Below are 60,948 nucleotides of genomic sequence, written 5' to 3'. Positions count from 1 at the left end.
ATTATGAGTCACGTATGAATGGAAAAAATCTGTTGCATAAGATAACATTAACTTATGTTCATGATTTTTTTAATTTTTAAAATAAAATGCCAGTTAAACCTCTTTATCATGGTCTACAGTGACATTTCAGCCCTACCTTATACAAACATGTTCAGTTTCTACTTTTGTCTCTTCAGTGAATAGGGACTACCAGACCATGCCCCTGCACCTCTGCAGGATGGCCCGGCCCAGCCAGCATCATGCAGGTCAGTGTATGTACACTGCCAGCCCCAGGGATCCCTGCCCAAGGCCATAATAAATGTGGGCCTGCACGAGGCCATGCCTCTCTGTGCCTCTCTGCCAGGGACCCTGGGCCCAGGTGGGAAAGCGCAGGCCCAGGGCCCAGTACTCCTGGGAGAGTCCCTGGTGCTTGCAGAGTTCTGAGCGGGGGAGGCAGATCAGCCTCTAAAAGGCGAACCTGGGCCAGATATGACCCTTCTGACCTTCTATTTCCCTACTTGGGTGAGAGTGCGGACACCGTGATTTCCTGGGCTGGGAGAGCCCAAGGTCACCCTTTTCGGATGGCAGATTCCATGGACCCCAGCCAGCCACAGGGAGCTCCAGGAGCCAGAATGGAGCTAAACCCTTTCCCTGGCTTGACCATAACCATCCTCCTTCTCACCACCACACCACACCCCTAGCCCCAAGAAGACAGATACGAATTTTCATCCTGGAACACAGCTAGGTCAGCAGAATTGCCCAGGGTGACAGGGATAGAGAGTGACTGAGTTTGCACTCGGGTCTGCCCAATTCCGGCTGCCCAACATCTGTCCCAAGGGTATTTATGTTTACCCAGTGTTGGCTTCTTCTGCAGGCCAGACCTGTAGGTCCTTTCCTGGCCAGCAGCAATCCCGCCTTGCATTTCCAAACCTTCTAGAAATGATTAGAGAGGCTCCTCCAAGCCCAGTTGTTCTTATTCCCCTAAACACAGCCAGCCCTCTTGGATGGGAACTTTAGTGGCTGCTCCCTACCCCCACCTTGCTACCATGTCCCAGCTGACTCCATTTTGATGAGGGAGCCTGGGGGTGGCAGCCCAGGGAACTATGGTATTGGACTACCAGCATTTTCAGAATCTCCTGGGGACCAGGAGAAAATGCAGATCCTAGGTTTCCCAGACTCTTTTGGGTGTCCTGGAATTTGCATTTCACAAGCTGGTCCAAAGAGTCTGATGCATACTGAAGCTGGAGCTCCAGAGAGGAGAGGAAAGCCACAGGTTTCCTGCCTTGTCTATCTCATCACACCCAAATGTCTTGCTAGGAGCTGAGCAAAGGGTTCCCTGCAGGGGTTCCTCTGAGCCTCCATCTCATCCCAAGTTACCTGCTCAGATACCAACCGCCAGCCAGCAATTGCTTTCTTGCTGCCACTCGAAGCTGGCCTCTGGGACACACAGGGATTAATTAGCAACAGCCAGGCTGTACAAAGGATTAGCAGGTCCTGAAGGGGGGCAGGGTAGAGAAGAGGCCACTGATGCCTAGGGCCAGCCACAACCCCCAAGTAAGCATCCAGCAAAGACCTGGGCCCCAGGTTTGGTTGCTAGGAAAGCTGTCCAGGTACCAAGGCCTTGCCCAAGCCACTGAGTGGCTGCCGGAAGAAAAGAGCTTGGGGTCCATGTGGCTCTGGGAGACTCCTCAAATTGCCAGGGTCTTGTCAATTCAGCAGGGGCAGGAGTGTACCCCATCTTTCCAGCCCTATGTCAGGTCCTGTCCAGGTCCTTGGCAGGCCCTTTCCAGCTGACAGTCTTCAATAGTTCAAGTTCTTCCAGAAAGGCCATGGTCCCAGGACAGAGCTATTAGCTCAAATCTGTGTTAGTCAGGGTTCTCCAGAGAAATAGAACCAATAGAATATGAAGCCTCAGAACCAGGCAGGCCCACAGTGTAACCCCAGTCCAAGCCTCAGGCCCCAGAGCCTCAGGAGGACAGCTGGTATAAGGTACAGAATCCAAGGGCCAAAGAACCTGGAGCCTGATGTCTGAGGGCTGCAGCACACCACTCAGAGGAAGAGCCAGAGAGTTTTCCCTTCCCCTACTTCCTGTTGTGTTCAGGCTCCCAGTGGATTGGATGATGCCATCTACATTGAGGCCAAGTCTCTCCACTTAGTTTGCTGACTCACCTGCCAATCTTCTCTGGAAATACCCTCATGGACCCACCAGGAAGTGTGCTTTACCAATTCTCTAGGCATCCCTAGTGCGGTCAAGTTGATGCCAAAAATTAACCGTCACAAGTTCCAAAGACTGGCAGATAACAGACTGCATTGAATCTGTGGGGAACTGAGGCTGGACCTCAGGGGAACCAGAAACCTAGTGGGGAGGAGGTGCAAGGGGCAGAGGTCCTGGAAAGGGGGACCTGGGTGAAGGATAGGGTCAAGGGGTGTTTGGCAAAGGGGCAGGCACCTGACCATCTGCAACATTTTCGGATCTCTTCCCGTGTGCCTGGCAGCAGACCCGCTTTGGCATATAGAACAGAAAAGACTCAGAACCGGCCCTCACAGAGTTCGAATGCCACTGGGGTAGGCAGAAAAGGAAACGACTGACTGAAAAATACTGCAAAATATGCTGAGCCAAGAAAAAAAACCCAACAGGGCAGATTTGTGTGTGATGTGAGAGGCAGTGGGAGGCAGGCTTCCAGGAGAAGTAGATATTTGAGCTATAAGATATGAAGAGCCAGAAGACTGGGCTGGAGAAAGATCTGGGTGGACAGTGAGCCTTGAAGAGCAGAAAGGCAACTGCAGGCCTAAAGTTTAGTGGGTGCAAGGGAGAGTGGTGAGAGGAGAGGTTAAGAACTGGGTGGGGTCAGATCAACCCCATGAGGGTTTAGTTGATGGACCATTGAAGTTCATGGTCTTAGTCCATTCTGCGGCTATAACAGAGCACCTTGGGTGGGGTAATTTACACACAGCTGAAATGTATTGCTCACCATTCTAGGGGCTGGAGAACAAGGCAGATTTGTCATCTGGTAAGAGCTCATCCCTCATGGACAGTGCCTTCTATGCATCCTCATATGGTAGAAGGAGTGCAAAATCTCCTTTAAGCCTCTTTTATAAGGGCACTAATCCCATCCATAGGGGTGGAGCCCCCATGACCTAATCACCGCCTAAAGGCCCACCTATTAATACTACTGCATCAGAGATTTAGTTTGCACATGTGAATTTGGGGGCGGGGGGCGGAGCGGGGCACACATTCAGTCCATAGCAGGTGTGATGGTTTTGAACAGGATTTGGAAAGAACATGTGTAGTTGCTTCATAGTGGCAGGTGTGACAGCAGAAGCTGGTCAGGAGGGACAAGCTAATTTGTTACTGGGAGACCCCTGGGCTCTCCCTCCAGAGCCCCTGGTAGGCATACCCCCCAGTGGTATGGGAGAACATTCTTTCTCCCAAAAAGGCCAAAGCCAATGGCAAAGCTCAAGGCAGTTGCTGTCCTTCCCTTGTTAGGATCCCAGGCTTCAGGGACCACAGCAATTCCAGCCAGACCCCTGCAGGAATGGAAGGCTGGCCTCTTTGGCTCTTCCCTGGGCCTGCAAGGGGTGGCTGTGTCATCAGTAATAGTCACCTTTGCCTCCAACCTGACAGGGAGCAATTTGGCTAGACTGCTAGCAGTAAAAGTAGGAAGAGAGAAAGGGAAGACAAATGGGGGGTACTGGGAGTGTTGCTTGTGGAACAGGATACAGGAGGCACATTTATCAGAACTGGAACCAGAACATGGGGCTTGGTGAACGCCAGGAGGCATGGCTATGTGAGAGGGGTGATCAGAGGAGATTGCCATCTGGGTGAGACTTGAGATGTGTACCCTCTCTGCTCCATGGAGGAAACTTGGAGATAGCTAGAACCCCAAGGGAGTAGGGGGAAGAGGGCCTGGGCACAGAGTACTGAGTGCAGGCACCACAGCCTGACTTTCCCGGAGGGAGGAACCTGGCAGTGGAGTATCACCTGCTAATCCCTGGCTTGCTGAGGCCACCACTCTCCCTGATCCCCACACTGACCCTGGATACTGGCCACAGCTAATCTCCACCCCTAGTGCCCCAAGGGCTCACAGACAGTGCAGGGTGCTCTCCCCTGAGGTTTCAGGGAGGAGAGAACCCACCTAGTTCCTAAGTGCCCCTAATGTAGGGCCTAGAGCCCTTGCCTGTTGCAGACAGGAGCCTGGAGGCCCAGAGAGAGATAGTAACTAGCTTAGAGTCATAAAGCCTGGGGTAGCCTCAGCAGTCATCCCTGGCCTGGCCACCTCAAGGGAGCCCAGATCCCCCTCTGACATTTCCCAAGATGCCTGGCTTGTGCTGAGGCCCAGAAGGAAAGGAGCACCCAGGACAGAGCAGCCCCGGTGACAAGCCCTTCTCAGAGCCTGCAGTTGCCTGGTTGCCTAGGAGCTGTGTCCTCATAATCAGGCTGCAGTGGGCATTGTCTCTGCCGTCCATAAGGCCCGGCCCACCTCCCTTCCTCTTCTGGTCATTGAGCGGTCACAAGATCATAAAGTCCTTGCGAGTCTCTGCTCTTGGCCTGTGCCCTGCAGACGAGGAAGCTGCAGTAGGTGGGTCAGAAGCAGGAGGCTCTCTGTTCCTCTCAGAGCTCTCCTTTCCTCCCCTGCCATACACAGTTCATTCCCCAGGCAGCCTCCCCTGCCTCATCACCTTGCCTTCTCCCTCATCTTCCAGGGTCCCAGGCCCTCTCTCCTCCTGCCCATCTAGCTCCTCCTCCATCTCTCACCTCTAACACAGGGGTGGAAAGAAAGCAAACCGAGTCAACAATATAAAGGACTGAAAAGGGCTCTTGAGCATCTTCTTTTTAAATGGAGGCAATGCTTTTCTAGTTCAACTCTATTATATCTCTCTTTTTAAAAACACTTCTAAGTCTTTTCTGTAGAATTTTGGGTAAATGCCAGATACCTTAGCTAAGGCAAATCCAGAATTGGTCACCTAGAGTCATTCGGCATTCTGAGCTACATTTTGAATCTACTCACTACTGCTTTTTCCTGTTCAGATTATTTAACAGACTCACATGCCACCTCTTTTAGAGCATTCTCTGCCAGACTGCAGCCTTGCAGACACACAGTACTGACCTCTCTTCATCCCTTGGCATAGCCTGTGTGTATGTACCTGTGTGTATATTCCTGTCTTTTTCTAGGGCATGTGGGGCTCCTGAGAAGTACGCATACAGCAGGTACTCATAAATGCTTGACAGGGAGACAAATGAGCAAAGGCCAATACTGTATTCTTCCAAGGAAGGGTATCTGACTGGCTTAGCCCAGGGTGAGCCCTTCCATGCCCTCTGCTCCCCAGGTATGGCTCGCATCATTGACCTGGTGCCCTGGGATGATGGCTCCACCCACATGCACGCATCCTCAGCCATCTTGCTCCCTATGGAGCGACAGCGCAATCAGCTGGCCGGTGTGAAGCAGCAGCTCTACCACCCAGCCCTGCCCACCCTGCGCCGGATGGACATGGACACCAGCAAGGCCTGCCTCTCAGATGAGCACTGCCAGTCCACCACTTACTGCCGCAAAGGTTGGATCGCCTCACCTGCCGCCAGCACTGGGGCCCTATTGGGCCTTCGGAGGGATGGATGGGCAAGGAAAGAGAGTTTGGAGGAAGAAGCCATGAGCAACAGAGGAAAGGGGGGCAGGTGCTGGTCCAGATCTGCTAGTCCCTGCCCAGAAACCCCCAGCAAAGCCTGAGCCTCTATGTCCTTCTCAGTGAAATGGGGGCGATGACAGGCTCCCCCCAGGCGGTGGTGAGGCTAAAATGAGATGACAGGAAAAGGACCCAGAGCCGTGCCTGGCACATATTTCATCAAGAAGCGTGATTGCTGGTGCTGCTAACGTCACTGCTCTCTTAAGTTTTAGTGCAACAAGGTTCATTTTGTCACACAGTTCTAGAGGTGCCAGGTCATCAAGGGGCCACATCTGGAGAGGGCCTTCTTGCTGGCAGAGTCTGGAGGTGGTGCAGGGGGCCCATGGTGAGAGATAGGGGCTCGAGTGCATGTGTGCATCTTAGGGTTCTCGTTAACGGAGACAGTGTGGCACAGAGGTGGGCACTTGCAGTGGGAGGAATAATAATAATTGCAACAAGAACAACTCCTGCCCACTCACCCCTACTTCTGGAACAGAGAGAGGAGCCCTCCACACACCTCCCATGACTACAGTCTGGACACGTGGGCTGGGGTGGGGGGATTGCTCAGCATGGATAGAGAAGGTATTTAGGAGATAAAGTCAACAGGATTGAGTTCCAGGGTAGATAGGAGGGGAAGGAAGGAGTTCAGGGTGATACCTAGATCCCTGCTTGGATGGCAGCCAGGTGAGAATGTCAGAACACACAAGAGATCCTCAGAGATCCACCCAGACCTTTCTGGCTAGGGCAGGACACACACACACACACACACACACACACACACACAGGAGCACACAATGGAGGTAGTAGGGATGAGTGTGGAAGGGGAGCCCTGGTATAGTGGGGCACTCACACCTGCACCTGCTAAAGTGGCTGCTCCTGGGCTCAGGCTGGCTGAGCTGTGTGCAAAGGTTCAGCAAGATCATCAGCTCTTCCAATTTCCTGCTCCCAAGGGAATCCCAGAGTCTTGATTTTTAGGGAAAGCTCTGACTTTGTATGTATTTTATTGTAAGCATGTGTATTTTTTCCTTTGCTCTTGATTTGTAGATTTCAAATGTAAGGAAATTGCCTTTCATCTGCAAAATTAATAGGAAAAAAGTTTTCCATTTGTCTTGTGACTTCTTTTATGTTTTTGCTATACAGAGTTTTATTTCTATGTAGTTTCATTTTGTTTGTTTTTTTGGTACTGGGGATTGGACATAAGGCTTTTGCACTAAGCTATAGCCCTAGCCATTTTTTCTTTGTTTTGATACAGGGTCTCCCTAAGTTGCTAAGTTTCCCAGGCTAAGCTTGAACTTGAGATCCTCCTGCCTCAGCCTCTGAGACCTAGGATTACAAGCATGCATCATTGCACCCAGCTTTATCTTTTCTTTAAGCTTTGGATTTTTTAGTTAAAATTAGTAAAGCCTTCTCCATTCCAAGTTTATAGGGAAATTTGCCCATATTTTCTTCTATTACTTCTTAGATGTCTTAGTCCCTTTCTTACCACTGGGACAAACACCTGACACCCACAATTTAAAGGAGGAGAGGTTTATTTTGGCTCATGGGTTTTAAAGGATTCAGTCCATAGACAGCTGGCTCCAAGGCTGGTGGAAGGGTCTGATAGAAGAAAGCTGATCACACCATGGTGACCAAGAAGCATAGAGATAAGGTAGGAGCTGGAGGGAGATACACCCTTTTAGGTCAAGCCCTGAGTGACCTGCTTCTTCCAACGAGGCCCTACCTCCTAATATAACATTCAGTTCTAGGTTCCCATGATCCAGTTACCTTCCAGAAACCCCACCTCTGAGCATATAAGAGTTCTGAGGACCATTCTGGATCTAAACCATAGCATTTGGCTTCGTTTCTTTATATTGAAATCTTGATCCAAATTTCTAATGTGTAAGGTGAAGTATGGATACCATTATCTTAATCCTCAAAAGCCAAAAACAGTTTTGTGGGTACTGAGGATCAAGCCCAGAGTCTTCCCACTGAGCTGCATTTCCAGCCCCTTTTTAATTTTTTTTATTTTGAGACAGGGTCTTGCTAAGTCACTAAATTGCCTGGTTGGGCCCCAACTTGCAATCCTCCTGCCTCAGCCTCTCAAAATGCTGGTGTCACAGGCATGCACCATCACACCCAGTTTAAAAGCCATCCAAAAATTTTTTGTAATTGTAAAGCATAGTGTGGGCCAAACCTCTCCTGTGTGGGTTATGATTGCTGGTGGAAGGACACCTCTTTTTCTCCCTTATCTTTTTTCAACAGATGAGTTTGACAATGCCCACTTCACACTCCTGGGGGTCCCCAACAAACCCCTGCAGTGCTTGGTGAGTGTTCTTTGCCCTTGGTCCTGGGTTTGCTGAAAATCACTAGCTCACATTCACCCCAAGGACTCCTGGTGGGCTCTACTCCCTTTTCATATCCTCAGCTGGCAGGGACACCCCCACCCCACCCCCTAATCCACGTAGGTCATTTCCAACTTCCCCTCCTCAGATGAACCAAATGTCAGCTCAGAGCTATGGGGTGGTCTGGGAGGGGCCATGCATCTGCCCCTGTGGTCCTGCTCCCCATCACTCTGGCAGGACATCACGGCGACCGGCCAGAAGCTCCACCGCAGGTACCGCGAGGGGAAGCTAGCGCCAATCGCGCCAGGCATCAACTGGATGGACTGGCCCTGCTTCACACGCGCCATCGAGGACTGGTCCCGCTTCGTGTCCTCTGCTGGGGAGTTCAAGCTGCCTTGCCCGGGCAAGAGGGGTCTGTCTACCCGCTGTGGAGGATGCCCTGGGGGAGAGGAAACGGGTGGCAGGAACTGGGAGGGAGGGGGGGAAACACGGACAAGGCCAGAGCGCTGGGGGTAGCAGGGGCACCTACAGCAGGCGAGACTGAGGCTGGTTGAGGGACTCGAGGTGGCAGTGGTGTTCAGGTCCAGGTGGAGCCACCCTGGGCCAACAGAGGAGTGGGGCTTTCAGGGGGCGCAACGGAGGCAAGGCTTGTTCTGGGGATGGGGCGTGCCCAGGGCACCCAAGGTAGGGTCTTTCCGCAGTCGAGAGTTTCAGCGGCTACGCGGTGCGGTACTTGAAGCCAGATGTGACCCAGAACTGGCGGGTAGGAAAGGATGCGCGCTGACTGGTCCCTGGGAGTCCTGCTGGGGAGCGCTAAAGCTAGGGAGATGGGATGGATGGGGAGAGAAGACCGAAGGCTGGGTTTAGAGAACCAGAATCTTGAGATACTCAAAATGTCCAGTAGGGGGCGCTCTGGGGCGCGGGCGGGGGGGTCCTCCCTCCTCCCCAGCTTATCGCCCGCCCCCCGCCCCCCTCCCCCGTCCTTGTTGCCTGCCCCAGTACTGCCTCAACCAGAACCCCAGCCTAGACCGCTATGGACAGAAGCCCCTGCCTTTTCTCTGTAAGTGCCGCCGCGCTCCCCGGACCCACACTCGGAGGACGGAGGGTGGGGTCTGGGCCGCTTTTATAGCGCACGCCTAATGGTTCTTGAAAATGTGAGGCTTGGAAAATATTGAGTGGTTCCAGTGCAGCCCAAGAGAACTGCAATTTCAAAATGAACGATTGTTTAACTCCTACCAAACGGAGCACGCTGTCATCCAGGGGGCAGACCCCCCTTTCAGAGTGAAGGCGTTAAATGGGGCGCAGGGTAATCCTTCAGGCCGGACAGCCCGGAGCCGGTCCCTCCCCTCCTCGGGCTAACACCACCCCTCCACGTTCCCCCACAGGAACGCTTTCCGCTGCTTCGGCTCCCACTACAGGTAGGGGAAGACCCCGCCCCGGCCCCCTCCCGACAGGCCACGCCCCCGCTGGGTTCAACCCAGGCACTGCCCCACTTCCCAAGGGAGGAGGGGGTGCACTCCTTAGCGATGGGGTTGGGGGGCGCCAGCGGCTTTACCCTTGGCAAAATCACAGCTCACTGGGCTTGGGGTGGGCGTGGGCGTGGGGTGGGTGTAGGAGAGGTGCTTATCCCACCAGGATAGGTCCAAAGGAGGCTTGCAGGAGGGCAGCATTACCTGGGAGGCTTGTAAACAACGTTAGAAATATGAAAAGCCAACCAGGCACGGTGGCATACACTTGTAATTCAGAACTCTGAGAGGCTGAAAGTTGGAGTCTAGCCTTCTGCAACTTAGTAACTTAGCGAGGCCCCGTCTCAAAATAAAAAAGGGGTGAGAATACAGCTCAGTGTGGAAGCCCTGGGTTCTATTCTCAGTGTATGTGTGTATGTGACAGAGAGAGACAGAGACAAGAATCTGCCTCCTGGGATGTGGAGAGGTCTTAAGGGAGGGGACAGGTGCTTCTGGCCAAGAGTCGAGGCTCAGAAGTGGCAAAGAGAAAGGGGAGTGTGGCAAGATTTCAAGTATCTTTATAATTTGGCAGTCTCCCACCTCTTCACCCTGCCCCATACACTTTAGCAATACCAGACTCCCTTGGTGCCACCCAAACCCACCAGCACAACCACTCTCCAGACCTTTGCTTGTGCTGTTTCAGCACCTATATGGTCCTTTTGATATAGGGCATATTATTGTAGACAGCTAAGTTAGTTAGAAATATTATAGGTAGTCAGAGAGGGCTGGGCCCTCAAAGAAGTCAGTGCAGAAGGCAACTGTGGCTGGAGGTGAATTCATTGAAGGCCAAGTTTCAAGACAAAGAGATTTGACTATACCCACATGGGTATAGGGATGAACAGCAGTAATTGATATTCTAAATGAGCATCAATCCCCTGGGTGGGGGACCAAGACCTTAACCCATCCCTTCCAGGGAATATCGCTGACCCATTCCTTCCCAGAAAATCCTTGTTCCTTCCCTATATGCTTGCAACATTACCTGCTTCCCCATTTGATTCACATTTAGTCAATATTACCTAAGCGACTACTTGTAATCTTATTGGTTGACCATAGTTTTGTCCCATATTATATTTGCCTTGCCTTGTGGTTTTGCTCCATAAAACTCCCTTGAGAAGAGAGTCTGAGGGCAACCCACTTTCCAGACCCTCTTCTGTCTCTCTTAGACAGAAGTTATCTTTGTCTAAATAAATTCTTCCTACTCTTTTTTCTTTGTACCAGGGATCAAACTTAGGACCTTGCATCTGTGAGGCAGGCCACGGCACCACTGAGCTAATTCCCCGGCCCCAAAATTCTTCCCACTTTTTTTTTTTTTGGCACCGGGGATTGAACTCAGGACCTTGTGCTTGCGAGGCAGGCAATGGAACCACTGAGCTAAAACCCCGGCAATTCTTCCTACTCTTAATCTCTGTTATTCCTAGAACTCATTTTTCAATTTTAGAGAGCATAAACTCAGCGTGTCAGAAGAATTTATTGAGAGAAAGATAGCTTCTAAGAGAGACAGAAGGGGGCCCAGAAAGTGGGTTGCCCATGGATCCCATTTCTCAAGGGAGTTTTTTAGAGCAAAGCCACAAGGTGAGGCAGATATAAGCTGGGACAAAACTATAGTCGACTAATAAGTTGACTATGCTTATACCTACAAGTACAGTCCCTTAGATAATATTGATCCAATGGAAAATCACAAGTTGAGTATAAGGTGGAACAAAATTATTGTTGACCAATAAGATTAGAAGTATAGTCACTTAGGCAATATTGATTAAATGGGGATCAAATGGGGAAGCAAGTCACGTAGCAAGCAAGGGTACATGGAACTAATAAGGATTTTTCAGGAGGAATGGGCTAGGGACATTTTGGTTCTCCACTCAAGGTGATTGATACCTGTTTAGAATATCATCACTGCTGTTAATCCCTAGGGGAACCATGTAGGTGTAGTCATTTCTCCTCATTTTGAAGCCTAACCTTTAAGGAATGTGCCTCCAGCCAAAGTTGTAATATATTCTTATCTTCTGCATTGACTTTCTCCAGGGCCAAGCCCTGTGTGACTGCCAGTAATATTTTAACTAATTTAGCTGTCTATAATATTCTTCCCTCTGAAGAGCTATCCCTAACTGTGGTTAAGGAATAAGGGGCATAGTTTCTATCTAGCCGAAAAGGGTTGATATAAGGGAGACCACAGTCAGTGGCCTTCTTCAGAGAGCTAATCTAATGGGCCTTGGCTAGAAGTCCTGTTGCAGTTTACCAGTTATGAATTCCCTTTATAAGTTTGGTTTAGTGGATCCTGGTAAAAGGAGTCTGGCACATTTGTTGTTGGTTCCATCTACATGATCACTTGGAGTTTTGCAGCCTCTAGACAAGAATAAACAAATTTTCCAAGAAATTAGAGCATGTATTATCAAAGCATGAGCACTAGAATGGAAAGGCATGTTGGGAAAAGAGCCACATCTAGAAACAGCTCTTAAGGGAGTAGAATAGCAATTATAACTAGTTGGCTCTGAGATCCCTCTACTGATGAAGGCTATCTATAAGTCTGATATTTCTTTTAGTAAGTCCCTCTAGTTTCAGCTATAAGAAGGAGAGTTGGGTGATTTTGAAGGACAATTTTAGCTAAGGAATTTAAAATCTCTTGTTGAGCTTTTATAAATTATATTATACTTTTTCCTGAATGAACCATAATAGTGGTCAGCTACCAGTGTATCTGGAAACTGCCAGAAGGGATCAGCAATTGGAACGCCTTTTTATATCTGGCTTTGTTACTATGGTATTGTTTTTATATATCTTTTGGTTATACTTTTGTGCTGGGTGTTTAAGGCCAAGTTAAAGTAAGACTCATCTTAATCAGAATTAACCTCTTGCTGTCTATGAAGGTTAAGTCTCTTTAGGCATCACTTTTGGAACCATGTACAGAGCCTCTCAGCTCATCTTTCAGTGACAGCCATGTGGATGGGTCATAGTCTTGCTTGACCATGTTGCTGTCTGTGAAAGCATGGGAGACTTTTCCCTCTTTGGTAGCCCTTCTTTGGCACACTGTATATTTGTTGATTCTTGCCTCCCGGGGCCCACCAGTCTCCCTGCTCAGGAGGTTGGGTGACTCACCAAAGTTGTAGGATCCTGTAGAAAAGGTTCCCTCATGTCCTGGGTTTTTGTTGACAATAGAGGGCTAGGGCTAAAATATTGGCTATCCTCTTAGCCCAGTTACCTTTTTAGTTCTGGTTTCCAAACTTTAGTTGTTGAACACCCAGAAGAGAAGATAAGTGACATTAGTATTGCAGTGGGAGCAGTGAGCTTAACTATTAACATTTTATCTGTACATCAAGCACTTTGAAATATAAAGTACAGTCAGAGGACCATTATTTTTTAACCAATTATGGTTGTTTTGGTAGTTGAATACCTGCAGAATGTTAACAGATAATGAGTATAAAGTGTTATAGAGAAAACTTGAAATCAAAAGCCATACATAGTCTGTTAGCATAACAATCATGATATTCTCTGTGGAACACGTTTAAATGCCTATCCTAATATAGGATACCCTTTTTAGTAAAACATTTGTATCTGATCACAAGACATTAGTGCTTGCTTTGGCAGCACGTATACTAAAATTGATCACAAGACATTAAATGACATAAAGAAACTCTCACCTAATTTGTTATCCTTTAATAGGATACCATCTAAGGAGAATGCACTGGTCTATAAATATACCTTAGAAGTTTATAATATCTAGCCTCTAATTTTTTAGTATGTGACATTGTTTGGGCTGCTCTGTGCCTGAGCATCACTAAGTGTAGTGACATGTATACAACATGCACATTGCATAAGTTTTTTTCCAACTATTATTTAACTGGTGATCTCATGCTAGGTTGACATGTACCTCTTATGACAAGTACAATGGACTCTTCACTTATGAACTCAATTCGTTCCTGAGAACTGGTTGTAACTCAGGTTGGTCAATGAAGGCTCAGGCTCCTCTACACAGCCTTCAAAGTCTCTCTCCTATATATAGGCAGATCTCAGTGTCCTTGGAGAAACATTGCCCCATGATTTCTCAGCCCCACACAGGAAAGGATGTTGTAATGTTCTTTCCAGAAGTCTTTAAGGGTTAAATCTGTATCTAAGACATCTGGAAGAATAAGCAGCCAGCTTTTGGGTCATAACTCAAGACTTTGGTTATAAGTTAAAACTAAAATTCTGGTCATAACCCAAGTTGTTCATATGTTAGACTGGTCATAACTCAAGGGTCCACTGTAGCTGAACACAAGAGAAAGGGAGATATCTGAGGGGTTTTTTTACTGGAATAAAATATTTCCAGGCAACTGCTCCTTTATTTACTAAGGGGAGTCCTGTCCAGCAGTTTCCCTAAGGCTAAGAGTCCCCATTTAATCATCTTAACAAATCTTTCAGATGACCTATGAGAACCAGATCATAACAATTAACACATCTTTTTTGACCCATGAAAGACTCCCAAGTTATTATACACAGACAACAATATGTATTGTGTTTGTAAAACCAGTCTTAACGTCAGTTTGATCAACTGGCAACCTGGGTGGAAGCATGTCCTTAACTCTAATGACATTGATCTATAAGCCAACTTAAGTTATAGACAAATATTTTAAAAAGGCAAAAGAAGAAAAAAATTGTTGAGCTCAAACAAAACAGCTGTAAGTATTGTAACCAGTTACAGATTGGACAAATAGACAAACACACATAAGATGATTTGTTTATAAAACCAAAGTGCACTCGGATGGTCAAGTCAAATTATAATAACCTTTTTACAGTGTTTAGGCTTGTAACTATAAATAAGAATGGTCAGAAATTTTTATAGATCAGTTAACAGATGTCTTTTGTAATAAAAAATTGAAGGGATAAAAACCTTTTATACCTGTGATAGCAAAGACAGTTTTTAAAATGGACCTTAGGCTGATGGTTTATCTGATTGGAATATCTAGTTATACAGGCTTCTTACTGTTGCTTTGATAACCATAATTGTTGGATAGTCACAGCTGATAGCCAAAATTACTGTTTTAATAGCCACATGTAACTGTTCCTTCTAGAGGAGCAGACTATTAAAAAGTAATTTTAACTATTTCTAGGGGTGGCTGTGTAGGCCAGGTCTGGGTGTAGAAGGAGACTAGATGGCACTCTTCGGAGCTAAGTATTCTAAACAGTAGGGGGAAGAAGGCCTGCCGAGGGTTTAATCTCCCCTGCTGCAGATGTCTACCTATGACAGGTGGGGTTTTTTTTTTACCAATTTGCCTGTGACCCTTGAACCATACTTCACTATAGGCCTTCCTTTTTCAGAGCCTCAGTTAGCATATCTCTGAAAATAGTGGCCAGCCTGGCAAAGATGTTATGGAGAGAAATCATGACAACAGAGGCAGTCCTCTGAGGACTGGGGCCATGCCTATTCTTTAATAGCTGTTTCTGTTTAAAACTGTTATTAAACTCATAAAGTTCCCTAGGAATGCTTTGTTCTATCAATGAACTTATCAGTGTTCTAAAAATCAGCCAATCTGATCTGAGCTATAAAAATCAGTCACCATCACTCTTGAGGGGCAAGGGAAGTAAGAGGAGTTACTCTTACTGTCTAAGGACTGAAAGGCAGATAAACATGGACTAAAACTTTTACATTTTGTTTTTGAGAGTTTTAGGATTAAATCTAGACCAGTTTCATTTTCATATGGCCTAGTGGTAAGTGAAGGTGAGCTTCTCTCTGGAAGGGTCCTAGGGAGGGGAAACTCACCATTCTGGAAACTTGGGCCTAAAATCCAGCAACCACAGAGGAGAGAATTACATTGGACCAACCACTGTTGCAAACTGCATTATTTCCCAAGGACAGGGCTGTGGAGAAGGGATAGAGGAGTGACTGTACGTATGGCACAAGATCTAAATCTTAACCATCTCAGGTGCAGGAAGACAATTCAGATCAAGAGCTTTCCCAGAGTAGATCTCTCATCCTTAGCAAAACATGCCTCTAGAGACAAAAGCTATGGTTGACTCCAACTGCGTTGCCAAGCAGAAAATTAAACCAATAATCAAAGAACCTGAATGGCTGGGGTGTTTTAGCCTCTTGAAAGAGAGTGAGAGAGAAAATGAAAGTGCTCTAACTATATTGTTTAGGGCTTACTTTTTAATAAATGACCCTTAATTCAAAGAGATCTATCACCCCTGAGGACAGAGACAGGTAATAGTTCAGAAGAAATTTTGGCCCTAGGACAAAGAAGTCTTTGGAGTATTTTGGTTTCTCTATCTAGTCACCTAGGTAACTTCCCTCCATAGCAGTGCTGGCTAGGGTCTACTTAAACCCACTCTGAAAATATGTATCTCCAGGTATCTGTACTACATTTAAGAAACTCACAGGATTAAAGTCTGTGCCCATTGTCTCTCATTAGAAGTTAATGTTTGATTTAATCATAACATTACATCTTTCCAGCCTAGTTCATAGGTTTGAGTAAGTCCTCTAAAGACCTCAATGTACTTATTAGGGTTGTCTGGAAACTTTTCTAGAACCAATTTGATCTGCTTTAGGTTGCTGAGAGAAAAGGACACATGAACATGGGTAGTCCCATATTTGCTGTTTACTTCCTATAAGGGATATTGTCCTTGAGGGGGCTGAACAACATTAACTAAGGATGGATGAAGCCCTGTAGAGGCTTTAATTACAGCTGGCCCAGAAGCACCCAAAGGGCTAGTAGGGGAAGCCTCAGACTCAGTAATAATGGGCAAGACTTTGATTAATGTTGCCTTGGAAACATCATCTTCAGGTTCCAAAGGGCGAAGAGTGGCCTCAGGCTCAGTGATACTGGATGCCTTAAGGGTGAGAGGTGTCTGGTTTTCCTGTGGCTTACAATTATATTTCTCATATAGGTAAGGATTAATTCTTAATGTAAAGAAAGTCTGAACATAAGGAAATTTTGACCATTTTCTCTCTTTCATACAGTATGATCCTAGTTGTGAAATAGCATCATAATTAATACTTTCTTCTGCATTCCATTTTGTTTTAAGAATCCTGGCAACTCCCTTCATTTAGCCTCCAGCTCAGCCATCTTTTGTCACCTATTCAGACCTTTTTTCTCTTTTAACTTTGGTACATTTTAGAGAAGTGCTATACAGTAAGATAGGCCCTTGCCTTGCCTCCATTTTTTTTCCATAGAGTGTTTTGTTTTGGAGTTGTAGGTTTGTGCTGCTCCTGCCCAATGTATCAAAATGGTTTGTGATTGAACTGCGTGACCTTTCAGGAATGTTCTGTTAAGCTCCACCCCTCTCAGGAGTGTTCTTTAACTCTGGCGACCCCCCTCCACCCCCCACCCCCACTTCAGTGAGCATGCTCACCTACCATGTAGATCCCTATATAAGGAGGCTCTCATTTCTGGTAGAGTGCTCAGACTCCTCTGAGCCCACTGGGGCTCACCGGCATAATAAAGGTTTTTTCTCCACCTCTTCAACTGACCATCAGATTCTCAAGTCTTTAAATTATGAGATCTGTGACCCAGAGCCACCACACTGAGCTGTAAAGCTCAGCTGTGTCTCAGAGCTGTGGCACTTGGCTGCAACACTGAGTTGTAACACTCAGCCATGGCTCTGAGCTGTGGCACTTAGCTGTAACACTTAGCTATAGCACTGAGCTGCTCTGCTCTGCCACAACAAAAGGAATAAGAGATTTTGATATTGAATTTCCCATAAATGCAAGAGAAAAAAAATGGCATACCTTTTAATTTCTACTTGATTCCTATATCCTCAAGGCATCCCCAAGGTGACTAGTCCAGAGCAGGTGCCCATCCTCTGGAGAGAAACCGGAAGATAGGCCAGGTTGAACTAACCATCCCTTACCAGCTCATGATCCTATCTTCCCCAGAAACTCATACTCCTAATTCTAGCAGATGTTTCTAAAAGTGCAAGCTACTATTGATTCCAGCTGTAGCAATCATGTTTAAAGAAGGAAGCATTGCTAGCAGACCAATAATCAAGAGATGTAAACCATTGTAAACCATTGTCTAATTCTTTGAAAGAGAGTGAGAAAATATCAAAGAGCAAGTTGGAAATAGTTGGAGCACCTCTCAACCTGTAAAAGAGACCATCTCTAGCGATAGAGTCTGGTAAAATGGCTCAGAGAAATCTTGCCCTGGGTCCTAGAGTGAAGAAGCATCTAAAACATTTGTATTATCTACCTAATCACCTAAGGAACCTTCCTTGGCACCAAGACAAGGCTATGCTCTATTCAAAGTCTAATCTAAAATTTTTATGTCTCTGAAGTTCACAGGTTAAACTTATACCCATCACCTAGCATCCACAATTCACACGTTAGTAAAGGCACATTTATTGTTTTCTACACATACATGGAAGAAGAGAAAGGCTGGCTTAAAGCCCTTTATTACTCTTAGTATATACAAAGCATAAGTGTAAGTTGCTAGCTGATTTCTATTCTCCTCCATGAAAGGCAAACAGTTGTTCCAAGCTGCCTAAGCCTGACTTCCTGGAGGGAGAAGTGGTCTAACTATAAGGTGGTTTAGCTAATCAATTTTTTTTCAAGTTTTAAGGTTAACTCTCAGTGAGTTGGAAAAACTTGGTGGGTGGGAGGGTTTTCAACTTAATAGCAGAGAGAAAAATCAAAATCTGTAGCTCAACTCTTAATGAGGGCTTAATCAGAGGGCTTTAACAGTGTCATCTCTGGTCACTCTGGGCCAGAGAATATCAGAACATAGCTGAGAGAGTTACTTCTCACCTCACTGAGAAGTGCACGTAGGGACAATGGATAAATGGAGATTTTTCTGCTGGTTACCCAGTCAGGCTGTTGGGACCCAGTTTCCACTGAGGAAACTTTGGGTATCTGCCAGAGTTGCCATGGCCATAACCCCTCAGTTGTCCTCTCAGCTTTCACTGGTTCATGCAACCAGAGATTTGTCTCCAAAAAGGAATCTAGCTGGCTTTCTAGTCAACATGTAGTCCACAACTTATTAGCCAAAGTATTTTCCTTCCCTACACACATAAATGATGAAAACCAGATCTAGAAGGAAAAGAGAGAGAGAGCTAGGAGGTTGGGGATTCTCCCTTAAACTAAATGTGTTTTGGTCCCTTAATGTGCTTAAGGTGAGACTAGCTACTTCTAGTCTCACCCAGAAGTTGCTTCTTTCCAAGGGGTCTCAGTTTCAGTCTCCTGAGAAAGACTGTTGCCCAGAACACTAAGTGGGGACATCACTTTTATGTGTGTTCTTCTGGGTGGGTATGTGTTCTTCATCTAAGATGACTTTCCTGTCTTAGGTGTTAGCAAACACTCATTTTCTATGGGCTCAACTTAAAGGTTCTTAATTGTTGGATAGGAGGGAAAGGTTGGGATATTTTAGGATTCCTTTTTTTCTAATCTTGCATGCCTGTAAAAGGGAAAATGTAAAATGGCAGGGAAAGATCAGAAAGAAGATCAGCAAAAGGAAGTCTTTTCTTCTCATGCTCATGGTGAATTATTGAGACAACTTGCTCATAAGTCATCATTCTCAGCCTGTAAAGGCAAGAATGGGGAATTGCAAAAGCTAAGATTGCCTCCTGACCAGCAGAATATCAGACCAGAAAGGAAACTGAGGCAGAATAGGCTCACCATTTTCTCCAGAGTATAGAGGATCAGGCCAGAATGTCTCAGTGAAACCTGTCCCCCAAGTCTTAAGAATGGCTGCCTTCTTAACTGCAAAATAATATTGCCTTATTAACTGGCAGAAGGGGTCCAGTGATTTATTAATAAGAATATATGTTTCTTAAATATAAACTAGATTTCATTTTTTTAAAAACCCATTTTACAGAATTTTATATCAAGGTCCACTAGGGGGTGCTCTAACACTACTTTTTCCCTAACACTTGTCTGCGATAACAAACCATAACAGTCAACAGGTCAAGAACACCAATAAATTCAGCAATTAAGTCCAAATGCAACATATACAAAACAGGAATAAAATGTAAAATGTCACTTTCTTTGATGGAACATATCTTCCCATGTTCTCAACTTAAATTTACCATCATTTTAACAAAAGACAATGCATAAAAGAGAAACAAGGCATAAGCAACTGACAAAAATTCAAGACATAAGGCATAAAAATTCAAGACAATTTTGATTACCTAAGCAAGTCACAATCCAGAATCTATGAAACAAAAACAAACTCTTACCTCCATCCAATTATCTCAGTGGGACCTCCAAATTATATAGGGCATATGATATAGGGATACTATATGGACCTCCAAATAATACAAGGGAAACAATGTAACTCCCAACCTGCTAATGTCCAATATGCCAAGTTCATGTTCTCTAAAATTGAAAGATGAATTCTGGGAACAATGGAGGTTAAGAGCAAGAAATATTTATTGAGAAAAAGATAGCTGCTGTCTAAGAAAAACATAAAGGGGTCCAGATAGTGGGTTGCCCAAGGACCCCATTTTTCAAGGGAGTTTTATAGAGCAAAGCCACAGGTGAGGCAGGTATAAGGTGGGACAAAACTATAGTCAACTTATTGATTATACATATACTTACAAATATAGTCACTTAGGTAATATTGATTAAATGGGGATCAAATGGGGAAGCAAGTCACGTAGCAAGCAAGGGTACATGGAACTAACAAGGATTTTCTGGGAAGGAATGGGCTAGGGAGGTTTTGGTCCCCCACCCAAGGTGATTGATGCCTACTTAGAATATAAATCATTGCTGTTCATCCCTAGGGGAAGTATGTAGCTGTAGTCATTTCTCCTTGTCTTGAAGCCTGACCTTTAAAGAATGTGCCTCCAGCCACAGTTGTAATATGTTCTTATCTTCTGCATTGATTCTCTCCAGGGCCTAGCCCTGTCTAACTGCCTATAATATTTTAACTAACTTAGCTGTCTGTAATACTTTCTCCTCTGCCTCACAACTTCTCCTCACTCTTTAAAGCCCAACCCAGACATCTCATCCTCCTTGAAGTATCCCTTGACCTTCTGCTACCCCCCAGCTCACACTCCCTCCATTTGGCCACCACCTGTAGTTTATAGCATCTGGACTACTACACTCTCACTACTGGCAGTAAGTTGCCTTTCACTGCATTCTGGTTTATACTACCATGGGATGCCTAACAGAATATGTTCACTAATGACTGAAAAGTAGGTGAAGCAGGGGCCGGGGATTTAGCTCAGTGGTTCTGTCACCTGCCTTGCAAGCATAAGGACCCGAGTTTGATCCCCGGCACCAAAAAAACAAAACAAAACAAAAACATAGGTGAAGCAGTTCAAAGTAGGGGGTCAGTAGGAGATAAGGATGAGGCAAACTGGAGGCATGAGGGGAGAATGTGAAAGCCAAGGAAAACAGTGGAAAATATATAAGGAAATAGGGAGCTATAGAAGGCTTTTGAGCTACACAGAAGCTTGATGGAAACTGTTTTCAGAGCATGCAGGTAGGAAGGTGGATTTGAGGGGAAGGCCTAGAGCAGTGATGACAAAACTTTTAGAGCCTTCAATGATAATAAACATCCTGCTGTGGCATATGTTCCACAGGTTCACCATCACTGACCTTGAGAAGGCCTAATTTTTCTACAGGATAGTCTGGTGGCCTCACCTAACCCCTATTTCTCTCCACAGCCGTATCAATTACCTGACCCCTTGGCATTAATCGGTGTAAAGAAGGCCAGCCAACACCCAGACTACAGGACCATGCCCCTCAGATCCCCCAGTGGGACAAAAGGGCATATAGTGGAACCACCCACTTCTTGACTAGAAATAAATGTAATGCTTCCTCAGGGAGGCCCTGTGGGGGTGGGGGGGAGAAAGGAGGATGGGAGAGGGTCAGGAGCATAGGATGAGTGTTTTACTTTGCTTGTTCCCTGCCAACTCCTGGAGAACCATGGCCTGGGAAAGGATGTGTGGTGGCCTTGGCAGAGGCTTGGAGTCAAAACCTCAAGCCCAGCGAGCATTGAGGTCAAGGGCACATCTAGGAGTGGGGTTTCTTGTGCTCCTGTCCTTTGCCTGCAGCCCCTGCCCAAACCCCTCCCCACCTCAGATTCTCAAGGAGGGGTTAGAAAGGGATTTGTTGGGGCCTCTTTCTGAAGCCCTGCCATACCAGTGTGCTCTAAGGGGCTTCCTGGAGGCAGGCTCTGGGGTGGGTTGCTGCCTCAGCCTATGGCCTCTTATCCCTGTGAGGCAGCAGAATGTGGGTTTATACCTGAATGAGCAAGTCCATCCCAGAATGTGGCCCAGCAAACATTTAGGCCCTGTCCCTGAATGCTGGGGTGACACAGACAAGATGCCATCCCTGCCTCTGTGGTGCTTCCAGTCCAATGGGAGAGACAGGCAATTCCAGCCAATTCCAACCTGAAACCATGCTCCTCCAGCCCAGGACACCATGGACGGTAACCCATGCCAACAATTTCATTACAGGTTCATGGCCACCCATTATACTCTTAATCCTGGTTTCATAAATATAAAAAAGCATGCCTAAGAATAAAGGCAACAGATAAGGAAGGTATACACAAGTACTTTCTGTTCTTAAATGGAAGACAAGGCATTAAGTGCTTTGCAGACCCCACAGGTGGGTAATTTAAAACCATTTGTCAGACGATAAAATGTAGCTGTGGTGGTTATATGACTGGCACAAGATCATGCAGCTAGTGATTGGCAGAGCTGGGGATTGAAGCCAGCCTGTCTTACCCATGGATCTGTGGCCATCACATTCTGCTTTCCTGTTCTTGGCAAGCCAAGTGGAGGGAGGACATGGGGGCTGCTTCCTGAGGGCATCTGGGTAGAGCTCAGAAGGAGGCAGGATGTCCCATCAGGAAGCTCTCAGAAGCCAAGAGTGGCTGGGTGTGGTGGTGCATGCCTGTACTCCTAGTTCTTGGGAGGCTGAGACAGGAGGATTGCCCTGAGTTTGAGGCCTGCTTGGGCTACATAGTAAGTTCAAGGCTAATCTGAACATAGTGAGACCCTTGTCTAAAAAACAACCCCCCACAAAAAATTTTAAAAACCAAGACCAGCAGCATGGGCCTGGAATCCTGAGAAGATGGCTTGAGCCTTGGGATTCAAGACCACCCTGGGCAACACAGTAAGTCCCATGCTTGAAAGACAGAAAGGGGGTGTGGGGAGAAAGCCCTCAGAGTTGATGGCAGTAGCCATGGTCCCCAGGGCTTAGCCTCCAGGGATTCTTCGCTCATCACAAAGAAATCATGTCAGAAATCCTCACTAGACACAACCTTGGGGACAGACTAGCCACTGTGATCTTGCCCTCAGGCTTTCCATGGTGACCCTAATCCAATATCCTGTTACCCCAACACAAACCTCACCACCGGCCTCCTGCTGTCCTAGTGCCCCCGGCACTTGTCTGCCTCTGAACCTCTGTTCAGAGTCATCTTCCTACCAGATCATTCCTTCGCCCCTTCTTACCCAACCCCACCCTTTCTTCCAGGAAGATCTCTCTTAGGCCCTCCTTTCTCCCCTATTCTTCCCCAAGACCATGAGGACAAGGACAGCAGCTTCCAGGGGCTCATACCCTCTAGCCCACAGTGGGCTTGCTTGAGCTAACTGAGGCTCAGGAATGGGGCCTGAGGTCCCTCAGAACCATCACACACATCTACAATAAATGAATGCTACTACAAAATCATAGTATCATAGTGGTGTTTATTACAAAGCAACATGCAAAACATACATGATAACCCAGGGCCTGGGGTTGGCACTTGGGCAGGCTCAGGAATTGGGTAAGCATCCAAGCTAAGGGTGGGATGGAAGGAGAGTCTCAGGAAGGACTTTTGCACATAAAATTTTATACTAAATATCAGCAGTTTTGACATATTTTGATCCTACCTTTGATTCATGAAAATCTCAAAACTCTCTTATCTGCAGTTCTTACTTTGTGTCATGTGGCATGGGCTGAGGAACAGCAGGTGCTCAGTAATGCTTGTGGATGAACAAAGGCAGGAATGCAGACATACACAGTGAAGACAGAGACCCCACAGCCTCCCACCCCACCCCCCATCTCCTTTTCAGACTGTTCAGCTGGAATGTTTGTAGATTTGAGAAAATCAATGCAGCCAAGGCTCTTCCTGGAGGCGTGACCTTCAAAGAACAAAGAAACCACTCGCTTTTGGATGGGTTGTGGAGCTTGTCCTGGGAAAGTGTGGCTGGGAGGCCTTGGGTGAGTTTCTACGGCCTGAGCAGACCATGGTCTGGGCAGAAGCCTGCTCCAGAGGAAGGAGAAACAGGGCCTCAGGGGCCAGGATGCAGGCCAGAAGAGGCGAGAGGGTCCTCCATGACAGTGTCCAGGAGGCTTGGCCCTTAAGGGAGCTAATGGTGGTACACGAGTTTTGATACCTTAAGCAGCTGAGAGTGGGCCAGAGGGGCTGGCCACCCCCTCTGCCTGCTGGGGAGAGCTTTCCTGCTCCCTGGGTCAGAACCAGTGCTGGGACCAGTCCTGGCCACTGTCACCAGCTTCCTGCCCAGCAAAGGTTGGGTTGAAGCCAGGGTCTCAGGCACCAGTGGTCAGAGCTGGAGGCCTGTGTGGTTCAGGGCACAGGACTGTCCTGGCCCCACTGTCTGTCTTCCACCCATGTGTATATACCAGATTCATGTGGCCAGCCCCCACAATCCAGGCCGCTTGCATCACTGTGTACAACTTTGGACAAGTCCTGAACCTCTGAAAGTTCCTCACACAGGGAATATGTAGGTCCACCCTGCCTACTAGGTGGATAGGTTTTGCCTAAGGTCATGTGGCTAGGAAGTAAGTCAGGATTTGAACCTGGTATAAGACACAAAGGGACCTGGCCATCCCCTCCTGAGAGGTAGAGGCCAGCAGAAGGAACCATATGGCTTTTCAAGAGCAGGGCCCTCCCTGGGTCACGCAGAGGGAGCACGGGGCCTGGGCACATCTGGGGTCCCTGGACTTTTAGTAAGCCTTCTTTACCCAGTTTTGGGGTTCTCTGCAGTGCACACAGCTTCTCCTTTTAACTTTCTACCCTCACCCCACCCACCCAGGGCTTGGTCCTTCTGCTGGCTACCCTCCACTGGCTCTCGGATGCCCAGACCCGGGAACCGTTTCTCCATCTCTCCAGCCCTGCCCTTGCTTTTGAGAAATGGGAAGAGGGCTGGGGATGTAGCTCAGTAGTCAAGTACTTGACTAGCATGGGCAAGGCCCTAGGTTCCATCCCCAATGAGAGACTGGGTGGAGGGATTAGAAAGAGACTGAGTTGCAGTTGGGCCTGATGGTCACAGAGGAAAGCAGTATGGAGGCACTGAGGTAGAAGGCAGAGGGGTCTCTGTGGGACAGGGTGGGCAGTGGTAAAGCAAGACCAGGCCAGCCTCTGGGGAGGGCAGGGCTAGCTGGGTTGGCCACTGCTCCAGGGAGGGTATAAGCAAGTTTTCTTGTACCATTACCAGTCCCAGCCCTCTGACCTTCCCTGCCTCACTTGTCCCTCACGGCCCAACTCCCTCAAGTGCTGTGATAAAGCCCCAAGGTCAATGGCAGGCAGGTCCACTCTCAAGGGCCCCGTGTGTCCTGCAGTTGGTATTGCCAGCACTTTCAGTTTCCCCACTGGGGCCTCACCAATAACGCCATATGATCTCACAACAGCCAAGCAAGACAAGGGTTAACCTATTTTTTTCCAAACAGATGAGCCAGCTGAGTCCCAAGGAGGTTAAGCAAATTGTCAAGGCCACACAGCCAGAGCGTCCAAAACTTTAGGTGCAAATCCACCCTTGAGTCCCAGATCCCAGCCTGCCTCTGTGTCCCATCATTCCCCTGTGGAAGCACAAACAGAACAAGCAAAGCTTTGGTCTGTGACAGTCAATGTCTTTACTTCTAAAGCATACATTGGACTCACTATATATTAACATCAAAAGTGGCTACCTAGAATGGAGTCATTCTTTTTAAAAATTCAAATTCTCACATTTATATATAAGATCCAAAATGACATGAAATTAAACTACAATGTTATGAATAGTATAACAATCTGCTTTTAGAAAGCAAAATGAAAGGAAAAATTTAGCAGTTGGGACTGTCGGGGGCTGGATTCCAGTCTTGAGGCATTATGACCAAGCACCAGCACAAGGGGAAAGGCCCACCCCTCTCTGCAGCACAGAAGGGAACCCCGTCAAATAGACACGGTGGACGTGGCTGTGCAGATTCCGAAAGGTCAGAGGTGAGGCTGTGTCTTCCTGCCCCTCCAGCCCTTGGCATGTGTACCGATCAGTCTTCTTTAAGACCAGGAACAGGTGGAGCTGGGCTCAAAATGGTAATTTTTACAATAAAGGGTGGCCCTAGCCACCAGCGATCTTGGTTGATTCTACCCACCTGACGGGCACACTGCCTACTGGATCCCTTAACCTACTTGTTCCTCCTCTTCCCCATGCCCTGGACACCATCTGCCTCAAGAGACCTAGCGGGCTCTAGGAAGCCCCAAAGGAGAACTCTGGGCTTGGAAGTAGCTGGATGTTGTCCAGAGCATAAGATCCCTAGGGTCTGGGCCAGCAGCCAGACTGATGGGAGGGGTGGTATTCCCACGGACTGGATCGGCACTGTGGGGTCAGAGGCCATTTACCACCTTGGCACCTGGGCCTGGTCTGGGACTTGAGGCAGGACTGGTGCTAGCTGACTGGGACCACACCCCTGAGCCCCAGACACTTTGGTTCACACAATTTGTGGGGAGGACACTTGTGCATCTGCTGGGGACATCATGGGCTTGGCCTACTTCCTCTGAACCCTGGAGGTCTCTCTGTTCCCTCCTTTCACATCTGCAGCCCCCTACCAGAACTCAGAGCCACACTGCAAAGTGTGCTTCCAAAGCTATGGAATAAACCCTCAGCACAAATAGGCTGCTCATCCTCCTTCCCCCTGGATACCACTGTCCCTGCTCGAAGGTATCATAGGAATGTCTCTGCTTCCCAGCTCCTGGCTAGGTTCACTGGTCTCCAGGCAGACCCTTCCCAGACTCCTGTCTTGAACATCTTGACTGTCAGAAACCTGGGGGGACACATCACCTTTGGCTGGAGCAGAGGCTGTGGCTCCCCATCTGCCCTCCTCATCCCCAGGATTACATCACAAAACTGGCCTTCCTCCTTAAACACCAACTTGACAGGGATGCCCTACCCCCAGGCTACCTCTGGGGTCTAGGCCCTACCATAACCAGCCCCCACCCCCCATCTGATTTCTAACTAGGCTGGAAGATTTGAGAAGGTTGGAGCCATTTGACTGCCAGTGGGATTCCAGTCCCCAGACATGAGGGAGGCTGACAGCTCTCTGGAAGGATTCCTGTGGTGGGAAAAGTTTAAGGAACCAGTATCTGGCTCTCCCCACTGACAGGCTGGTGCCAGGAGTGCTTGGCACTGCACACCTTCAACCTGCCCAGTACCCTTTTGTCCTCACGCTCAGGGACTCAGAACACTGAGCTGGGTGGGGGCCTTGGTATGATGCAGCTGTAAGGAAGCCATAAGGAGGTGAGGTTGGACTGGGCCCAGTGGGCCACAGGTGTCAGGGCAAGCAGGCAGCCACCTGGTAGGCACCCTCAGCAGCTGCAGCTGCAGCACTGTGTTGGGCGCTGTGCTCCTGCAGCAAGGCCACATCCAGGAAACGCTCACCACACCACACACACTTGAACTGCTGCTCGCGGGCGTGCACACCCTGGTGCTTGTTGAGATGCTCACGCTGCTTGAAGGCTTTGTCACAGTTGGGGCACTTGTAGGGCTTCTCGCCAGTGTGTACCCGACGGTGGCGCTGCAGGTCTGAAGCATACTTGAAGCGCTTCTCACAGTCTGGGCACTTAAGGGGCTTCTCACGTGCAGGGTCGCAGCGGTGCTGCACAAACTCTGAGGAGGAAAAGAAGCGGCGATCACACAGCGTGCAACGCAGGGGCTTCTCGGCTGCTGAGCAGTGCACCAACTGGTGCTTTTGCAGGGCTGATGCCCGCTTGTAGGCCTTGTTGCATACAGGGCATTTGAAGGGCCGCTCAGTGGAGCCCGGCAAGCACTTGTGCCGCAGCAGCTCAGCCGACTGGTCAAAGCCCTTCTGGCACACGGGGCACTTGAAGAGAGTCTCAAGGGTATGCACATGTTGGTGGTACAGAAGGTGGCTAGGCTGACCAAAGCCCTTCTCGCACAGGCCACACTTAAAGGGCTCTTCAGTCTTGTGTGTGCGCCGATGCCGCATGAGCGCGTACTGCTGCTTGAAGCCCATGGGGCACAGGTCGCACTTGAAGGGCCGCTCGGCACTGTGCGTTCGCTCATGCTGCCGCAGGTCCGACGGCCGCTTGAAGGCCTTCTGGCACTCACCGCAGCGGAAGGGCCGCTCGCTACTCGGGGTGCACGGGTGCTGCAGCAGTTCTGATGACTCTTTGAAGTGCAGCTCACACACGTTGCAGCGGAAGAGGTGGTGCTCGCCCGAGTGAGCGTACATGTGGCGCACCAGGTGAGAGCGGTGCTTGAAGGTCTTCTCACACACGGCACACTTATAGGGCCGCTCCGAGCTGTGCGTGCGCTTGTGGTGCACCAAGTGGGACGACTGGCTGAAGCTCTTGTCACACAGCGTGCACTTGTAGGGCTTCTCACCGGTGTGGATCCGCTCATGGCGAGAGAGCTCTGACAGGTGCTTGAAGGGCTTCTGGCAGATGGGGCAGCTGTAGGGCTTTTCAGGCTGCTCTGTAGGGGCCACAGCAGGAGGTGGGGGTGCAGGGGGAAGTGAAGGGCCCGTAGTGGTGGCTGGCTCAGTGGCCTCCGCTGGCTTGTAGGTCTTCTCACAGATGGAGCACTTCACAAGGCCAGTATGGGCACTGTGGTGCTGTGCCAGGGAAGTAAGCAGAGAGAAGCCCATCTTGCAGACACCACAGACGAAAGGCTTCTGCTCAGCCTGCACACACTGGTGCTCCAGCAGGTCCGTGGCCTGGTGGAAGATCTTGAGACACTGGGTGCACTGGAACGAGCGGTCATGGCCTGCCAGGCACTGGTGCTCATGTGGGCTGGACAGGTGTGCCAGGTCATGACCACACACCCCGCACTTGGGGGCCTGCTCGCCAGCTGCCTGGAGGGGTGCATGCTGTGGGGGCTGCAGGCCTGGGTCTGGCTGTAGGAGGATGCCATAGACAGCACAGCCTAGGGGGTTCTCAGCCGTTCCCGGGGGCAGCGTGTGCTCTGTGAGGGCAGGTGGTGGTTCTGCATGGTGCTGAGGCTGCGGTGGCTGCGGCTGCTGCGGCTGTGTCTGTGGCGGCTGCTGCCAGGTTTCCGACATGCTTGGGAAGATGAAACAAGGCTTGGAGAGTAACGGCTTCAGTTTCCCGCTTATAGTGACCCAACCCAGAGAGAGAAGCTGCCTGATCTCAGGGATGGACAAGGACCTCAGATAAGGCACAGAAGAGGATGGGTCAGACAGCCCCAGTCATTAACCAAGCAGACAGACTACAAGGATGTGTCTACAGGACAGGGGGCTCTTCAAGGCAGGGTCCCAACAATGCCAGGGAGGCTCTGCCTTCCCAAAGATCGGTTCTGTAGGGAAGAGAGAGATTGTGAGCTGGAGTCAGGAACAAGCAGCCTTCCCTGGATCCTCTCCCTGTGTTGGCTGTACCTGTCACACGGACACAGACCACATCAAGGAAAGGAGATGCGCAGAGCTGGGAGACCTGCTCCCCCACATGCCACCGAAGTCTGCTGGAAGCTCAGCATCTTAAGGCAAAGTAGACAGCAGCTGTCTCCACTCCTCCCTACCTCAGTTCTCTATCCCTGGGCCAAGACATCCACTGAGTCCCCTCTAGCTTCCAGCCAACTCTCCTCAGAAAAGTGTCTCACAGGTGAGTCTGGGGTGATCTGTCCATAATGCCAAGGTCTCCCTGAGGTCTGCCAACCACCCTTCCACTTGTCACCTTGTGAACAAATCCAGGACACCCACCACTGCTCAGAGGACCAGTCTGTTGATCCAAAGAGCCCACACCTAGCCATCTGAGAGCTCAATCACAAAAGGCCTCTGGCAGTCATATTAGGACAACTCTGTGGAACCAAAGACCACATCAAAAACCCTCTGCCATGAGAAAATCACCCACAGCCCCCTGCACTATCTCCAGACCCTCCACTCTAGCCACATGCCTTTTTTCTCTCTACCTAACAGGAAGGATGGCCCTGCAGGGACCTGAACCCATGGGTGATGGGGGTTAGAAGATATGTTAACAGAAGATAGGTTTCACTGCCCCAGCCTCGATGTCCAATGCAGAACTTCCTCACTCTGATCATTTCCCAGAGCATCACAAAAAAGTTCTAAATCCTCTGATTGTCTCTGTCATGGTCCGCAGAAAAACTAAGAAATTGCACTCGTCTACCTCCACAAATGTAGGATGTAGCATGCTAAAAACAAGCATTTCTCCTTATCTCCTCTCTGGAGACAATCCATTCCCTTGTTCCAGGTCTATAACCTCCTGGATAATCAATGGAAGGTAAGGCCCATTCAGCCCAGGCAAATCTCTAACTCACCACTTTGTGGCAGCATAACATAATGCCAGAGAGAGGAAGGAACTTTTAGTCAGAGGCAACCTACTTCTAGATTCCTGGCTCATGCCTGTTACATTTTAAAAGTTTTAAAGTTTTCTCCCAAGAGGAGGAAGGATAGAAGATGCCTTCAGACCATGCTGGCTTCTGAGAGTTGTGCCCAAAAAAACATTAAAAGTTAAGCTAAGAGTTGTGATCCTCAGCATCTTCCAGGAAGGGAGGAAGGAAAGGGGAGATTGTTCTTGCTGGAGGCAGCAAGCAGGTTGTACGAACCATTAGGTGACACTTGGTTATCTAAGCCTTCCTAGAGCATGAAGGGGAAAGGTGGGATGCCTTGAGCACTATCTAGGTCTGGCTGCACCAATCCAACTGTGTTTTTCCTGGCATGAATGGCTGCCAGATCCAGCCCCCACCACACCCCGGCCTAGCTGCAACCCCACTACCCACCCTGGCTCTCCTCCAAGAAGGTGCTGCCAGGAACCTCTTCGATCACTCTGCAAAGGGGAGGGGTAGGAAAACAAGGGGAGGCCCCACCTGCGCCCCATCCCAGCCCTCCTTCCTCCCTAGCAAACCAAGTGAAAGCCAATCACCTCCCACCGCCCTGCCGGCTGGCCCAGCTGGGTTGCCTCCTGTCAGCACTCGCGCTGGATGGCCGGGCCACTGTGGCTCAAGAGTGAATGGCTGAGCCCAAGAAAGGCCCTAGGGCCGCAGGCCGGGCCTGGGAAGCAGCAGCGCTTCGAGGCCGGGCCTGGGCCGCTCAGGGGCTCAGGAGGCCGCGGGGTCGAGGAGGGGGGCGGCCAGCCCGACTGGGAAGGGGGTGCAGCGGGCGCGGGAATGGCCCCCAGACAGCGCCCCGGGAGCCCCGCCTCTCACCTGCTCCAGGCCGCCCGTAGCGCCAGGCGCGGGGCGAGCGGCAAGCAGCTGCTCTCTCGGCCACTGCTTTATTCCAGCTCCATCAGGGGCGGCGCGGCCTACGCGCGCTGCCAATCCTCGGCCTAGCGTAGCGGCGGCGGCCGGCCTGGGGAAAAGGAGCGGGCTTTCTGCGGCTGGAACCAAGGAAGCTAAGCGCGCGGCCGGAATAGCTAGCCGGGACTGAGGAGCGCCGGGAGGGTGGGCGGACGGGCGGGCGGAAGGACCGATGGACCGATGGCCTTGCGGAGACGGACGGGCGAGCGGACGGCGCGGGGCCGGGGAGGCGGGGCCGGAGGAGGAGCGGCAGCCGGAGCTGCGGCGGCAACGGCTGCGGGAGGAGCGGGCGGTGCGGAGCGAGGCCGCCCCCTGCCGGGGACCCCGCGGCCACCCCGGTCGGACACGCCGGTTGAGCTGGGAGGCGCTCGAGCCGCCGGCGGGCACGCTTCGGCTGACCGAGGGAGGGCGCACTTCTCGCGCCTATCCCGCCAAGCCTTAGGGGAGGAGGCACCCAGGTCCGCCCCTGGCCCGACTCCTGCACCTGACGGCGAGGGGCCGCTGGGACCCTCCGGTCTTAACGACTGACGCGTCCTAAGCGTTCAGCTTGGCTCCGAGGGGAGAGCCCCGGGGCTCAGACTTTGGACCTGTTTGCAGAGAGGGTTCCGGGACCTGTGAAACGGGCACATCACGGCCCAGCGGGCGCAGCACTCACAGCCATCAGGCGCCCGGAGCACAGCCTTAACTACTGTCTTAGTCGGTCCCGCCCCGAGGTGGTGCTACCCCAGGTCCCGCCCCCGCAGTGCACTTCCGCTCAGCGGAACTCCGGGTACGGGGTGAGGTTGCCTTCGGACCCGGCCTGTGGTCTCGGGCGCGGCCCCATGAGCGCGGCGCCCCTGGTGGGCTACAGCAGCAGCGGCTCGGAGGATGAGGCCGAGGCCGCGGTCACCGAGCAGACCAGCCCGGGGTCTGGGGGCCACTGCCGGTGAGGAACGAAGAAGTCCTTCGGGAAGGCGGGGATTCGCTTGAGACCCCGGCCGTACCGGAGCGTCTGAGGGGGGATGGGGGTTCGGGACGGCTTCCGGGGAAGGAAAAGGGGGTACAGGGGAAGGAGGATCCGGAGGACACCTCTGGACAGAACTCCGGAGTGCCCCCACCCGGCTGGGGCATGTTTAGGAGGCAGGGCACTACTAGATGGGCACACTATCCCCTGGAGAGCGACACTGTACCATCCTACTTCTCTTTCCTCACTGGACCACAGTTGCAGTAATAATAATAATAGCTAAAGCATATGGAGAGCTTTTTAATTCGTCTAATATTCATTGAACACCTGCACTGAACCAAACTGGAGATTCTAGCAAACAAAAACCATCAAATCCTCTTATGTAGTAAGGCTGAGTGCTTTACAAGTAGTACCTCACTTGATCATACAATAGGTCTATCAGGTAGAAATAGGCTTTACACATGAGGAAACTGATGTATGCAAAAAGGGTACATCCCCTGTTCAAGATCACAAAACTGCTACTCCAGCTCAGATCTGTCCAGCCAGGGAATGTGACCTTTGAACCACACATTGTTGGCTGCCCAAGGTGATTTCCGTGGGGACCAAGTTTCCTGCTAAGTTCTTCCCAGAGTTGTTGGGAGACCCCAGGATGGCTGTGTGGCTCTCTAGAAGCTCCTTCCATTACGTCCCTGGAAATCTACACTCAGAGTCACTGTGTATTAAGAGTTACAACCTTTATTGTATGTACAGAGTTAGAGGATGCTAAGAGGATAAATGTGCTTTTTTTTTTTCTTGCAGTGGCCAGAGCCCCCTTCCCAATGAGAGGTTTCCAGTACCTGACAGTGTACTGAACATGTTCCCGGGCACAGAGGAAGGACCTGAGGATGACAGTGCAAAACATGGGGGACGAGTGCGTACCTTTCCCCACGAGCGTGGCAACTGGGTCACCCATGTCTATGTACCATGTGAGTCATGCATGTATGGAAGGCAAGTGGCTGAGACCAATAGGTGCCTCTTGGGAGGCATAAAGCCACAACTAGGAGGAAGAGTACATCCCACCCCGCCCTGATGGCAGCTAGGCAAAAAATGCCCAGGCTTCAGAGTCAGACCCTACTCTACTACCCACTATTCTGGGTGTCCTTTATAAATTAGTCTCAGTTTCCTCACTTCTAAACTGAGGATAATAGTAATGCCTATCTCCCAGGAAGATTAAATCAGATAATCTAGGTCAAGTGTTTACACAGTACACAGAGTAAGTAGTGGCTCTTAGTATTTTGTGTAGCCTCACCCATTACCAACATCTCACAGAATGGTACATTTGTCACAACTGTTGCCTACATTGGCACCCCATGGGCACCCAGAGTCCATAGTTTGTATTAGGGTTCACGCTTGGTGTTGTGCGCTCTATAGGTTTGGACAAATTTATAAAGACTTCTATCTACCATATGCCATATAGAGTAGTTTCACTGCCCTAAGAGTCCACTGTTGTCCGCTTCATCATCTCTCCCCTCTGTCTGACCCCTGTTAACCAATGACCTTTTAACCATCTCCATGGTTTGCCTTTCCCAGAATGTCATATAGCTGGGATCAGTAAATACGTAGCATTTTCAGATTGGCTTCTTTCACTTAATAGTATGCATCTGAGGTTCCTTCATGTCTGGTCATGGCTTGCCATCTCATTTCTTTTTAGCCCTAAATAATATCCCTTTGTCGGGATAGACCACAGTTTGTCCACCTACTAAAGGATATTTTGGTTGCTTCCAAGTTTTGGCAGTTATGAATAAAGCTGCTACAGACATTTGTGTGGACACAAGTTTTCAACTTTGGGTAAATACTAGGAATAAGATCCCTGGATTGTATGGTAATAGTATGTTTAGCTTTTTAAAGAAATCACTGAGCTGCCTTCCACCATGGCTGTACCACTTTACACCCCACTGGCATGAATAAGAGACTCGGTTACTTCACACCCTCCCCAGCACTGGTGTTGTCAGTGTTCTAATAGGTGTAAAGTGGGACCTCACCATTGTCACTTAGTTGCATTTCCCTGTGACATACGATATGGCACCGTCTTTTTCTATGCTTTTTGCTATCTGTATATCTTCTTCAGTGAGATGTATATTAAGGTTTTGGGCCCATTTCTTAATCAAGTTGTTTTCTTATTGTTGAGTTTTTAAATTCTTTCTATATTTTTTAGTGTTCCTTATCAGATATATCTTTTGCAAATATATATACCCCCAGTTTATTCTCTCGGAAAGTTTTTTTTGTGCTGTTTTGTTTGGTTTGGTTTTTTGTTAATGGTGATTGTTTCTGACACTGACGATTGAGCCCAGGGCCTTCACACCAAGCTACATCCCCAGCCCGTTTTTATTTATTTATTTTTTTAGACAGGGTCTTGCTAGGTTGCTGAATTGCCCAGACTGGGCTTGAACTTGCAGTCCTTTGCCACAGCCTCTCAGAATGCTGGGATTACAGTTATGTGCCACCATGCCCAGTTTGTCTTTTTATTCTCTTGACAGTGTCTTTCACAGAGCAGAAAATTTTAAGTTTAATGAAATGTATCTTATCACTTCTAATAACTAATAAGTGATTTAGCAATCAGAATATGGACTACCCGTATTCAAACCATAGCCACCAGCTTTTGGATTTGTTGATTTTCTCTGTAAATTTTCTATTTTCAATTTCATTGATTTTTGCTCTAATTTTTATTACTTTTCTTTTGCTTACTTTGAATTGAATTTTGTTATCTTTTTCTAGATTCCTAAAGTGAAGGCTTAGATGACAGATTTTAGATCTTCTAATATATGCTTTAATGCTTGTTTTTTAATGCTACATGTATTGTTCCAAGCACTTTTATTGCATCTTACAAGTTTTGACAAGTTGTATTTTTTCACTTAGTTAAAAGTACTGTATTTTTAACCTTTCTTGAGATTTTTTTTCAGAGTATGTTTAATTTCTAAGCATCTGGGCATTCTCTGGCTAATCTGTCATTGATTTCTAGTTCACTTCCATTGTGGCCTGAAATCAGACATTGTATGATTTCTAGTTTTTAAAATTTTTTACAGAGTTCTGATGTTTTCTCTATCTCTGTAAACTATATTTTTGCCTTTTATTATGTGTTTTTGTTTGTTGAGGGATTGTTTATAGTTTATGTTTTTTAGACAGAGTCTGACTGTGTAGTTCAGACTGCCCTTCAACTCACTGTATAGCCCAGGCTGGCCTCGAACTCGTGGTGATCCTCCTGCCTCAGCCTCTTGAGTGCTAGGATTACAGGAATGCACTACCCTGCCAGGCTATTATGTCTTACAATGTTTTCTTCATAGCTGGACATGATCTACCATGTAAGGACCATGGTAAATGGGCCTTCAGTAAGATGGGCAGGGGGAGCATGCTGCAGCCATGGGATGAGGTTCCATCTTCTGGGAGCCAGAGCCTCTGCATTGTGACCCTCTCACAGGCTTTTTGGGTTTTTCCCTTCTCAGATGGGACAGGAAGGATAGAGGCAGCTGGAGTTGGATGTTTTCCTTCCCCAGAGTTAAGCTGTGATAAAAGCCCAGCACATTAGGCTCTGGTAAGAGTTTTTCGTAAGGTAGACCTTAGTAAGAAAAACAGCTTCCACTTTTTCTAAATGGTTTCTGTCTCCTGCCAGAGGCACAAGAGGATTTTTCTCTGAAATTCTGTGAAAACCTGGTAGACCTCCAGGAGATAAACTTCACAGTTTGGGCATTGCTCTGTAGGTCCTCCTGGAGCTTCTAACTTTTCATTTCTACACCCTGAGTTTCCAGTCGTTTACCTGTTACCACTGACTATTAGAGTCCTGGCCCTTGTTCCAGCAGATTTGGGCTCATGTGTTTCTGGTCCCCTAATTTCTAAGTCTCTGTATTCACCTGTGGGTCTCTCACTTCTCCTATAGATCTAGGAAGAGCTGCTGCTTTTTCAGTTTGTTGAGCATTTTACTTGTTAGAATGGGGTGACAACTTCCAAGCTGCTTATATGCCAGACGGAAACCAGAAGTCCCCTGTACATTTCTTGTGTACTTGAATTGTTACAATGAGCACATGTTGCTTCTATAAGCAGAAATGAACATTAAAACATTAGGCTGTACAGACATAGGCTACTCTCAAAACCAGAGTAATAAGGGCTTCTCTGCCTTCCGAGCTTCTTCAGGAAGCCATGACACCTTGGCTAAGATAACGGCCTACCCTCTCCCCCTTCCCTCCAGATGAAGCCAGGGAGGAATTCCCAGATCTTCTTGACATGCTGCTGCCCCAGGCCCAGGCCTACGTGCCCCGGCTGGTGAAGATGGAGGCGTTCCACCTCAGCCTGTCTCAGAGCGTGGTTCTGCGCCACCATTGGATCCTCCCTTTTGTGCAGGCTCTGAAAGACCGAATGGCCTCCTTTGAAAGGTGAGTGCTTCTCTCTGCCTCTCAGATCCCTCTGCTCCAAGGCTCCTCCTCCTTTCCTGAGCTACTGTGGGCTCAGAAGTGTGGGGTTGACATTATTCCCTTGAGCAGATCAGACCCAAAGGCTAGAACATGGCCCAACTCCTGGGCTGCCTACTGTCCATCTCATCCTGTGTGACCTTGGTCATGCCACATAAGCTCTTGGTACCGCCGGTTCCTTACATGCCATTTAGGAAAATCCTGCTATCTTTCTTTAAACTCTCACTTAGTATTCCCAACACTTCTGTGGCCAGATGTGTGAGTCCCACACCAAAATTCTCTACCTCTCCAGACATCACCTGGGTACTCTACAACTGAGTTCAGTTCTGACTCTACTGACCCACTACTGAGCCCTCATAGGTTAAGGGCTCTGTCCCACGAGGCTACCTTCCATTTCAGATGCCAACTGCATGTGTTGGGTCCCCAGGTTTCTCACAGCTTCTAATTTCACCACAAATTAGGGGCTGCAGTGCCCCTCTCCTCGGGTGTGATCATTTGCTAAAACAGTTCACAGAACTCAGGAAAACAATTCATTTCCTACATCAATGATTTATTATAAAGGGTTTTTGAAGGATACAAATAAACAACCATGGGCCGGGGATTTAGCTCAGTGGTTCTGCCACCTGCCTCGCAAGCACAAGGGCCTGAGTTCGATTCCCGGTACCAAAAAAAAAAAAAAAAGAAACAAATAAACAACCAGATGAAGAGATGTATAGGGTGAGGTCTGGAAGGGTCCCAAGCATAAGCACTTGTGTCTCTGTGGAGTTTGGGGGTGCCACTCCCCAGAACATGGATGCATTCTTATTTACCAGCAAAAGCTCTTGAGGCCCTGTAAAATGGGGTTTTATGGAGGCTTGAGTATTTATTAACTCAGCTCCTCTCCCTTCCCTGGAAGACAGGGCTGTAAAGCTGAAAGTTCCAAGCTTCCAGTCTGGCTTGCTCTTTCTGGTTACCTTCCCTCATCCAGGAGCCCACCAGGAGTTGCCCTTAAAGCCTCCCTTAAGAGCAAAACCCACTCCTATCACCCAGTAAATTCCAGAGGATTTAGGAGCTCTGGGTCAGGAACAAGGGTCAACACTTAATAATAGAACAGAAGATGTTCTTAGCACCCCTACTGCTTAGAACAATACAGGGGTTTAGGAGCTGTGTGTCAGTAGTAATATTTCTTATTATTCATATCTGCATGCAGGTCACAGGATGGTGGCTGCCTCAGAAGGAGCTTGTAGGTGGAATGAGGTCTTGTGTTACCTGCACATGGCACCTGGTAGAGGGCCAGAACCTGATCCCACTTCTGGTTTGGTCTACCAGCCTAGGGCATTTCCCCTGTTAACTATTCCATACATCTTCTACAGAAATGTCTTTCCTGCCAAGTATGACCAGATCAGAACCCTGCTCTTTTATTGAGTCTCTCAGTTGGCATCTCACCCAGAATTGCTCAGAGGGATTTCCCTGTCCTGTGCCTTTTTACAGCCATGAAACTCATTTCACTTGTCCTCATATTCAGTCATTCCAGTGCCCCTCTTCCCTCTAGAGTCCAAGTTCCAGCAGGACTATAACTTCTCTCTGAATGACACTACTACTTTTTTCCAGGTGCTCTGGTTAATTACTCCATCAAACAGATGCTTGCAGAATGATTAGGCAGGAACCATGAAGCCCAGAGAACAGCTTTCTTAAAGTTCTCTGGGTCCTCTAAAGGCTGGTACTAGAAAGCGCCTAAGAAGCCATCCAGGTGGTGGTTTCCCATTTTTATCTGCATAGCCTTTCTTCAGATGAGGTGTTATACACATGTCCACTGTGTAGATGCATGAGACAGACAGAAATAGAAGCCCCACCCTCACAGTTCAGGATGCCCTAGGCCTAGGAATTCCATAGTGCAGATCCACCCAATTGGAAAACTGCCCTCCAGTCGATCCCTTTCTGAGGGCTGGAGGAGGAAAGGATTTGCCCCAGTCTAATCAGTTAACCAGAGAAAAAGGACTAAAACTCATCTCCACCCAGTCCATGCTCCCCTTTTGATTCCATTATCAAATTTACTGAGCCAGATGTGTATTATCAGGATTCTTAATCACAAGTGCTGGAAACCCAACCCCAATTGGTATAACACGAAGGAGTTTAACTAAAATGTTCAGAAGTCACACTGGCTTCACGCATGGGTGGATAGTGGTGACCAGATGTCAGATGGCACCTGTTTCTGTCTCAGTTCTGTCTCCCTCAGGGTTGGCTTCCTTCTCACAATGACGAAGAAAGCCACCAGCATCTGCAGGCTGATGCTGCCTGGAAAAGTTAGGGTTAGCCTCAGCCAGAGTCATGGGAATGACTTTGATTGGTCTGACGTGGCATCCATGCTCTTTTTTTCGAGTAGTTTTAAAAGCCCTTTCCCCACTCCGTGAGAAAGCTTCTCTTACTCGACTGGACAAAGTGGCATACCATCCTTTGGTGGAAATGACAGGCTGCTTCAGAAGAGCAAAGGATGTGTGAAGGAGGCCCCTGGTGGGACGCCAAGGCTTCGGGCCCCCTGCCGGCACTGGTTCTTCACCTGGATAAGCCCCTTGCTGGGGGCTCTGGAAGCTCTACCCAAGCACTATTCGTTGCAAGAGGTATTGGTCCCTGTGGGGCACATATGAGGCTATTCCTTTGCTCACTTGGGGACCAGAGAACAGCCCCTGGATTGCTCGGTTAACTCCCTCTAGCGAAATGCATCTGATGCTGCCCTTAGCTTCCAGCCCTGGTCCAGAGTGAAACCAAACCAGCTGTGGCCTCTCAGAGTTAGACTGTCAGGTTGAGCCTAAAATGACCAAGAGTAGGCATTGTACCCCTGATTCTATTATTGCAACTGAGGGACTGCCCTGCTCCAATGGGCCAGCCCTAGGTCAGGTGCCCACCCCTGGAGCAGGGATGGGGAAGAGTGGTGTCCACTGCCAAATACTTGTTAGACCTCCTTGCAGAGCTCTTTAAAATCTATGCAGAACCAATTTCCTTGTGGTTCCCTTATCTCTGTTTTTCCCAGAAAGGGATGCATCAGGAGGTGGAAGGCTGAATGAGGAAGGGGAAAGTAGGTGGCCGACTTCATGCCCTTGGGCAAGTTGGGCTATGAGGCTCTCTGCAGCATGCTCTGTATCGCATTCCCTCAGCTGCTTGAGGCCTCTGGCCCAGGCCTGGGAAACCATCTTTGCCTGTGATGAGACTTGCCAGTTGGTCATGTGGGGCAGGAAGCCAGTCTGCCCTCAGATCTCCAGTGCTGAGTGAACACATCCAGCACTCACCTGCTGGGTCTGACTGGTCCCTGTGTGGCCCATCTGAGTGGTGAGTGCCGGGTGCTTCTGCCCAGTTTTCACTCCCAACACAGAAGTGCTTCAGTAAAGCACCAGAGGTGAGAACAAGGGCTTTGTGATCAGGTGAACTGAGGTTTGAATCCTGCCTCACCAAATTCAACCTCACAAGCTTCTGTTTCCCTGTCTGGAAAGTGGTTATAATTATGTTGCGCCCTTGACAGGGTTGTGTGAAAATTCCACAGGGTGATGTGCCCCAAGCCCTTAGTTCAGCCCTTGGCACATGAGAAATATTCTTATTGCTTAGATTAAGTCAGTTGTCCTTTTTTTTTTTAACCTGCAAGGAATGAATTGACCCTCAAATGATCTATTATCACCAACCTGATGACTAAGACTTTCTCAGTTCTTGTCAGTAAAGTTGGAATAATCTCAAGTTGTTTTGTGGAATGAACTGCTCTTAGTAAATTTTTGTGACCATCTGAATGATGCTATGTATTACTTGGAAAGGGTGGTTTTAAGGTCTTGTCCTACTCTAATATTTTAGGGTTAGGTATACCACTTATATAATGGGGTGAAGATATTAAGTAAAAAATAAGTGAACTATATTTTCAAAGTGCTGCCTTTTGGTTGTGTGGGGTTTTTGGTTGCTGCTGGGGATTGAACCCAGGACCTCATGCATGCCAGGCAAGCCTTCTACCACTGAGCTACACTCCCAATCCCTGTCAAAGTGTAATTTTTTAAAACATGAACTGTTTTTTCTTATTATTTTTCCTGAAATATGGTCTTTCTTCTAAATTTCAGGTTCCTCTTTACTGCCAACCAGGTAAAGATTTATACCAATCAAGAGAAGACCAGGTAAGTCCTCCTGACCCCAGGTTTCTACTAGAAGATAGTAAGTGCAAATATTGAGGGAAGAAGTGCTTTTTAATTTGTTTTTTAAGTGTGGCTACAAGGCAGCCATTCCCAAATATGAAGTTTTGTTAAGGAAAGGAACTGGGCGGGCATTGGGAGAGGATTACCGAGGTAGAGCAAAGCATCTTGGCATAGGGGAAAAGCCAGTGAAGGTAGAGAACCTGTTCCTGTCCAGCTTCATCCTCCGTTGTAATGTTAGGCTTGCACATTCTCCTCTGTGACCTTCCATTTTCACTGTCCCATGCCTCTCCTTGATTTATCCATTTTGGGGCATCTGTGATATTCAAATGAGCATAGCAGGTTTTGAAAGTTAAAAGTATTAAAGCAGTTACATGAACATGAGAAGAAATTATCACCGAGGCTTCAAAGCAAGCCTCCCTATCCAGTTCACTCACTGAGCCACCCTCTTCTCTCAACATCTCTGAAAGAGCTCACTTCTTCCTTCGTTCTGTGCTCCACAAATTTGTTAAGCTACAGGCTTTCAAGGAGGGAGGAGTCAGCTGTGTCAGATACGCCCAGTGAGTAAAGAGAGGAGATCTGTTGGATTTGGTAATGTGGCAGTTTGACAGGACCGCTTCCAGTGAAGGGATAGAGATGCGAGGTGAGAAAGTGGAAACAAAGGAAGAAGACAAATCACCCTTAAGAAATTTTGGGCTCAGGACGTAGCTCAGTGGGACTGTACCTTCCTGGCAAGCGTAAGGTCCTGAGTTCAATCCCCAGTACCAGAAAAAATAAAAATTTTTATTGAGAAAGCGATGGGGCTGGCTGAAGATGTGAGTTCTAATAATGAAGGACAGCCTGTCTGAGCATTTGTGGGAGGGAGGCAGATGCCAGAGAGCAAAGTCTTGAAGGTGCACGGGAGTCAGTAGCAGCAGGAGCCAAAGTAGAGACCATAAGCTCATGGCCTTAGAGACTTAGCAGTGGTGGATGAAGGTGTCCCTGCACAGGTTACTAGATGCAGGGGAGGAGGAGACACTTGGGTTAGAACTGGCGAGGGAAGGGTTAAAGACAAGACGGGGAGGATGGAGAGATGGAGGGTGGGGCAGCATGGGAAACCACTGGGGAGATGGGCTGAGACCATGGCCCAGAACTCTAGGCTTTCGATCTGGTTTGTCCTCTGCTCCTGCTTGGATGGTTTGTGCTCTCAGAGGCTGCATCGATGCCCATGTTGTCTGTACCTCTGCCTCTTCCCCAGGACCTTTGTTGGGCTTGAAGTCACCTCGGGGTATGCCCAGTTCTTGGACTTAGTTTCAGAAGTGGACAGAGTCATGGAGGAATTTGACCTCACCACTTTCTACCAGGTAATGAATTGGGTTGGAGATAATGAATGGAAATTGTTAGTTTCTTCAGGGGGGCTGCTGCCTCTCCATTGGCCTTTCTATAAGTGGATTAAAACCATCCTTCAAGAAGCCTTCAACAGGGCCAGGGAATTAGCTCAGTGGTTCTGGCGCCTGCCATGCAAGCGCAAGGTCCTGAGTTCGATCCCCGGTACCAAAAAAAAAAAAACATCCAGAACTTTTCCCTTGTGGAGTGTCCCAAATGCCAACACACAGAGGACACCTCCCTAGGAAATGAGAGTTTGAGGTGTGTGGCTCCAAAGTCCACCATTTTTATTTTTTTATTTTTTATTTTTTTGGAGACAGGGTCTTGCTATGTAGTTCAGGCTGCCTTTGAACTCACTGTGTATCCCAGGCTGGCCTCAAACTTCCAGGAATCCTCCTGCCTCAGCCTCTCAAATGCTGGGATTACAGGCATGCACTACCATGCCCGGCTCACAGTTTTTAAAACCTCTTTCCATACCTTAAATGTGCTCAAGACTTGTGCCTTCTATTCCAAAATGTATCCATCTATGTTTTATATTTCCTAAGTAGTAGTTATTCCCAGCATTTTTTAATAAAACTGAGCGCCTAGGAGGAGTAGCTTCATGTGCCTTATTGCACCTGCCCATCCGTGTACTTGGAGTCAGGCTGAGGATAAAGGTTTTAAAGGGCTGTTGGTTCTATTTGATAACATTTTTTAAAACCATGCTGAGTATGTAAGTATGATTTTGAATGGAGATAATTATTATTTCTTCAAATTTTTAGATATTTTGGGTTTTGTTCCTCTGAAAAGTATGGTATTGGGCCAGGGATTTAGCTCAGTGGTTCCAGCGCCTGCCTCGCAAGCACAAGGTTCCGAGTTCGATCCCCAGTACCAAAAAAAAAAAAGTATGGTGTCTCCTGGAATGTTCTAGATCAGAAGATAGTCAGAGCCTAGGTTCTCTTCCATGTCCCCAGATCTGATGATTTGAAATTTAAAGGAAAGCCTAACATACTTTCTTAGTTAGCTCAGGCTGTCAGAGTAAAATACAGCCTGGGTAGCTTCAACAACAGAAATTCATTTTCTCACATAATAGAGGGTAGAAGTCCATGATCAGGGCACAAGCATGATTGGTTTCTGATGAGGGCTCTCTCACTGTGCCCTCACCTGGTGGAGGGAAAGAAAGAGGAGTGCACACGCTCCCAGTGTCTCTCATCCTATCCTGAGGCCCCACCCTCATGACCTTTTCTCACCCTAATTACCTCCCAAAGGCTGAATCTCCAAACGCCATCACACTGCTGGTTAGGCCTTCAGTATATGAATTTGGTGGCAGTTTGTAGCACAGACCAACCCAGTTATTTTGTCTGTCTGTGCAGGGTGCTGGGAGTCAGCACTGAGAGTCTAGTCTCACAGGGAAGGCCAGGGATCCAGTAGGGATAATCTGACAGTTCTTGTCACAGATGTGACATCCAGGTGAAGGCTTGCCTCCCCGCTTTTCCTTTCCAGGACCCTTCATTCCACATCAGTCTGGCCTGGTGCGTGGGAGATGCATGTCTTCAGCTGGAAGGGCAGTGCCTGCAGGAATTACAGGTGAATTCCCAGGGCAGGTGTACAGAGGGCGCCGAACTACAGAAATGATGGCAGGAACATTGGGGAGGGGAAAGATTAGATATACATACCAGAGTCCCCAAGAAACCAGTGATGTGCCAGGAGCCTCGCAGTGACCTTGCTACTCCAAAAGTGTGGTCCCTGGACCAGAAGCATCAGCAGACACTGGAGGGTGGATAGCAATATATACTTTGACCCCACCCCAGACCAAAGAAAACAGAATTGCGTTTTCACAAGCTTGCTAAGGATTTGAGTGCACTGCCCTAGAACAGCCATCTGTAATGAGGTCACAGACTTCCCCTGCAGTGCTAGCCTCTTGAAGGTCAGGGGGTTGGGCCTGGAAGGTACTGGAAATGGGCAGAGTGTACCAGTATAAGGAACACGCAGCCCTTAGAGCCTGTCATGTTTTGATAAGTAGATGAAATCGTTCGCCTTCCTGTCGGTGCCCTTGGAGGAGACAGTATACATGTAGCGGTGACGTGCAGCTGGTACTCTTCCTTCAACAGGGAGGCAGTGGGGAGTAAGGCCATGCAGGAATGTGGCTTAGTGTTGCTAGCACTTCGATATTTTAAGGGAAGCCAGAAATCTGGATTTTTATTTCCAATTTCCCAACTTTAAGTATTGGCACGTTTTTAAAAAACATTTTGCAAGACAGACAAAAAATGTGCAGCCCATGGAAACCTTACTCTTAGCCTAATTGTGCAGAAGGCAGGAAACTCCGATTTCCAGCTCCAGTAGACTTGAGTCACAATCCTGGTTTCACTGGTTTCTGTGAACCAGAGCTCTGAGCATCTGTATCCTCATCTGTCAGTTGAGGGATAGGGCTGACCTCACAAGATTATATAGGGGAGTGAATCAGTTTGCTGATGCAGGGCCCGGAGCCTACATGGCTCGTGTCCTACTCAGCATGGCTCAACCTCGGAAGGAGTCTGCTAGGCTGGTTTTGTTCATAGTACTCTCTGGGTCTCAGATTCCCCTTAATATGACTATCTTCTCCTGGCTGCTGGCTGAAGGAAATCGTGGATGAGTTTGAAGACTCTGAGATGCTGTTGCGTGTGCAGGCCATGCAGGTCCGCTGCAAGTCTGGGAACAAGTTCTTCTCCATGCCTTTGAAGTAAGCACAAGAAGCCTTGCTTGTCCCAGGCCCCTCTGCCGGGGCAGATGGCTGCAGAGATGGAGAAGTCCAAAGGGCTGCTTCCAGCCTCCCTCTAGGAGGTCCCAGGACAAGTTGGATGCAGTGGTGTTGTGGTAATTTCTAGAAGTCACCAGTAGAGGGCAGCCTGGACTTCTTAATGCTTGCTCTGAGGTTAAGCAAAAAGAAAAACGAGGGTGGAGCACCCACCTCCTTCATCCAGAATCCTCTTGTCCCTTTAAGAACTGTCCCTCTCCCCCCACTTCCCTCTGCAGTGATTTCTGTTTTGATGCCATTGGCCTCACACCGGGGCTTTTTAAAATCGTATAGTGGGGCCAGGGATTTAGCTCAGTGGTTTTGCCGCCTGCTGTGCAAGCGCAAGGACCCGAGTTTGATTCGCGATACCAAAAAAAAAAAAAAAGAAAGAAAATCATACAGTGGCTCATCCTTCTCAAGAAAGGAGAGAGGGTGTTTCAGCGGATTGAAGTGTCTCTTTTATTATTTAGTTTGACTCTCACCCCCCTCCCATGGCAGTAGAGGCCATTTCAGGGCCAAGGTATACAGCTGCTAATTTGTGGTTTGGCATCGGTTTTCTCCATTCCTTCCTCCTACTCACCCTAGCCAGGTGCCTGGGGAGACCTGAGCAGATGTTTCGTTTTGGCTTGGCCATGCCTGGAAGCCAGGCCTCCAACGCTCTGTGACGTCTGGCTTCCCAATCAACTTTCCCAAAGAGGCAGAGAGCTGCGTTCCCCCCCTTCAGTTCTGCCACCTCCTCCTGCTCCCTGCAGCCTGAGCACTCTGAAGGGACACGGAGGAGGGAAGGCCAGGGATGCACACGATTTTTGTCATCAAGCCCTCACCGAGGTAAAGAACCAGCTGTCTCCAGTTGTCAACTGGATTTCTGGTGATGAAGAAATATTTTTGTTACAATTTTAAATTATGTTCATCAAATAAAAATTTTGTTTTTTATTTGGGGTCTTGCTTTGGATTTCTTCTATTACCGAAGTGAGAGATGGGTTTTCCACTGCCTCTTCAGCTGTGCTTCACAGTGTGTGGGGGGTGTCTCGGAAGTCTCTGTTATGACTTCTGCGGTGGCCTGGGAGGCCCTGGCAGTGCCACAGTAGAGGGGGAGGTTTACCCATCTGCCTAGTCTACACACACAGACTGCGCAGGGCTGGGCATGTGGCAGGGGTCGCACCCCCATAACTCATGGGTATAAGCACAGACATTTAGACCTTATATGCTATAATACTCAGTCCTTTCTGAGACCTTCTCATCTGTTCTTCCCGGCAAAACCCTGAAAAATAAACAGGGTAGAAATGATTACTGTTTTATGGAAAAACAGGTTAAGTGACTTGCCTGGGGGCATGAGAAATCAGGGTAATGGCCTGACTCAACCCTAACCTCTACTCCTGCTCTGGCACAGCTAGGTGCAGCAGCCCTTGGCCTGCCTCTTCTCAGGCTGGAAAGAAGGTATGCACAGAGGGGCTGTCATCTGGCCCCTGCAACTGTGCCTTTTCCTGACCCAGGAAATCACATCCGTGCCTTGTTCCCCCAACACCGCCACACTGATTTGCTGACTCCAACTGACTAGTCACTTGCTTTTTTGGCATTTGAGGTCACTGGAGAGGAAGAGAAAGCCAGACATACTTTCTGGCTTGCACGCAACATGACAACTGGCTGTGCAGCCCACATTACTGACACCTGCTTGGTGCCAGGCCCTGAATTTGGCACTTGGATAAATCAGTTGAGGTCTGGCCCTCTGGGTGCTCACAATGGGGAGTGCAGGCAAGGTTCACAGAGAGGAATCCCCACCCCCAACTTTGCACTTCCCAAAACAACTCTCTGGTACTCCCCTGGGGGAGGATGCAGCTTGGGATTCTGTCTGCCTGTGGATGGGATTAGAATGCAGCCACTTTGAGAAATGGGCCAAGATCAATAAGTGGCTCCTCAATGGAGAATGGAGGTGGCAATGGAGGAAGAAAGCAGGAGCTTCGCTGAAGGGGAGGCTGGGCATCAGGGGCTTGGCCAGCACCCAGACATCGAGCGTGCCTCAAGCAGAGTGTGTTCAGCCGGTGCTCCTGCTGACAGTGCAGAAGCAGCTGGGGCTCTTCCATAAGAGGAGATGTGCTCCTGAGAAACCGGGAGACAGCTCGGAGACAGCAGGCAAGAGTGCGGCAGGCTGGGGTCCACACTAAGGTAGGAGGCACACAAGAAATGCTCTTGGTGGGAGTCTTATCATACCAGGGAGAGTACAAACCCAACACATCTGGCCTCGGTGTCCTCAGATGTTCCCCAAAGAGCAGGAAAAGGATTGTATCACAGCCTCATTGGCCTCTGGCCACCTGGCTAATCACCTCCACAGCCCTCTCCATTGCCTCTAAGGACCACCCCAGCTTCATTTCCAAAGGAGAGGGAATTACCTCCACTTGTTTGTTATTCCTTGTCTTGGCACCAGGAGTCCCCAGGACTGCCTGGTTACCCAAGCATGCCTGTTTTGCCCACCTTGCAGCGTGCCAGCCACTGACACATTGAGTTTTGCAAGAAAGTTAGTTTATCCACTAGGCAATCAAATGGGGAGACAGGGGTCCCAAGTCTCAAATCTGCTTCCCCAAGGACAGGGTTTCAGGTATATGGAGCAGAGAAACAAGGTGATCTGAGGCATGGGGAAAGGTGACGAGCCAGGGAACAGTGAAGTAACCAGTTGTCTGCACAAACAGTCAAATTTCATGGCTCTTCCTAGGACATATGCTCTGAGGGTGGAGTATTTGGCCCTCTGATGTCAGAATGCCACCCAATGGACATCTGCACAGGCCCACTTGAAGCATGGTTTGTGCTTCCTCCACATTGCTGAAAAACAACTTAGGCAGCCTTTATAGCCATGACCCATACCTCAGAGGTGTTATCTATAGCAAACCTAGTGGGTGTATACTCCTTAGTTCTGTGACCTCTAAAATCGGTGATAAAAGCAAGTAACTAAAAGCAAGTGAAGCTAGAGGGTTTATTCTTGATTGCAGCCTCCTCTTGGATTTCAGGAACCAGGTAGCTGAGGGAGGGGAGTCCTGGGCTTAGCTGTAGCCCATAGCAACTGAACAAGAGACTTCTACTAGCTGGGTCAGAACCCTCCTTTTACAAATGAGGAAACAAACCCTCAGAGAATAATATGCTGCAGATCATCCAGGAACTTAGGGTGTGGGCAGGAGCCTAGTGACCTGGCATCTAATTCAGGGCTTTTTGTACAACTCCTTGTACCACATCAGCCCCTCGACATAAAACCGTGCTATGAAATGCCATGTGTAGACTTTGATTCAAGACTCCAAGAAAAGAAAGTGTGCGTGTGGAGGGTGTCAAGGTACAGAGAAGGTGATACTGGCAAAATGTGGATAATGTTCAAAGGTAGTTAAGGAAGGGCTGGAGTTCACACATCTCAGTCCCACACTGGTCCTTCACATCTTGGGTGCTGGCTAAATGGGTTGGAAATTTAGTCAACTCGTGATGTTTAGATATATAAACCCACCTTGGAAGGCCCAAGTTACTTACAGAAGCCAGAACCAATCATTGGGAACCTGTCACAGGGGAAGCCATTACCTTAAGATAGGACTGACCCCATAAGGGACCTCCAAAAGAGAGAAACCAATCACCAGACTTGTCTGATCACAGACCTCTAACAATGCTGCTCATGTTCCTGGGCTCCTTTCTTACTTGGTAGCCCCATAAACACAATTTAAAAAAAAAAAATTTCTAACTGGGAATAAACATTGTAAAAAATTGCAGTGTGTTTCCATTACACGGGGGCAACACTGGAGTCCATTTCTGAAGACCACTACATTTCCCAAAAGTAATTTCAAAGGAGAGAATTTAGAGACCCATTTCCCAAATGAGGGACTCGCGAGACGTTAGTGGAAATGGATGAAGTTCTTTTGACCTCTTCACCAAACTCCCAACTTTCTTTCCCCCAGAAAGTTCTGCCAGGCACCAAATAACGTCCATGTTGGTGTTTTGCTTCACCTTAGCGATCGGTTCAAAGAGGCCATTTCTGTGTGTCTCTGCCAGGCTTCTGACTTCTAGGAGGTGAGGCCAGCTGGGACCTACTCTAGGATAAACCACCATGAGGTAAGAAAAGTAGTGAGGAGGTGAGGTGAGATTTCACCTCCTGACCTGTCTGCCAGTCCTCTCACCAGACAGTTCACAACTCCAGGGCTGCCCTGTCTGGGCGCAGTCTCAGTGACCTTCGACCCAGGCCCCCCAACTCTGGCTTCCAGCACCCACAAGGCCTGGATCTCAGTGCTCCCCGAATAGAATTAAATCTAGCACATCAAACTCCACAGGAAGATTTGCCCGCCATTCTAGCTCTTTGTCAGGGCCACACTGTTGTATTTCTCATGCACATAACAGTGGCCAAGTGATGGATGACTTCTGCTTAGAAACCTCATGTGTGCAGACCAGGACCAGAATCCCAACTCTTTGTCCCACGTTCCAGATAAAGACACGGAGGCTCAAAAAATTTTGTTCACGTCCTTGCAGCAGGTAAATGGGAAGGCGGGCCAAAACTGTGCCACTCCTAATCCTATATTCCGTCAGTTGCCCCGTGCACTCCAAGCACCCAGCTTCTCACTTTGCTACGAAAAGGCCACACGCTGAGCCCCCCCCCCCCACCTTCGGTACTGGGGATAGAACTCAAGACCTTGCACTTGCAAGGCAGGTGCGGCGCCACTGAGCTAAATCCCCGTCGCTATGCTGGGGCTTTTGAAGCCAGACCTCTGGGCCAACAAACTTTCAAAGGTTCTGTTTTGTTTGCTTTGCTTTGTTTTTAATAGCTCAAAACAATACTTCGGTCCCTCCCCCAGCCCCAGCCCTCCTCGAACACCTCTGCCTCAGTATTCCCCATTTCCACCCACCTGGCACGAAAAGGAGATTTTTTTTCTTTTTTCCCCGGGCAGGGAGACCACGCCTTCCTGTGCGCCCTCCCTCTGAGGGGGATCGAGTTGGGGGTCACCCCAGCTCCCCAGAAGCAGGGATGCAAGTGACGCGAGAAAAACTGGAGTAGATATGCTGCCCTCCGAGGAGAGTAAAATGGCCACCCACCTACCGGGGGGTGGACAGCAGGCACCTGCTATAGGAAGCCTCGCGTTAGGGTAGTACCGCCGGCTTCTGCCTGGGTCCGCGCGCTGGGGGCGCGCTGGCCCTTTAAGAACGAGCGGCACACGCGCGAAGAGGAGGAGGGCTGGAAGGGCCAGGAGCCGCGCGGAACTCGCCGGGGACGTCGGGCGCCGGTTCCCTGGCTCTCTCGCTCACTCGCTCGCTCGGACCTGTACCCTGCGCTCTTCCCGGCACTGCCTGGGGGGACCCGGGCCCTATTGGGCGCGGCAGCCAGGGGAGTCCCTGGGCGGGAAGCGCGCGCTCTTGGCAGCGCCTGGCCCTGGGCATGGACAGAGGGAGCTGGACGCACAGAGGGCGCCGCGGGACCGGGCGGCCGGAGCGCTGAGCCAGACAAAGGCTCCGGAGTCGCGCTCGCTCCCGGCAGCCCGGCCCGGGCGGTGGGCGCCGAGGCTGCGGGACTCCGCGACAGAGAGCACCGGCCGGTCCCACTCCCCCACGCCGGCTCCCCGCACCCGGACCTGCCCTTCCCACTTCACCTCGGCCTTGGGAATTTGCCGAGGGGACCTTAGCGGCTCTGGCGGGGACCCGGAGCCGAAGGTCTGCTGTGAGCCCGCCGGGCGGGGAGCCAGGGAGCGGCGCAAGTTTCCAAGCCGCGCTCGGGGACCGGGCGCCCGCGAGCGAGCGAGCCCAGTGTGCAGTGATCCGGACCAGGCTGGGAGGCGAAAGCATGGGCAGTGACCAGAGCGCACCAGGACGGCCAGGCAGCCTCCTTGGCGGCCGAGAGGCGGCGGCGCGGCCTCGACTGCTGCTGCTACTGGTGCTTCTGGGCTACATGGGCCGCGGCGCAGCGGCGGAGGACGCAGAAGTCCATGCCGAGGTTAGGACCCCTCCCCTGCCCCTTGGCTGGGAAATAAGGGAGAGGGAAGCTACGCCCGCAGCCAGGGTCCTGGAGGTGGGGGAGCGCAGCTGCGCCCCCGACCCGGGTAGGGTTGACGGGGGAGGAGGGACCGGGACCTGCCCCTCCCCGGCTCGCCCGCTGCGGCGCACCTCTTTGAAAGCGCTGGAGGGCATAGGGCTCGCTCCGGCTCCCAGCCGGGCTGCTGCTGTGAGCACTGACCCTCCCGTTACTCAAGGCGTCTCTTCCGCCACCCCCAGCCCTTCCTCTGGTCTTTCTTTCCCTCGCGGGCAGCTGATTCCTCGAGAGCCCGACTGGCGCGCTGTGGCGCTCTCTGTGAGTGGGGAGGGGGCTGCCGGAGGTGGGGACTCGGGCGGAGTAGGAGCTGGGCAGCCCTCCTGCTTAGGTAGCTTGTGGCCTGGGTGACACGGTGCGTCGCTCGGCCGGCCGGGGTGGGGGAGGGGTGGGAGACGGCGGACTCAGGTTGCGGCGGCGGCGGCGCTTTGGCGACTTTCTTGCGCTCTTGCGCGGAAGCCTCTCCACGCTGGATAAAGCTCCAAGGGAAAGAAACCTCTCTCCTCAGGCATTACTTCCCATGAGCGCCCTAAGGCGAGGCCTGGGTGGGAGGGGGCTAGACTTCGCGCCTCTTTTCTCTGGAAGCCCGTCTGACTTCGCTTCGTTGATTCCTCTCTGGATTGGTCCCGCGGGAGACCAGGCATGGCCTACCAGCTGGCCCAGAGCCTGTGGCTCCAGGGAGTCTCCCAGGGCCATCTCCTTGCTCCAGAGCAAAAACAGGGTCTGTTCTTCCCTGACTTTTCAGACGTTGCTACCTGCCCCATAGGAGATGTGAAGACTGGGCGTGGAGTAGAGAAGAGAGGACCACCCTGGAGCCTCCTCTGTGCCGGGCCGGGTTGTCTCCCGCCTCGGTGCCCTTGGGCTGCCCGGGCTGCGGGCCCAGCGAGCGCCTGAGCGCTGTTGCTTTTTGCAGCCCGGCCGGTGCTCCCTCCCAGCCCTCCTCGGCTTCCCCACCTCCCCCGTTTGCCTGGGAGATTTTTCCGCTGAAAGCCTGCTCCTTCCCCGCCCTACTTTTATAAAAGCTTGGAGGAAGGGCTGGGGATTCCTCCCAGGCTCAAGTTACACCTCCAACCAGTTCCCTACCTGCTCTGCCCTCCCACCAAGGCCAGGCCAAGGAAAGCTTTGGGGAATCGGGCCTTCTCTCTGCAGCCCTTGCCCAGTCTCCCTGCCGTAGCCACGCCCCCTCCCCGCCCCCGGCCCCTTACACAGGCAGCAGACTCAGACTTAGGGGCACCCGCTGGTGGGGATTGCCCCTTAGCCTGTGACCCAAGTACTGGGTGGAGAGTGCCGGGGGGGGGGGGCACCTGCCACTGGAATACCAAAGAATTTCAAGTCACGGATTCACCCTTAAGGGGTTCATAATTTATTGAGAGATGGCATTTCCATTCTCTAGTGATTACAGACCAAGCTGCAGTTTGGATTTGGTGCTTTGCGAATGGGCATTCTACATAGCCAGGGGCTGAGGATGCTGGACCTGCGATTTGAAGGCCTTCACACTCCCTTGGCTTTTAACAAGTTAATCAGCATGCGCACACACACACCCCATGTCCTCCTGGCTGAGGAGCTCAGCACCACCAGGGAAGAGAGCCTAGGCTGCACTGAGGCCACAAGCCATGGCCTTAAGCCTGTGGTCGCACTGGCTACAGATTGCTGACTGGCCCAAAGCCTAACTCCTGGGAGTCAACTTGGGTTGGGCCAGGGCTGTGGCTGGAAAGGACTGGGAAAGGTTTTTGTTTGTTTGTTTGTTACTGGGGATCAGACTTGGGACCTTGCACTTGAGAGGCAGACAGCGGAACCACTGAGCTAAATCCCCAGCCTTGGAAAGGTTTAAGGAACCTCAAATGTTAGAATTCTGACACTGTGGCTAGAAGGCTAGAGATAGGTGGACTGACCTAGCTCCTGGAAGTGGCTTTGGGGTGCAGGCTGCCTCTGCAGTCCCATCAGAGCCCAAAGAGTCCAGTGGTCCCTGTAGCCTAGCCCATCTGCTCAAAGAATCGTGAACCTAGCTTATACCTTGTCCAGAGCCTCCTGCCTTGGAAGAGGGCTCTAGTCCTCACCCCCAAAATGTCCACAGCACCAAATCTCTGGTCTGCTCGTGGCTGGGACCTTCTCTGAGCACCCTGGAAACTGAGCCAAGCCCAACCCTGTCCTCTTCCTTTCACCCTCCCAGTGTGGAGGCATTGGGGTTTCACCAGGCTGAGAAATCTGGAAGGCTGGCCAGAACCTGATGACACTTGTAACCTGCCAGGCCCCCACCCAAAGAAGACTGTCTCCCTTGGTGAAGCCAGCACTGACCTGCTCTGCTGTCTCACTCCTCCACTTGGATGTCAGTCAGGTCCCATTTCTAGCCTTTGTGTACCGGAGCCCCACCTGGCTGAGGTGCCCGTTGTAGCTCTGGCCAAATGGGCAGACTCCAAGCCCCCATCAGGTTTGGAGTCAAGTCTGCCCTTTCTGGGCAGCTCTGGGCCAACTTCAGTGTCTGTGGTTTTCACTGGATAAGCTGTCTGTCCCCCTGCACCGGTCAAGATCAGAACTTTAACTCTCTCATCCCACCCAGTGGCAATGACCCAGGCTGCCCAAGTTCACAGTTATGCTGCCACCACTACCAAAACAGACGCAACCACCTTCTCTGAACAAACCCAAGAGTATCTTTCTGCCCCTACCTGACCACAGGGTGAGCAAAAGGAGGAGTGGGATCAGCTTGAGTTCTCACTTTGACCTTCAGGTCTGAGGCGTGAGTCACAGCCTCAGGCTCCCTGTGCATCCGTCTCTACTCACATTTCATTGCTGGTCCCTGGGGATAGCCCTGGTGGAGCAGAGACTGCAGATGCCCTCTGCCTACCCCTAAAGAAAAAGGGGTTCTTTTTAGTTCCTGTCTCTGGGAACCTTCAAAAGCTGAGTCCTCTCCTCTTGCTGCTAACACACCACTCCTCTCCACCTGCTGTGGTTCAAGACTCAGGCCGGGGACTGGGATCTGATGGGGCCGTGGCCCTGTGTTTGGGCAGCGCCTGGACCCAGCCATCAATCATCTCCTTCCAGGGAACAGCATAATGTGTGCTTGTCTGAGCAGCATATGGTCCTGACCTGTGCGTGGTGACTCCCAGACAAAGTTCTTTTGCCCCACTCAAGAAAGATGGAGACTTTTAAAAGACATCTCTGAATTGGGGACAGAAACACACCCATAACTCCCCAAGAAGAGTTCCTTTAAAAGCCGGGCACCCACCACCCAGATCAAGCGCAAGCTCAGAATGGCAACACTGTGGGCCTGGAAGAGCTCCTCCCCACCAAGCACTTGGTTCTGGCTTGGTTCTGGTCCTTTTGTTTCTTGGTCCAGATGTTCTCTGCCATTGTCACTGCTGCCCAACTTGGAGTTTGGCTTCTGCCAGGGGCAAGCTGTGGTGGCATCACTGTTTCCTAGCTCAGATCAAAGTTGGCATCCTTGATATTGTCCCAAGACTTACATGGCTAGCACTGTAGGACACTCAGTTTGGCAAAACCCCATAGCCACTCTGTTTTGAGCATGGAGAGTCAGCAGTAGATAGGGGTTGAGAGTATGGCCCTGGGAAAACCCACAGGTAAACATGGGGACCTGGGACCCTGAAAGTAGCTGACTACTCCAGGCTTGAGACACACAGTAGGTGCCTTCTGGCTAGACAAGCTCCCCCCAAGGGCTTGACAATTAGGGCTCCCATGGGGCTGCTCCCCAGAAGGATGTGTGGCAGGGATCTCTGGAGATCCTGGTGGGGCTGGACCCTTTGTGAGAGATGGCACACATTTTACAGCGTTAGACAAGAATGGCACAGGAGTGTGAGCTGGGCTTGGGTCAAGGGAACAAAGAGGAGACCTTTTACCAGATCCCATTCTGGAGGGCAGAGGAGGAAAAGCAGTAAGACCCACCCTGACCTTTGGTGTCAGGACGGATAGATGATGGTCAGCCTTTAACTGGCCCTTGGAGATGTTCCCCATCCTACTGCCATCTGACAGTTGCCCCACCAGAGCTGTGAAGCCCAGAGGGCCAGGGTCTGGGTCAGCTCTCCAGGGTTGACCTGTTGGTATGGTCATGGGACCTCCTGCTCCTTTTCCCAGGAGTGACTGCCACCTTGGAGAAATGAGGGGCCTTAGCTCCCTATCTAGCACTTACAAGCATGGCACCTGATACATAGGAAGGAAGTGTTTACAGATTAGTGGCAAAACTAGTAACTGAGAAGCAGGGGCATTTGCTGTTGGGAAAATCACTGAACCTGCCTGAGCTCAGTTTACTTGTCTATAAAATGGTAAAAGAAATAGAACCTATGTGATGGAGTTACTGGGGAGATTCATTGTGTTTATGTGTAAAACACTAAACAGCTGTGTGCAGTCGCTGCAAATGGGGCCCAGAGAGGCTCGGGTATTTTTTGTGTTGTTTTTTTTTTTGTACTGGAGATCGAACTCGGGTCCTTGTGCTTGCACAGCATGCTGTGAAACACTGAACTAAATCCCTGGCCTCCAGTGTTATTTTTTAGCATCTTCCACATATTAATTCTATCTTGGACACAGCCTAGGGGTGTTCTGTAAGTGTTGTCACATTTCATTCTGTTTAACTCTTAGTGCGGGTGCTACATTACCTCACTGTAGCTGGAGTCCCCAACCCCAAACTGCAGGTCAGAGGTCAGGGTGCCACCCTGGGAGCTCCTGTGGAGCTTCCTCCAGGCTGGAGCCTGCTGGGCCTGAGCCAGGCAGAAAGGAGGTTTCAGGGGTGGAGCCAGAACTGCCCTGAGCTGTGAGCTGAGAGCCCCACCCACCAGACACCCTGGCCCTGCCCTGTGGGTAGCCTCATCTAGGAGTCACCTGCAGGGAGAGTTCCAGGTGAAGCCACAAGGCCTGGCCCCCCTCCAACCCGGAAACTCCTGGCAAACAGAGGCCTCTTTTCACCCCACCCCTGCCCACCTACCAGCCAAAGGACCCATTTGTTTCTTCCTCCAGATTAACAAGTGTGGGGATGGGCTAGGTGGATGCAGGGTAAAGAAGTGGCAAGAACTTGGGACATGTGCCTCCCTCTTGTTTCCCTGACTTGACATCCCCAACCATCAGAGTCCCTGGGTCAGCTTTAGCTCAAGTAGTTACTCCTCACTCTGGACTTTCCCAATCATCAGAGTCCCAGCCCACACCTGCAACACTCCTTAAGCCCTGCAGTGGAAAGCAGATTTAAGCCCCAAGTAAGTACAGATGTCCTAGAACTACTTAAATGTGCTAACTGCTTAAATGTGGGCCATGCCAATCCAAAAGGTATCAAGCAAGCCGCCTAGGACTGGATGGCCTGGTCAGTCCCCTTTCCTTACTGTCCTTGGGGCTAGCTTCATTTGTGCTCTTAACCCTGTCCTGCATTGATTCCATTTTGCAGAAGAGAGACTGAGGGTCAGAGAAGTTGTCTTAGCCATTTTAGTTACTCAAAAGCCTTTATATGGATAAGCAGTCAGGACCAGGGGCAGAGATGACACTGGTAGGCCAATTTCTGGTCAGTGTGAGGAAGAGCTTGCTGATAGTCACTGCTGCCCAAGATGGAATGGGCTTACAGGCAGCAGGAAGGGGCCCGTCTGTGCAGGGGTGTAGGTTGGATGAGTCCTTGGCCCAGCTGTGGTCCATGGAGGTCTAAGGCAGGTAGTGGGGCTTAATGGCATTGCAGCCTCTTCCAGCACGAGACTGGATGTGTCTGGCACCTGCTCATGATCATTCAGTTGCTGCATGGATTCCTGGATGGGGCAGGCCCCATGGGCCTAGAGTGCATGTCCTGCTTCTTACGGGGTCTCTGGCTGCCCCAGGACTCATTCCATTCAACACCTGCTCGGTGTCGGGTGTGGCTGGGAGTGCAGAGCCAGCAGAGCCTTGGCCTGATCCCAAGAGCCTTGAGCAGCAGGAGTATGGGGTCGGGTGACGGGCACAGTGAGGACTCCGTAAGCCCATGAAAGGTCTGGGGGCTGAGTTCACCGTTGGTGGCCCTGACAAGCCTCCTTTTGTCCCTGGCTTAGCAAACCTACCCAGCCCTGCTTAGATTGCAAAGAATTAGGTGAGAGGCAAAGCAGAGCCTCCTTATCACTCAGGTTCTGATAAGGGCCCTGTGGAATGGAGCTGCCTGCATGCCGGCCAACTCCACTGATCCGAGGCCTGGAAGAGCTGGCGGAGGCAGGAACAAGCTCTGGCCCCTGCCCCCATCCCCTACGGCTGCTTACTGTACTGTATTGATCTGGCGGCTCTTTCTCAGACGAACCCTCCCTGCAGGCCTGCCTCCATACTGTCTCAGCAGTCCTGGGGGAGGGCGGTGGTGGCTCAGTGCCCAGAGCCAGCCAGGGATAGAGGGGAAGGATTAGATGCCCTCCCTCAGTGCTGTGCTGGACACTGTTCCTGAGAAGGGTCAGAACCCAGTTTGCCCACCTCAAACCAAGAGAAGCAAGGAGCACTTCAGCAACAGCCTGAGATCTAATAGCACTGCTGAGTCCAGTTCTAGCCTGGATCAGCTGTGTGACTGGTTGGGCAACCCTCCGTGTCTATACCTTGCTGTCTGTAAGAATAGGAGTGGTGACATCTTTACCTTTCAGGGGTAGCTGTGAGCATTAGATGGGGTGAAGAGAATGGAGAGCTTGGCCTATGCCAGATTCTCAGATGCTGCATTTATGGCTTCTTCCTTGGGGCCAGGAATCCTTCTTCTGACTCCTGATGCCCTGTCTTCTTCCTGGGCCAGCCACTCACTTGCAGCATTAATAGATACTAACAGGACGAGGTCTGAAGACTGAGAAGGAAATAGCTGAGAGAACCAGGGTCAGGGTCTCCTGCAGCGCCCCCCACCCTGAGCTACCAGTGGGAGGGGCCCTCTCCTCTGCCACTGGAGCCCTTGTGGAGTGGGAAACCAAGCCCTGGTTCAGATCCTTCCTCTACTCTGCCTCTGATGGGACCTCCTCGAGCCTCAGTTTCCCCACCTGAGAAACAAAGCTTTATCTGCTTGGCTCACTGCTCCTGTGAGATTCTAGGTGACAGGAAAGGGAGGTACCTTGTGTAAGCGACAGTTTTTACAGGGACTTGAACACAGCCCTGCCCCACTCTTGGACTGGAAGTTCACAGCCTTGGGAATGGTTCTCACCTTTAGCTTCTTCACAGCAGAGTGCTCGGTGAGCTGAGGCTCTACCTGGTGCTGCCCCCCACCTGGAGGCAACAGCACCTATGCAATCTCTTCCCCCTACTGTCTTAGTAACTTGTCCTCACCACCCAAGCTTGTCACCCTTAGTACAGTGGCAGTGCGGTGGGAAACTGCCCCCTGGACACTGGGAGAGGAAAAAGCCCTCACCCCTACGGGTGGTGTCTGCTGCCGCCCTGGTAGATTTATTGGCACTTGGCATTCAGCCATCCTGAGCACGTGTCTGCCAGAGGCAGGCAGGCCGTCAGCTTCGGCTTGTCATCCAGAGGCTCGGCTGCTCTGCCAAGGCCGTGATTCCGATTACCTCCCCCTGCTACCCAAGAGTGTCACTGGCCTTCCACCTCTGGCTTTTCACTCCAGCAGTGGCTGCCCAGGGTTTGATGTTAGCCCGAAAGTGAGATACACCTGTGGCCTCCTGGAGACTCAGTGCCTGTCTGTGAAGGAGGGGCCACAGGCACCCTGGGGGTCCTTCTGGAAGCCCAAGCTGGCCCTGGGATTGAAGAAGCATCTCTGCCCATCCCTTCTGCTGTTCTCTGGAGCTCTTCCCTGCAGACAAGCTAGCTCAGCTTTCCTCCACTCCCCTCCCCTCTTCTCTCCCCAGGGCCCTGCCTGAGCCTCCTGTGCCCTGCCCACCCCTCCTCCTGTCGCTCTGCAGACACCGCTAATCAGCCCCTCGGTGGCCTATGATTGCACTCCCAGAGATATTTTTACCTTATGCAAATAGGTGATGTAGAGGTGCCCTCATCTGTCAGCAGCCAGCCCCCACTGAGCCCCTGGCTCCAGCTGAATGCCTGTTGCTGTTAGAGCTGGCCCAGCACTGCAGCCTTGCCTTCCCACTGCTCCGTGCATCTTCAGGAACACTCTCCATTAGGGGGAGAGGGTAAACCCCCTCCCCCCACCAAAGAAGCTTGGGAAGAGCAGGAGCTGTGCCCTGACCTGGCCAGTGTCTGGCAGAGCTGAGGGAAGGTGGTGAGTGAGGAGTTTTTGTGGAAGGGCATGGACTACTCCTGCCTCCCCAAGCTATGCCTGGCCAGTTGCCAGTGGCATGCCTCAGGGACAACCAGACAGGTCCCCTGGTCTCCATCATTTATACATTCACTGAGCATTGTCCCATTTAACCTTTTAGACCCCAGGAGATGAGGCAGGCCCTAAATCAACCCCCTTTTACTGGTAACAGCTGAGGCCCAGGAAGCATGGAATTGTGCCTGATTACCAAGCCTGGCTTTGCCCAGCACTGTGTGTCAGAGCTGCCTGCTGTTTCTCAGCTCCATGTCTCTGCCTCCTTGCTCTGGGCCTCTTCCCTGGGTCTGCAGACCACATAGCAGTGGCTGCGCACCCAGACTGCAACTCTGGCAGCTACTCTGCACTGTGCCCTGGGCTCAGTGGCCGCTCTGCCCATCACAGCCCAGGTGCTGCTGAGCTGGGAGGGGCTGGCAGATGGCACCGAGGACTCCGGCACCTGAGGAGTTGGACGTGACAATTGTGCTAGGGAGATGTGTGGGTGTGGCCCAGGCTGGCAGGCATGGGGCTGTCAGTCCAAAGCAGCCACTGTCCTGCCTCAGGGTCCTCCATGTGCAGCCCTCACCTTCTAGAGCCACTCAGAGCAGACCGGGAAAGGTGAGGAGGACACACTTACATGTGACAAGGCCCACAGCAGCCCCCGGCCCGGGGTCTCCCAGGGTGACTGCAAGCCCTGGAGGGCAGGGCACTTCAGCCATGCCCCCCCATCCACCAGCTGGCGTAACACCTGGCACAGAGAAGGTGCTTAGAAACATCTGGCAGGATGAGTAATGAATGGATGGATGGTGGATGGGTGAGATTTGCCCAGCCACCTCTGGATGGGGATGGATGTACCCAGATGCTTTTCCTAGGGCTATCTCTCAAACATCCCAACAACCCCATTATTTCCCATTTTGCAGATGAGGAAACTGAGGCCCAGGGATGATAGTTTGTGGCAGAGCAAGGACTCTGCTTCAGGCCCTTGTCCCACTCTCCCCCAGGTCTAGGTGGGCTACCTGAGTCTGTTCTCCTCCTGGGAGACTTAGGGCCTGCTGGGGAGCCACACCGATGTCAGGTTTTCCTATTTGGTGAGGTCTTGGAAGATTTTGTTTTGTGTTTTTTTTGGTACTGGGGATCGAACTCGGGTCCTTGCGCTTGTGCAGCAGGTGGCAAAACCACTGAGCTAAATCCCCAGCCCTTTTGGAAGATTTTGAACCCTTGAGGGTCCCTGGCAGTCTGCACAGAGTGGCAGGGCCCACCCTTGAGGGACCAGTGCAGTGATAAGGGTAGCTACTGTAGTCTGTCCATATTCACACAGCTTTGTCCTATTGGGGCATGTGAACAATATCACCTAGTAAAGCATATAATGTGTCAGATGGTGCTAAGTGCAGGGAGGGAGGAGAGGGGTCCAGGGTATAGCAAGCAGGAGCAGGGCCATTTCTACATAATGTTAGAGAACACCTCTCCTGCAAGGTTGTGTTGAAGCAGAGACCTTAAAGAACTGAGGATCTAAGTCTGGAGTGGGGGAAGAGCACTCCAGACAGAAGGAACAGCACATGCAAAGGCCCCGAGGCAGAAGTGAATGCCAGCTGGACTGGATGGTTTGCGTGATGTCAGAGAGTTAAGGTGGGGTTGGGGAGTGAGGCCCTTGTAGGTGCTGTAAGACTTGGCTTTTCGTCTGAGCTGAGAGGTTTTTCAGGGTTCCAAGCAGAGGACTGACTGACCTGACTTGCTCTGCCCTTTGCTCTCCTCTTGAGTGAAGCTAGATGAGGAAGGTGGAAGCAGGGAGGTCAGTCCAGGGGCTCACAGGTTACCCAGCCAGCAGTGATGGCCACTCAGACAGGCAGTGGTGGTGGAGGTGGTGAGAAGTTGGGAGCAGGTTGTGCATGCCTGGAGGCGGCAGTGCCAGGACTGGCTGACAGGACTGTGGCTTCTTTGCAGAACTGGCTGCGGCTCTACGGCTACCTGCCCCAGCCCAGTCGATACATGTCCACCATGCGCTCTGCCCAGATCTTGGCCTCGGCCCTTGCGGAGATGCAGCGCTTCTACGGGATCCCCGTCACGGGTGTACTCGATGAGGAGACCAAGGCGTGAGTCCCTCCTCCCAGCTGCTGTCAGACCTCACGGGCTCCTCTCCTTCCTCCGGCCTGTTCTAAGGAGGGCCTGACAGTATGAAGTTTCCAGAAAAGAGTGGCTTGGGTAACAAACAGCAAATGATTTGTTTCTCCGTGTCAACTCAGACTGGGCGCA

General features: G+C 50.3%; 4 protein-coding genes across 13 annotated transcripts in view; 3 read left to right on the top strand and 1 right to left on the bottom strand.

Moving 5' to 3' along the window:
* The first annotated feature begins 4,412 nt into the window (after positions 1-4,412).
* Positions 4,413-23,023, top strand: Spmip8 (sperm microtubule inner protein 8). Of its 3 annotated transcripts, XM_004843140.3 has the most exons (8): positions 4,413-4,559; positions 5,308-5,532; positions 7,879-7,940; positions 8,196-8,370; positions 8,660-8,721; positions 8,958-9,018; positions 9,344-9,376; positions 21,035-23,023. In XM_004843140.3, coding segments are annotated over exons 2-7 (585 nt in total). In that variant the 5' UTR covers positions 4,413-4,559; positions 5,308-5,309; the 3' UTR covers positions 9,346-9,376; positions 21,035-23,023. The 3 variants fall into 3 exon arrangements, with proteins under 3 accessions (XP_004843197.1, XP_021112644.1, XP_021112639.1); XM_021256980.2 differs by lacking the exon at positions 8,660-8,721 and having other exon boundaries at positions 4,427-4,559; XM_021256985.2 differs by lacking the exons at positions 8,660-8,721; positions 8,958-9,018.
* Positions 23,024-23,042: 19 nt separating this feature from the next.
* Znf319 (zinc finger protein 319) lies at positions 23,043-31,567 on the bottom strand. Of its 6 annotated transcripts, XM_021256976.2 has the most exons (4): positions 30,770-31,567; positions 30,344-30,390; positions 28,986-29,083; positions 23,043-28,906 (listed from the first exon to the last, which is right to left on the bottom strand). In XM_021256976.2, exon 4 carries the CDS (start codon positions 28,650-28,652, stop codon positions 26,904-26,906), a length of 1,749 nt encoding a protein of 582 aa, XP_021112635.1. In that variant the 5' UTR covers positions 28,653-28,906; positions 28,986-29,083; positions 30,344-30,390; positions 30,770-31,567; the 3' UTR covers positions 23,043-26,903. The 6 variants fall into 6 exon arrangements, with proteins under 6 accessions (XP_021112635.1, XP_021112636.1, XP_021112638.1 ...); XM_021256977.2 differs by lacking the exon at positions 28,986-29,083; XM_021256979.2 differs by lacking the exon at positions 28,986-29,083 and having other exon boundaries at positions 23,043-28,653.
* A 36-nt stretch (positions 31,568-31,603) lies between these two features.
* Usb1 (U6 snRNA biogenesis phosphodiesterase 1) lies at positions 31,604-45,433 on the top strand. Of its 3 annotated transcripts, XM_004843136.4 has the most exons (8): positions 31,606-31,787; positions 32,604-32,770; positions 36,025-36,208; positions 40,315-40,368; positions 41,621-41,726; positions 43,231-43,314; positions 44,346-44,446; positions 45,086-45,433. In XM_004843136.4, exons 1-8 carry the CDS (start codon positions 31,684-31,686, stop codon positions 45,105-45,107), a joined length of 822 nt encoding a protein of 273 aa, XP_004843193.1. In that variant the 5' UTR covers positions 31,606-31,683; the 3' UTR covers positions 45,108-45,433. The 3 variants fall into 3 exon arrangements, with proteins under 3 accessions (XP_004843195.1, XP_004843193.1, XP_004843194.1); XM_004843138.4 differs by lacking the exon at positions 43,231-43,314 and having other exon boundaries at positions 31,604-31,787; XM_004843137.4 differs by having other exon boundaries at positions 44,346-45,433.
* Positions 45,434-49,569: 4,136 nt separating this feature from the next.
* Mmp15 (matrix metallopeptidase 15) overlaps positions 49,570-60,948 on the top strand; it is a 19,417-nt gene continuing 8,038 nt past the window's right edge. Inside the window, exons 1-2 of the mRNA XM_004843135.4 lie at positions 49,570-50,441; positions 60,640-60,788. Of these exons, the coding sequence (XP_004843192.1) occupies positions 50,292-50,441; positions 60,640-60,788 (299 nt within the window). The 5' untranslated portion in view covers positions 49,570-50,291. The remainder of the gene's footprint in view (positions 50,442-60,639; positions 60,789-60,948) is intronic.

Source organism: Heterocephalus glaber, unplaced genomic scaffold (genome assembly GCF_053883595.1).
Source record: "Heterocephalus glaber isolate CG9 unplaced genomic scaffold, H.glaber_assembly_v1.0 deba00000071, whole genome shotgun sequence".
Classification (NCBI taxonomy): Eukaryota; Metazoa; Chordata; class Mammalia; order Rodentia; family Bathyergidae; genus Heterocephalus; species Heterocephalus glaber.
This window is presented reverse-complemented; position numbering and strand designations above follow the sequence as displayed.

Bases quoted from the DNA above. Each gene is read 5' to 3' on its own strand.
- Spmip8 (XM_004843140.3), top strand. From the start codon at position 5,310: ATGGCTCGCATCATTGACCTGGTGCCCTGGGATGATGGCTCCACCCAC. The intron at 5,533-7,878 runs GTTGGATCGCCT...TTTTTTCAACAG, and splicing joins CACCACTTACTGCCGCAAAG to ATGAGTTTGACAATGCCCAC. The intron at 8,371-8,659 runs GTCTGTCTACCC...GTCTTTCCGCAG, and splicing joins GCCTTGCCCGGGCAAGAGGG to TCGAGAGTTTCAGCGGCTAC.
- Znf319 (XM_087205918.1), bottom strand. From the start codon at position 30,441: ATGGGGCGCAGGTGGGGCCTCCCCTTGTTTTCCTACCCCTCCCCTTTG. The intron at 28,654-30,343 runs GTGGGTAGTGGG...CATCTTCCCAAG, and splicing joins CTTCTTGGAGGAGAGCCAGG to CATGTCGGAAACCTGGCAGC.
- Usb1 (XM_004843136.4), top strand. From the start codon at position 31,684: ATGAGCGCGGCGCCCCTGGTGGGCTACAGCAGCAGCGGCTCGGAGGAT. The intron at 31,788-32,603 runs GTGAGGAACGAA...TTTTTCTTGCAG, and splicing joins GGGTCTGGGGGCCACTGCCG to TGGCCAGAGCCCCCTTCCCA. The intron at 41,727-43,230 runs GTAATGAATTGG...TTTCCTTTCCAG, and splicing joins ACCTCACCACTTTCTACCAG to GACCCTTCATTCCACATCAG.